Here is a 72089-nt window from a genome sequence, read left to right as displayed (position 1 = left end):
TTTTACACTGCCAGATTTTCAGCGAATGTTGGGCTGTTTTGCCGGCAAGCTGTGAACGTTTAGACACACAGAGTCAGATTGGCGAGTTGATCCAAGGTGCCCAATTTTCCACCTCGTAGGGTAGACATATTGGCGGAACCCTTTTAGTTTACAAAGACTGAGGCGGCCTTCCGCAACGGGAGGGGCTGTTGAAGACTTGTGGGAGGAGCTGTTGATGACACGCACGTGTGAGCCACTGGCAGTGGATAAACAGGAAACAGCTGATAGCAGGAATTAGCGAGCAGCTAGTAGCAAGAGGGAAACACAAACCTGACAGACACTGTAAAGATGAGCAACTGGGGAGACAAGGCATTGCGCGCCCTCCTTGTCCTCGCAAATGAAGAGGCCATTAACTGGCAGATGACAGGAACAGTGAAGAACGGGCCGACTTGTGAGAGAAATGCTGAAAGAAGACTGAGAGGGCTTTCCTGCAAATTTGCACAATTCCTGTTTAAAAAGGGCTATTGATTCCAAATCCAAAAAAGGAAACTTTTCAGAAGAAAATAGAGAATTTCATAGTGAGTGGACAGATTTGTTTGCTTTCACCACTAATGCTGCAAAGTATACGGTACCAAATAATCATAAATAGCCCACTGCAGAGTAGCTACTTTGTTGTAAAACATATTAATGAATGCTCATCTAGACCTATCAGGAATGTTTATAGGCTAAATCAGATTAAATAGATTGTGTTGCCATCATTATAAGAATATATCATTATAATATATGTTGTAGCTCCAGACAGGTTTTTTTTTTTTTTTTTTTTTAAATCTTTGACCAAAAATGGCTCTTGGGTTAGTGAAGGTTGCGGGCCCTGGTGTAGCTAAACTCTAGTGGCAGACATGAAAATGTGAATGGCCCTATCTAGAGTGGCTAACTCTAAGAAGGAGGACCTGCTTCCTATGTAGATATAAACGGCTCATTCTGAGGTATAAAAGAAACAAAAAACAAAACACCAATTCTTATTTTAGGTGATTATATGCTACAGAAAACACAGCTATGTACATAACCTTCCATTTTTGATATATCCACCTAAATCCAACACACTGGACCTTTGAAATGTTATAAACATATGAAAAAAGGTATGTTTATTAGCCATTGGTGCACTGTATGCATTTATACTGTTTGAATAAGTTAAATATAGTAATTATTTAATTGTTCTTCTATCGTACACATTTGTCTCACTGTTTCTCCTGTTCATTCAAATTAAGCTGCTGAGTCTATGTGGAGAGGTTACATAAGCCATCAAAAGGCCAACAAATTTATCTTTAAGGCTACAAGAGTGTGATTATTTTCAGCTAACTGTACCCGTCGTGTGGTGAGAAAACAAAAATATGCAACAGCTTTAGGTTATCATTGACTTAAAGCCTAATCAGTGAAATGTCGCCCTGGAATCAAATACCGTGCTTCCACAACCTGTGATTGCCTCACAGCTCCGTGGCATTGTGTGCATCTTACTATTTTTAGGCTTGAAACAGATATTCAAGGAGAGCTGTGTATGTGTGCGCCTGTGTGACTGAGTGTGTGTTCGAGAGGGAGAGTGAGAGAGAGCAGAAGAATTTGGAGATGTTTTATTGGTGAGGGTGGGGGGGTGGATCTTATGTGCTTCAGGATTCATTCCTCTGAGACTAACATCCTTCACAGGCCTTATAGCAGGTTGCCTTGGGTCTTGATGTTTTTTAATTTGTGTGATTTGCCAACAGTGTAACCTAGATGTTTGGATTCTTGGAAATTCTGAATGTAAAACCTGATAGATTTCAGCCGCAGCACCATTACCCTGATGGTGCTTCTCCTGGCGAGGCTGTCTGAGTGCACAACTCCAGCATCAGTGCTGGGCTTGTCAGCTGAAGCAATCATTGAGTGTATCCTTGAGTTTACAAGCATCCAAAGTTTCAATATGAATGACCTGTCCAAACTAAGAGTACCAGATGTAGCAGCGTGCGGTGTTGTCTGCCACAGTATCTTATTGCAACTGAACGGGTGACTACACATGATTGCTTTAATCTGAAGCTGCTCAATGTTTTATATTAACAATAGATCAAATGTGATATGAAAGGTGTTGCTCTTAGTGACAAACCCACAGAGAATTATCACCCAATCCTGCACTTCCTGTCAGCTTTAAAGTATTTTTGAGTTATTTGTTTTGGTTTTACAGCCACAAGATGTTTTGATTCACTTTCATTGCTCTCACCACTATTGCTTTTAGCAAAATGCTCTAAAACTCACCTTGAACTACCTGCCTGGCACCAAATGGCACAAAAGCAAAGTTAGCAACTTACCGGTGAAGCATTTAGCAACTAAAGAGCCCCATAATTTCCTTGGTTGGTGAAGACTAAAACAGAGCAAAGAGGAGGGTAGATATTGGATTCATAAATTTTTTAATGTTGTCCCAAATAAGCAACACATTGCTGACACAACTGTCATACCCACTTCACAGGGTGAAAATAAAGCATCGTATTTCAATTTGTGTTTGCAGCTCATTGCGCTGCCCCCAAGTGGCCAAAAAATCAATTAAGGAAGCTTTAAAAATAGGTCAAAAAGGAATATTTTTTAACATGTTAGTTAAAATTACTATGAGCCTTTACCATTTCATTTCAAAGATATCAAAATGTGTTTTGATGTAGTTTTGAACAATCCTAGCAAGATTTAGGGCCTTTTCACATCTACCATTTGACTTTTGGACTTTTCAGTTTGATCCAAACCAAAATTGCAGGTGTAAAACCTCCCTTGACCATGGTCTGGATCAAACAGCGAAACCATGGTCAGACAAAAAGAGGTGGTCTCGGTGCAGATTACACTGGACCATGGTTGGGTTTGTTTCTGGAGTGAAAACGGTTGGATGGTTTGAGCTTTCAGACCAATTATAGTTCAGTCAGAACACTTAATTTCCCTTTGCAGTATTATATTTGGCAGTATGGCTGTGTTCTGGGACCTTTCTGCCCTTCCTCAGGCCTTTGTGGAAAGTCTAAGGTGGAGAGAGCATACCTCTCTGCCCTTCCATGTGCATACATCGAAAGCCTAAGGCTGGGAAGCACACGTCTCTGCCCTTCCGCATGCATATGAAGAAAGCCTGAGGCAGAGAGAGCAAACCTCCCTGCCCTTCCATGTGCCTACATGGAAAGCCTAAGGCAGGGAGAGCAGCAGCAAAGACCCCGGGGAACAGAACAGAGCAGCATCAATGACAAACAAAAATGACATTGATAAGTCAGACACATCATGAAAAGGAGGAGCTGGAGTGGAGGCGGGTTGCAAAGCGGCTTGCAGAGGAAGCAGCAACAGTAGGAAGGTCAGAGCAGTTTAAATAGGGCGCTGTGATTGAGATTCACCAATTGGTTGCATAGAAAGGAATCATGTGATCTATCTGCTGACTCCCTTCCATCAATCAGCTGCTCCATCAGTTGATTGGGTTGTTTGAGATCAGCTGATGTAGCTGGGATGTGAGCTGAGCTTGACATCGTGTCCTGCCTGAACTAACGCTATGCTCAATAAAGTTTTGGCAGGCAAGAGTGACGGTGACTGTGCTCAGAGCAGCCCGTCTACAAACCAATCGCTGTCAAGTATAGTCAGATGCAGCTCATGTAAGTGAGTACTACAGCACACAGGTATGTCATGTAAAGTTTAGTGTGCTTGCATAACTGTCATGTGATTTTCAGAAGGACGAAAAGGCTGTTAAATTTCTAGACTTCAAAATCTTTCTTTAACAAGCAATATTCAGAGATATTGAAGAAAGACACACTGACTTTGGTACAGCACTAAACCTCACCTTCAAAACCAAAGATTTCACAAGGATCATTGTTGTTTTAAATATGTTTAATTGTTTGTTCTTTCATGTTCTAATAATCCAACAACCATGGAGTGCATATAGAAGCGAGGTCACAGAGGGTCCATGCAATCATCCTGCATGGTAAAGATAGAGAACATACAGCATATCCTGTCACACAAGCCACGGATAAATACTCTTGCTGAAGTGTGAAATTAAAACATGGCCACAATGTTATCTTTCCGCACCTACAAATGGTACAGCCTATGGTGAGTCAGGCCATTATCATCGTATGATAATTCACATCCTTCCTCTCTATTTGCTTTCTGTACAGCAGTATTTATTTGAAGCCGGGGCAAATATTAATTCATGCTAATAGAATTTCAATCGGCAAACATATGGACACTTGCAAACTTCCTCACAAATTATAGATGAAAGTAATCTGCATATCTGCTTCTCACAAACAGCCCCCCCCCTTCAAAACTTGAGCTGTCAGTGGTTCCTTGAGCAAAAATGAAAAATGATAAATTCCGTCCAAGGGCAGCTGCTAAAAGGGGAAGACGCTTAATGTGAACTTACTAGTGCACTGGTTTGATCCTGCTCATTAGACGGATTTTAACTGGAGGGCGAGTAAACAACAAACAGCTTTCAGCCTCCATCTAATTATTGAGTTAAAGGGCAGAAGGCCCAAATATCAATAGCGTGGTAACCGCTCAAATTTAGCTTTTGCAGCTGGTGTATTTGGCAACTTAGTACTGTAGTTTAACACTATTTTAAACATGGGCAATTCAATAAAGAGCAAACACTATTACGCACCCCCTTATACTCACATACACATCTGCTGAGAGCTTGCATATGTGCACATCTGGGAGCTAACCAGCACACTGTTGACCACTGCCATTCTCAAACACACTTAGGTAATCATTTTTGAATCAAGGAACCTAATTTTAAGTCTCCTATTGTCTTAGAAAGACCAGTAAGTTCAATAAAAAGTCCATCATTCCCAAACACACTTGTCTAACACTTGGAGCTTTCTTCTCTCTGCAAGACACCACTGCCCAGTCAGCAGTAGTTACTGCAGTCCACATTCACAGACTTAACAAGAGGGTAAAAGCACAGGAGGAACAAATTGCCCTTCAGGATTCTACTTCTTCTACTGTAGATTATCCGACTGTGTTCCCTACTACAGTTGAGGTCTGTCTGTTAGAAGAAGAATAGCATCCAACATATTTGTAATAAAACTACTTCATAGACCTTAAGAAGAACAAAACAGCTCTTATCTGAGACAAGGGGAGCAGCATGGACAGAAGTAGTCATTGTGTTTGAGAGTGACAAGAAGACAGAGATAAAGAAGAAGAGAACAGAGGAAGGACGGCACAGAACAAATCTGCAGTGCGTCCATATGCATGGTTTTTCATATTCAAATCAAGTTCCATTTCCATTAATTTTGAGACTATTGGTGTTGCTACACTGAGATAACTTATATGAAATCATCTTCCCTCTTCATGCCTCAGTGGGAACTTGAACACAGATTTCTGCTACAGCTGCCAGCCACGACGCTTAGTCAAGCTGTACCAAGAGCTAATGCAGCTACAAGCTTTTGGCTATAAATTTACAACACCTCAAGACCAAGCTGATGAAATGTTGCTTTTTCTCCATCTGGAGGTCACAGCAGCCCATGGGTCCTTCCAAAATGAAAAAAAAGTCCTATGAATCAGAAAATGTCCTCTGAATCTGACTGTTTCGACGGATTTACTGTCAATTTAATATACATGTTAACTGGATAATTACTTTATCTAATTACATAATGTAATGACTATTCCATTATCTAGTCTACACTATTAAAATTGTACATAAAAACTCTGTAATTAATGGTCACTGACTGTCAAAATATGAGCAAAACATGTATATAAATACCGTAAAATTTAAATTAATAGCCCAGGCTCTAACTATATTGACATGAGACAATCCTTTAATATTCTTGCTTAGCAAAGATGGGAAACAGTATCAACATTTTTATTTCAACTAGTATGAATATTACTACATTAGGCTATCGAATAACATACCATTTACGAATCATTCATTTGATGTAGCTCCAAAGGACAGCGCATTATGCATAGAAAGACAGAGTAAGAGACCCGAATCAAAATACCATTAGGCTAACTCAGCAAAGATGAAAGCCTAAAAAAGTTTATGGGAGCAAAAGGAATGCTGTGAGAAAGGGGTGAAAACTAAACAGAGAAAGGTTGGGAAATTTTATCTTGTAGCCAGCAAGGTGATAAAAATAAGCATACTCAACAACACAGTGCAGGAAGATGAGAAAATACTGTTTATGCCAGTTAAAGTGCGAGCTTTGTTTGAGGAACAAAGTCAGCAGACAGTGAGCAATGGACTTCACATGACAATATTTAAAACTTAGATTAATTTAATGTACACTGAGTTGGTTGGAGAGAGAGTGGGGGCCGACACGCAGCAAAGGGCTGCAAGCCGGAGCCGAACCCGCGACCGCTGCAGCGGGGCACCACCCCCGCACATGGGGCGCCGGCTGCTTATTTGGAGCATTATTAACATTTTTATGAATCCAGTTTTTATCCTCCTCTTTGCTCTGTTTTAGTCTCCACCAACTGAGGAAAATATGGGGCTCTTTAGCTGCTAAATGCTTGACCGGCTAGTTGCTAACTTTGTTTTCGTGCCATTTGGTGCCGGGCAGGTAGTTCAAGGTGAATTTAAGAGTATTTTGCTAAAAATACTTTTGATTCTTTTGATCGGTAGACCCTTACAGACTAAAGCCCAGTTCAGCCCGATGATTTGTGACGAAACAAAACCGTTAAAGAGAAAAGTTGCAGCGGTGTGAACTGGTTCAGTGAACTTGACTCAAGCCAGCTGATGGTGTCACCTGCAGCTCAGCCGGTCAAATCGGCGACAGCTGGTTTTAGAACGTAAAGCATGTCACCTGTTTCACCAGCCAATCGGCTTGCAGTGAAGTCCGCTGGTCAAGTCAAAGTGACCGCAAACAACGTGTTTGCCTGCTGCTGCAGATGTCGTGTCGGAGGGTGGGGCGCTGCTGCTGTTGATGCTGCTCGCTGAATGTGCTTACGCCCCCTTGCACATTCAATCTCATTGACTAACTAATTGGCGCTACTGTCTCATATCATTGTGGGGTATTTATTTTGAATACAGTCCATCTGATGGTCGTTTTATGTTCTTCACAGTTTCATCACTACTACAACTGCAACTGTAGCCAGTATCTCACTATCACTAACCTCATTCATATTTTAAAAAGCTACAAATTATATTTAGCCACAAAATAAGCCTGAAAAGCTGGAAATCAGAATGGAAGCACAGAGAGTTGTTGCATAGTGATGATACACCATCTCACCTAGTTGCATTGGTGTGAACCAGCAGGTTGAGGAATGACACATTGCAAGTAGTTGCCTGTTTCAACTCGTGTCATTGCAAACCTTTGTTTGAACTGGGCTTTAAGGAATATAAATAATCAAGAAATGGACACATTCAGACTTTGACTGCTTTGACTGAGGTAAGGAGTAAGCACTTTTTTTCTGTCTCATGTTTACCATGCTGGTAAATCCGAATGAATTACAGTTAGTTGCTTATATCTGGATTGTGCAGAATCTAACCAAGCTACTGATGTGTAGCATCTCCATTTTGACGGTTTAAACATATGAAGCTCAGCGTAAGTTCAATCAGGAAGACCTTTCTCATGCTCACCCTTTCACATTTTCTCCATCCCACTCTCACTACTCCCTCTAATCAGCTGACTATGGGTGTTCACTCCTCTAGTTATCCAATCACACTTTGCCGCGATCTCTCAGGCAATCAGGATGCCACTGCAAAATTTTAAATCTGCTCTCTCTTCTGCTGCTGTCAGCCATCATTTAGGCAGAATCTTCGCACCCTCCTGGTGACCGGGGTGGAGGAGGGTGACTCTGGACTCTGGATACGCCATCGTATCCAGAGTCCAGGACAAGCTCTCAAAGACTCATTCCTCTACTCATCCAGATCATCGGCACCTCTCCATATTCCTCTCATCTCATCTTCACCACCTCTACCACCACTAGTGTCTAGACCCCAGGGGGGTTCCCTATTCGACTATGGATTCATCACCCTCCTTAAATCAAACCATCTGTACGGGGTCTAATCGCCAAAGACTTTCCACATTGTTATTCATTCGTTCACGTTAATAAATATTCTTTTACCATAAAAATGTGTCTCTCCTGAATTATATTTGAGAAGTGAAGCCACCTAGAACCAACTCAGTTCATGCTGGTTGCTGAGGAAAAGAGACTTTGCATTTAACTGGGGCTCGGCTTTTAAATTAGGTTTTACAGTATGTCAATATGCCACATTACCATAAAACCTGCTGGCTAGGTGTTTACAGGGTCGGAAAAGAATACAGTACTACTGACTAATCCTTGAAATAAAAGTAGAATTCAATCAACTCATATGTCAAAGCATGAACTGATTTCCTCGAAAAGCCCTTTGAGTTGTAAATGAACAGTGAGTTTAACAGGAAGTGGCAGCGAATGTCGAAGGTATAATACCTAAAAAGTGAGAGACAATAATCAGTGCTGAGCCGAGAGTGCAATCTAACTGCACTGCAGCCACTTGTAAACTTTTTCACTTCAGTGTGTCAAACTTCCATGGCACCCTTTTAAAACTTACTCTTATTTGTTCGACTGCTCAGATGAATTTCTTTGTTACTCCCTCGCGCTTGCTCTTTTCTGCTTATTTCTTTTCTGTCTTTCCCGTGCAAAAAAAGAAAGACTATGGCCTTGATCACTTCTACCTGACACAGAGCACAGGCAGCCATTAGTGCTCGCTGCTTTTTTGGTGCGTGACTCCTCTCTGTTACTTCTTTATTTCCCAAAGCAATGGAGGATCTGTCTCTCTCACCGGCCCTGGACAGAATACTGCAGAGCATTGCAATTTCACGCACTCACGACAGATAAATCTTTCTGCTTGGCTGGCCATGAATCTTCTAGGGCTGAGTGGCCACACAGAGTGGCACTGTTGCACCTGACGCCAGAGAGAGCTGCACCCTTTGAAACTTGGGATGCACCTGCATTGCTTGGATATCCCTCTTTATTTTTATGCCATCTGGGGCTCAATTAGCGAAAATTAAAAAGGGCCATGGGGGTTTTGAACAAGTCAGGTGTGATTTCCTTAGATATGCGTTTAATTGCCATGCTACTCTTGGTTAAAGTAAACAAAAACAAACAGAGCAAATGAGGTTGGCCTTGTGCAAAGGTGCATGTCATGGAATACAAACTAAACTACTATTAAAAAACACAATTTTTGATATTATATTTTTGCATTTCTTGGATCCACTTCATCTTCATGCAACACTCACACATACACGCTACCAGCCTTTCCTGTGAGGACATATCGATAACCTTCAACAAATGAACCTATAGTTTCTTTCTGAGCAGGCTTTCAACCCTCGTCCATACCCCTCAATCATCAGATGCTATCCCACTGAGCAGGCCATGACAATGGGCTGCCTATGGAGCAGGACACAGGCAGAATATCAATGGAGTCTGGCTGGCCTGAGCCACGCTACTCTTCATCTCTCATTTCCCAAATGTGAGCCACCGGGAAAAAAAAAAAACTGGCCCAAACCTAGACTGATGAAGACATCCTGTAGCAATGCTTTTTGAGTATTCCCTGCACATTTCTAGGGCACTGCACAAACGTACAGCTGTTGTTGTTGCAACTGTGGTACATATAGAATAAAATAACATCATAGAGGACAAGGGGAGTATTTCAGACACACGTGGTTTATCATAATGCACATACTACAATATCAGTACATTTCATCTCACTGATTGAATCATGCTGGATGAATTCCCAACAGTCTGTAGTAACCTACAATCACAGAAATAGAGTAAGATTAAAATGTGTGTCAGGTGCGGGCAGTAAGTGTGCGCTATAGTCCTAAAGGAGAGCTAAAAACTTGAACTCAACTAAATGTGGTCGTGGTCCGAGTCAAACTGCACTGAACTGAATGTTACACGGTTCCTCAGTACCACACTAAACAAATCACAGTTGCTTTTGTGCTAATACATTTGGCCTGTGGTTGCTGGCTATTGTACCGTACAGATCGATAGACTGAAGTTCAAGGCATGAGACAATGCATTATAATGCTGTGCAATAAAATGAGCTTACTGTGCCCTCAGCTCGGTCAGAGTCACGTGCACCTCAGTCCATCATCTCAAGTCAATTTTGAAGTATTTTCTAAGGATTGATTGCAGTTTTAGTGAAGTACAAATTGATCTAGGGACAGTCTGCTATAAATGAGCATTATGAGATGCTCATTTTCTTAACAGGATAAATGTCATGCCCTTCAGTGTTTCATTAATCTATGTAGATCCCAAAAGTAAAAATCTGAATCTGAAGCAACTCCACGTTATACATCTTATGACAAGAAATATGTCTCCCTTGGCTTCTGGCGTGGGGAAGAGCTAAAAATGATGGCACTGTCCTAGACGATCCAAATCACATGTGTTCCTTAAATAGTGGCACTCAGAGGGAAGGAAGCACACACTGGAATCATTACTGATAACCCGATCAAGAGTAGGTCGAGGCATATTTTAGCAGCTTTGACTCTGTTACCAAACATGCAGTAAGGCACAGTAAAACACGATCCGCTCAAGTATTGATCGTCTCTGAATTGGCGCATATTCTGCAAACTGCATTAGTCTTCATGCGTATGGAGCGTTCAGAGCGCCTGAGTAGGCTGACGTGTTAAGCGTGTGAAACCCCGTGCATGGTCCCTGGATAAAGCTGTGCAACGCGCAACGTGAGGGATAACCCTCTACCGGCACTATACCTGTCAAATATATGTAGATTTCGATTATTATTCCAAAGGATTGCGTTGGCACCTGCGCGTAACAGGCTCTGTTACAGGATGTCATTTTCCAAATACACACTGCTGTGTGCTCAGAGTAGATTTAGATGTCTGACTCAACTTCACACAATGTAATTAATCTCAACAGCTGAAAATAAAACAGAAATACAAAAAAAATCCTTACCTTACGGACGCACCCGCTGTAATCCAAGTGCACCAGAGGTCATTGCGCAAATATTCAGAGGACAAGATGTAGGAGTGATGAGAAGTAGGTTAGACTGCACAATACCTAATCCAGTTCTTAGTGTCCTTCAGACGTCGTCAAACCTCTAATCTTCAAAGCGAGATGGGTCGGAGCCTCCCGGGCGCTCAGAGACTCCGTTTATAATCTCACCACTGTCAGTTCATGCGTGTGGCTCACTTTCCCCTGCGCAGCCGGTCAGACAAAGTTGTCCGCGTTTATTTCACTAATGCAGGCGGCCCTGCGTTAAAAACGTCCACGTTTTCCAAATGAAAAAAGTGGGAGAGGTCGGCTCGGTCTTCAGCGATGAAGCTTGTCTACCATTCCTGACAGGTGGCAAGTCCAACCACCCGCTGAAAAGATTCACACATCATCTAGCGGGATGTGGAGACGGCCGAAGCCATAAAGCCATCCTCCGGGCAGATTAACCCATGAGTTGTGTTGATGGGTTTTTTTTCACCTCGCTTCCCCCTTTTCTTGCGCTCTGGCGCCACCCAAAGTTGTCCTGGAGAGTTTGATCCACACGCAGGGATTCCCAGATGTCTTCATGTCCAGCCCCTTGTAACCAGATTTAGGCCAGTTGATGCGATTGTGATTTGAGACACACCTTCTGAGATTACTTTTGTTGGGTTATATCATGTGGTGCAGAAATTTGATTTTGTTTTCATATTGTTATTCTACTCGGAGCATCAAATGAATTAAACATCAGTGAGATGGAACTAATCCAAATCTCTCTGGAGCCTCACTGAATGCCCTCAATATACAGCTGGATGATGTTGTGAACGCATGGGCCAAATAATAAAACACCTCAGTGTGTGTGTTGTGGCAACAACCAGTTCTTAATGTTGCTTTTCCTGTTGTCTTACTGTCATCTCAGAGCCTGCTCTCCCTCCAAGCACCGCAGTCGTCAGTATTTCCGTCCTTTAGCCGTCACGTGACACGCACACTCACCTGTGACCAATTCCCTAATCAGCTCTCCGGCATTTACGCACTCTCCCTCATTTCCTAGCCGGGTCCTCATAGTTTCTTCTTAACTGAGCTTGTTTTGATTAACCAACTCAGTAAACTTTGTTTTAATTTAATCTACCTGCCTCCAAGTCCTGAATTCACCCCACTCTTCTGTGTTTGGGCTCCTGGAGACCTCCAGGCTAAGTTAAAACAGTTTACTCAACTCTGGTAATACAATTTTTCAGTTACAGAAAATGATGCATTACTTCTGTTTGGAGTCCCAGACATCCCAGCTGTAAAACTTTGTTTAATACCATATATTTTCATTATTCTCTATAATTGGAATTTGATTTGAGTACTTTTTATGCAGCAGGTAGCTCAAAAATCCCAAATAAGTCTATTTGTATTTCTTTTTTTTTTCTTTTTAGATCGTTCATAAAGAGTCTGACACAGGGGTGGATTAAGTAATAGGCCCCTGGGCACAGGTATGCAAGAGGTACCCCCCACCTCGCCCACGCGCCTGGTCTCACTCCAAAGTCGTAGATACACAAGTCGTCGAAATCTGGCGCTTGGGCAGTGACTTGCGGCATCAGACACTGACGAAAAAAGCCGCCCTTTAAAGGGGAACTAATGTTTTTTTCAACCTGGGTCCTATTTTCCGATCTACTTTTGTCTAAATGAGTGATAGGATGTTCAATATGTGACATTTCTCCAGTACGAAGCTAGGGCTGACCTGCCTGCAGCCTGTGAGCTCGTGCTGTATTAAATAATAGGGCACCCAGACAGCGTCAAACAACGTCAAAATATGTCCACTAAAAGTGCGTTTTTTTCCACACAGATAGGCTCTGATTGTTAGTATGATTATCCGACAACATAACGGAAAGGAGAAATGAACGTCTGTGTTTACCTTTAGCTGGATTCGGACATGTTCCTCTGCCTGTTGCTGCTCCCTCTCTCTCCTCGTCCACTCTTCAATTTCAATGAGTAGTGTCTGTGTATGTCCGTGTTCAAATAAATACGGGCGGTCATCAAATTCAAAAGGCTCATCCAGATCCAGTTGATCAAAATCGGGTAAAAATTCAGCCATGACTACTCCAAACAGAGTAACTCCTAGCATTTGTAAGGTCACTCCAGCGGTAACATCCTGCAACAAATCTCGCGAGACGTGAGATTTCAGAGCCAGACTTTCACTCTCTGAGTGAGCGTTTTGACTTGCCACAACAAACATGTCCGAATTTTTACCCAATTTTGACCAACTGGATCCGGATGAGCCATTTGAATTTGATGACCGCCCGTATTTATTTGAACACGGAGTACACGGACATACACAGACACTACTCATTGAAATTGAAGAGTGGACGAGGAGAGAGAAGGAACAGCAACAGGCAGAGGAACATGTCCGAATCCAGCTAAAGGTAAACACAAACGTTCATTTCTCCTTTCCGTTATGTTGTCGGATAATTATACTAACAATCCGAGCCTATCTGTGTGAAAAAAAAGCACTTTTAGTGGACGTATTTTGACGTTGTTTGACGCTGTCTGAGTGCCCTATTATTTAATATAGCGCATGCTCACGGGCTGCAGGCAGGTCAGCCCTAGCTTCGTACTGGAGAAATGTCACATATTGAACATCCTATCACTCATTTAGACAAAAGTAGATCGGAAAATAGGGCCCAGGTTGAAAAAACACATTAGTTCCCCTTTAACGCTGGCATGATATGCAGCTAGTGGTGTCAGGGGGAAGCACTGCAGAAAGAATGTAAGTGTATGTAAGGCGGCAGAAGTCCGAGTGGGGCAGGCAGGAGTGGTGGTGGATGGATCCAGTAAACATTGACTTTCACCCAGGAGAGCGGTGTAAGATTATAAAGCCAAACCCTGTTCTTTTTTCCTAAACACAACCACGTGCATTTGCTGTTGGAGGAACAAAACACCAATTCGCAGTGTTGTACTGACGTAGTGAGTGTTTATTTTGAAAGAGACTGTAAGTAAACGGTAAATTTCCTGTGAAAACAAAAGTGTATTTTGAAAGAAGACAATGCATGTAACAGGCAGAACTTGACACGGCGTCCCAGAACATCAACAACCAANTTTTTTCCTAAACACAACCACGTGCATTTGCTGTTGGAGCAACAAAACACCAATTCGCAGTGTTGTACTGACGTAGTGAGTGTTTATTTTGAAAGTAAACGGTAAATTTCCTGTGAAAACAGAAGCGTATTTTGAAAGAAGACAATGCATGTAACAGGCAGAACTTGACACGGCGTCCCAGAACATCAACAACCAACGCATCCAGGGTACCTTGCATGTCGTATCTGGATGTAGAAGGTCCATGACCAAACGTCGATGTGTGACGAGGTCAGAGTGAGAATGTGTTGCACCCACATAAGAGCAATGCACACACACTTTATAGTTGTTGAGTCTCTTTTTGTGTCGTTGCTTTGCATCTCTTTGTAGCTGTGAAGCATCTTTCAGTGGTTTTGTGTCTTTATGAGGTCATTTGTGGCCTCTCTGAGGTAATTTAGTGTCTTTTTGTTCATTCTGTGAGTCTTTGTGGCTGTTTTGCCCCTTTTTGTGTCTCGTTTTAGTTTCTTTGCATCCCTTTTTGTCACTTTGAATCACCTCCTGGTCAGTATGTGTTAATTTGGGTGACATTTTGCAGGTGTGAACCAGGGGGCCCTCTCCTTACACTTTGGGCCCCTGTGCTTGTGCTTGATAGGCCTGTTTTGTAATCCTTCCATGGTCTGACAAGGAGTTAGACACCTCTCGGGTCTAATTAACCACAAACCTACAGTTAGTAATGTCACTCTATAGGATAACATATTCAATATTTCTTTGTTTTATCAAGGTCTCCTTGGCAAAAAAGGGATATATAATTGCCTGTGTGTAAAATACAATACATATTTATGCATCTATTTGTTCTAATACACATTTTTTCATGGTCATTTCTGTATTTTGTCACCATTAAATGTGCAAGTCCAGTTTGCTTCAAAGTCAGCAGTTACCACTTTAATACCTTTGTACATTTTGTGTTGTAATGAGGTTAGAAGAAATAGGAAAACCTTGCAAATATTATTTTTCCATATACAGCAGTAATGTCTGTAGGACTCTAAGCAACGAGTAAGTAAAGTCTGAAACATAATACCTGCAACACTGAGCCTTGACAATGTTATTTGATTAGGCAAGTTGGATACCTCCAGTTGATCTGTTGGTTGGTTTCACACATGAGCACATACCTGCCTGCTGTTGCTTTATAATGATAGACTGTCTAGAATGAGGTATAGGAAGGTTATATCAGACCCTGAACACTCCTATATAAAACAGGGTAATTTATAGCTGCCTGGGAACATGATGACATTACAGCTGAGTTCATGTTTGAGTAAGAAGGAAATGTGAGGAACTTTACTCTGCTGTGTTTGCAAGTGCTGCCAATCTGCATAATATCTATCCATCAGGCGGGATTGGAAAGATCAGTTGTGATTTGTCTATTTGTTTCCGTCATTACTTTAAATCTCGATAAGCAGAGTGAAAACACCCTCGGTGTCAAGAGCATTACGTGTAAGTGCTGAATCTGCACATGAGATTGTATAGTATAAAGTGCCTACATGTAAAGTCGTGCCTGCTCTCATCCCACGCTGATCCCATGTAAGCTCTGATCTGCAAATTTCAAGTTTCAACCCGGTGCATGCAAATACATCAGAATCTTTAATAATTTCTTTTCTCAACTCACTGTTACTGAGAGAGAGAAGATAAGACCTACATCTAAATTTAAATCCAGTTTGAAATAAGAGCGGAGTCAGAACTCACCTACAAAAGGAAAACTAGGATTACCGCCTCTGTGTATGTATGCCTCCATGATCCAGTCAGTTTACATCCATGTCTGTTAAAACATAAATGCTTCACACACATCTTCACCCACCAGCACAGAGGATCTATACAATCAGCACAGTTTAAGGTGGACACCCAAGATTAGTGTTGCCAATTCAGTATCTCAGCAACTGTCTTCCTTTTGTTCCTGAGATATGACGTTGAATAATGGCCAGAAAAGTGTTTTTGCTGAATATTATGATGCCACAGTGAAGTTGACCTTTGACATTTTGGATATAAAATGTCATCACGTCATCATTTTATCCAGTTAGACATAAAACTGTGTGTGAGATATCGATTTTTGATTTCATATGGATCCTTGAGTTATGGCCAAACATGTTTTGTGACGTCACAGTGACCTCAGCCTTTGACTTTCAACCATGAAATTCTAATCAACTGAGTCCAAGTGGATGTTTGTGCCAAATTTGAAGAAATTCTGCTATCACATTCACGCGAATGAGAAGGATGCAAGGTCACTTTCAACCATCAAAATCTAGTCAGTTGATTGATGCATCCGAGTGGATGTTTGTGCCAAATTTGAAGTATTTCCTTCAAGGTACTCTTGAGATATTGCGTTAACTAGAATGGGACTGATGGACAACCTGAAAACGTAATTCTTCCAGACATGGCTCTTGCCACTACGGAGACATGGAGGCATAAAAAAACGCTTCATGCTGCACTCACGTGTTTCCATTTCTCAAGTTGAGAAGTCATTCTTCCAGGTTTGGTGCATTCATGAGCTTTTGGTCGTAATGTAAAAACAACATGGACGCTACAAATCAGATGTGTTGTATCTTATTGCTTAGAGCATATAAACAGTTTGAAGCCTTAACTTACAAAATGATTTTGTCCCAAACGTGTTACTGCACAAGTACATACCCTAAAAAATACTAAAATATTGCTTTACCTGACTAATGCCAGTAAATAATTATCTAATTAATCTAGGTCAGTTATTCCCAACTGGTGGGTCACGGTCCATAAGTGGGTGGCGGGTTCATTCTGAATGGACCACAAGTGACTTGCGAATGTTTGTAAAAAACATACTTTATTTTGAAATTTCTAGTGCAGAGCTTTTATTTTGATGTACTGTTTCCTGCTGTAGAGTGAATGACTAACAGACAGCTATTTAGCAGAGACAGCAAACTAGCTTGATGACATGGCCAAATGTAAGTAAGAGGCTGATTATATTAAACTGTGTGGACCTTGAACTAATGACCAAGAAGTCTGGACCACGTGGCTGGACCAGTTGGGAACCACTGATCTAGGTTACTCTACATAGACAATAACCTAGTATAATACATGTGAACAAAAAACAAAATCGTCATGCAATATGTGAGTAGATAAAAAGTTCTATAACTATGCAACATTTAACTTCTGTAATGGAAACTTTTAAGTCTCTGTATTATGTGACACAAAGCAGAAAGAATGTGAAGTAATCTTACATTTTTTATCTTGTCAGGATGTCACAAGCACAAGTGCCCAACATGACGTTTACTCTTTGTCCGTGTGTAACAAGCTGTGAGTGCGTCACTTGATGTCTAAGGATATGACTAAATAAGATGACTCAAACTGCTTTGTCACCCCTCTGACGACGCTAGTTAAAGATCCCTGACCTCAGCTGTATAAGTATCTGACATCTCCTGTGTTCAGGGCTCACTCTCTGCACTGTTTGCTGTCAGTCCATCTGCAGATGCTGAATTAAACTTACAAAAAGACACGTTTCTGACTCAATTTGTTTTGTCTAATAGAATCTAATAGTGTCTGATGGAGGGACACCACTGGTAATTTCAAAATAAAAGCAAATTATTTCTATGTAGTGCCACAAATTTGAGGTTATAGTCTTCCCATTCACAACTTTTGATTCATGCTATTCTGATTTTATGCTCCACTAAGTTAAGACTGGTCTAATTATTCTAAGGCCATAAGCACTGACCCTGTCGATAATTGTCTTTTACACCAATAACATCACAAGTGCTAAGAAGACAACAGTCAATTGACCTCTCTACATTTCGTCAGAGTAATTTAACCTGTGCTGTTTTGCATATGCTTATAATGAATAGTACTAGATGCTTGACATTATATGAGTAGGGCTTATGGAGTCAGTTTATGCCTTCCAGTAACAAGAACACTTCTTGTCAATGTGCTGGATGCTGGAGAATCATTTTATCCTTGTTATTTCTCACCTGTAGGAACAAACTTGATTTCTATTCCCTTTTAAAAAAGAATGTTATATAACCTTTTTTAAAAACCAGTGTAAAATACTTGTTTAATGTAATGTGCTTGTAAAAGTTCAGAGAGCTGCTTCCTGGAATACTGCTGCTGCTGCTGCTGCTGTGGTCCTGCAGCTCCTTCTACAGCACAATAAACAGCCGTCTGTAGATGTTGCCATTTAATCCGTCTGTTTGCGCTGCGGAATGAAAGATGACAGGTTACCATTTTACCTGGTTGGTTACCATGGTTGCTGTGCACATATAAACTACCTTTTATATTCCGTAGCGTCATTTCCCCCCCGTATATCAGGGACGTTTATGAGCATTGCTGTCAAGAGGATAAATTCACTGATTCTTCACCAAACCACTTGAAAAGCTGACATCCATTTGCTTCTTATCACGGCTCAATTCCCCTCATGGATTCTGGGCCATTTCACAGACCGGGGCTTTTAGAATTTTTTTTATTATTAATTTAAAAAAAACCCCACTGGTAAACGAAAAGCAATTTCACAAGTTCGATAAGTAAATCAACTGTTAAATTAGTTGAAAAAAAAGTCTCTTAATTTGTAAACGCTATATTATAAATCCTAATTCAAGATAAAATTAACCACAAAATACAAACAAAGCAATTAATTTTCTGCACGGTATCCTGCATGTCAAATTTTAATCATGTAAGACTCACTAATAACTCTTGTAAAATACAATCATTGATTAAAACTTCAAGACTTTATTTTACTCAAATGCCAACCACAGATGCAGATAGTCAATGAGCACAACACACTCAACATGTAAAATCTGTAAAATGTAAAGCGGATCAGATCAAATGCCTTGTGCGAGAAAGCTGCTCTTGATTGGTCAGAATTTCCATGCGGGAAAAATCCAGGAGTTAAACAAAACGTTTATGAAGAGTACACTTGCAAGATAAATGTGACACTTTCTAATGTCACAATGGAGGGACAACTACGCAGGTTGATTTTAGCGCTGGTCATCGTGGACTATATTGCTGTCATTGTTCATTTTAGTCAAACCATACAGTTTGAAAACGAGGTGCGTAGTGCGTACTGTAATGCGTAATGCGTAACGTGTAATGCGACTGCAGTTGGTTCAGATCGAGGAAGGATCATTTTCTCAGCACAAACGAACTGCACCAGAGTTCATTTGTAACCAGACCAAGACCACCTCTTCAAGAAGGTCTCAGTCGGGTTGTTTTGGTGTGCACCCGGGTTTGACTGCTGTGTTCACACCTGCTCAAATGAACTGCACTTAAGGGTAAAACGAAACGGGGTAAATAATGCCCCATAGTCAGGCAAAATTTTGGTAAGGGAGAAACTGGCATGGCCATTTTCAAAGGGATCCATTGACCTCTCACCATAACATATCTGAATAAAAATGGGTTCTGTGGGTAGCTATGTGCCCCCCCTTTTACAAACATGCCAACTATCTGCTACTCCCATGCCGTTCTTTGCAAAATCATTCCGTGTTTTGCATGCAGTATCAATGATCAATGTGTTCATTTTGCATAGTCTAAAAATGTATATGAATATTTCTGTATATCGCTAAACAGTCTTAGAGTTACATGAATTGGGTATGGCTGACTCTTGTAGAGTCACTGAACCCAAAACAGCAGTGCTTGTCATCCAATTGCCAAAAGATACAGTAATTACAGAAATCTCAAAATGTCCAAAGTATTTTTTTAAGATGATTTTTTGGGGCTTTTGCCTTTAATCGATAAGACAGTATTATGTGTGAAGTGAGGTGAGAAAGGGGATGACGTGCAGCAAAGGGCTGCAGGTTGGTATCAAACCCACGGCCTCTGCAGCAAGGACATTGCCTTTGTACATCGGATGCCTGCTCTACCCACTGAGCTACTGGGCGCTCCAAATGTTCAAAGTTTTTGATATCAGATCACAGCATGGATTTTTCTTTGGTGTTCCTCAAGGTCTTGGTGTCTCACTGGGATTTTTTTTTTAATCTTTTTTTTTTTTTTTTTTTTTAAATCAATTCAGGTCAGAAATTGTTAAATTTTATATCAACTCTGTGGTGGTGTGGTATGTGTGGTATCAACCCTAAAATTGCTGCCACAATGTATGAGACATAATTGATCATGGGAATGTGTAAAAACTCTTGTAAAAACTCAAATCCAGAGAACACACAGGGGGAAAAGTAGGTTTAAAAAAGCACAGTCTTTACTTCAATCCAAAAAGGAAACACACAAACAAGGAGTCCAAACAAAAAAAATCTGACAAAACAGACAGGGTGTAGGCAAAAAAAATCCTTAAATCCAAAACAGGCAAAGTTAAAAAAAAATATCCAAGGGCTCAAACCGAGCGATTGCGAGAAAGCTATGACACAAAGGAACAAAGACAATCTGACATGAGACATGAGGAGCTAGTGGGTATAGATGTATATTTACACAAGGATGGCTATGAGGATAATCAGGGGCAGGTGAGTACTTAGCAGCAGGTGTGGTTGATGAAAGGCGGGAAAACACAGGAAACTGCAATGACACAAGAGGTTGGTGCTTCAAAATAAAACAGGAATTCTGTGTTACAGAATGGCTGTAATATACTCCCATCATTAGCCCCTAAGCCACCATACAATCTGAACTATAAACTCTGAATGGGTACCTAAAGAAAGCAAAACATTTAAAGGGACATTGTGTAACATTTTCAGTTGTTTATTGGCAAACATTGATGTCTGCATCCATAAATATGTCATCATTGGTGTACTATTACCTCCACCAATAATCTGACTTGTTCCCATAAAAGGAGAATTTCAGATTTGTTTGTACATTGTGCAGGCAAGTCGTTCAGGGGGGTTGGCTACTACCTCGGTTCTACTGCAGCATAACAAAGTCCCACTCTTTGAGCATAATGCAGGATCATGCATATGCAGCATCACGGGGGATGGCATCCTCGTCGCCAAGAAAGCAGAAAGGGAATCAAAAAGGCAACGTGTCCGGCAAATTAAAAAAAAAGGAGGGTTATCATCAGGGTAGCCTTTCCCAGCTGGAGAGAGCTGCAGAAGGAGAAAGGTAATGCAATCACAGCTAACAGCGCTAACATCGGCACTGGCCGCTAACAGCTGTTAGCCGCTATGTTGTAAACACAGCCAGCATGGTGAGTAGGGGGTATGTCAACTCGCGTCGTGTGTGTCTGTGTAGGAGCCTGAATGAATACTCCATGAAGTATCGGATGACATAGTTTCATCAATGTTATCATAGCTTTTTGGTACACAGCGGCTACCGTTGTTGCAATACGCGTTTGAAACAGTGAGGCGTTAGAGTGCGCTATCCGTTTGAACGCAATTGTATGAGCCATATTTAATTTATCATTTATTATTTACTCATTGAAATTTTAATTTAATTTAGTTTATTTGATAGGGACAATGCAGGTTAACATAGTAACACTTCCACTCGTTTCAAACAAGTCAATGTGACTGATGTTCTGCATACAGAGATTATAGCTAATGCTAGTTTCCAACTCCCGTCTCTAGTTAGGCTTTTAGTAAAAGAGAAAAGATAAGAAAAAAGACATCAAAATTACATACCAATACAATAAAATGTACAGTACATCAGAAATCATACCAAGTCGTGACCCATTAAAAGTGCATGCAGCTCTGATTTTGTTTGAGCCAGACTTTAACATTTTTATTAAAAATCCTTATGTCTGGGGTTAGTTTTATTTCGGTCGGTAGTGAGTTCCACATCTGGGAGCCCTTTATAGAGAAGGCTGATTGCCCAAAGGAGGTCTTACGGCGCAAGATTTTACAGTTACCACTTGCTGTACCCCTGGTGATCCTATCACTATTTTGTCTGCTAAAAAGACTGCACAGAACATCTGATGCCAAGTTCTGCAAACACTTAAAAACCAGTTTAACAGAAACTAAGCAAATTGTACTGCTTCAAAATGTGACAGTGATGCCACCTTACAGGTTTCTTGGCCATTATTTTTAAGGTTTGATTATACAGAGATGCAATTAACTTAATTGTAGTCGGAGAGGCCTGACTCCACACTGTAACACAATACGACATATGAGAAAAAATCATGGCATGCATATAAAGCTGTGCCGCTTTGATTGGTATATGATGTCTAATTAGTTTGAAGCAATTTAAATTGTTTTTTATTGTTTTTGATATCTTTTTAAATGGTTCTTCCGTACCACTAGGGGGCTGTATTTGGTGTCGCGGTGGCTGCCGCTGACCTGGGGTCAACTCAGGCCATTTAACCTGGTTCTAGTCTGAGTGGACAGAAGTTCGCTGCATAGATCAGCCTCTCATTGGGCGGAACGAGCCACCCGCTGAAGTCCCGCCCTACCACCTCCGGTTGTGTAGCAGTTTTCAACCGTTTTCAACACGTCCTTTACTAACTTTTGCGGTGTTTGATCTTGCGGGGATGTAGCCATTTTTCTGCCATGGTTCGCGTCCTGTAGGCGATATTTTTGTGGGCGTGTTACACCAAAACCTGTTTCCCCCCGGCAATATTTTTGCAAGCGCACCGTTGCTGTGGCACCGCCCAGAACGATTGTGATTGGTTGAAAGAAATACAAGCAGCCGGGGCGTTTTTTTCTCCAATCTTAAAGTGAGAGTCGGCCCAGCCAGACCTTTCTTTTCTTGAGAAAGGTCTGGTGAGCGAGACTAACCTGGTTCAAACAATGTACAGGGTTTGACATGCTAATTTGGGGGAAGCAAATAGTTTTCGACTGCGCTCACTGTGCTTTATGAAGTAATCCACGTTATTATTTGTATGTTGTTGGATGTGACGTTATTGCCTGCTGTACAGACTTTATGAAACACAAGTGGAAAATAAATTGCCAGATTATTCTAAGTTCTAAAGGAGGACTCGCATCGCTTTCTTTGAGTGCACGTCAAAACAATTAACGTAGCTGAGTTAGCATTAGCAGCCAGTAGTGGCTACAGTATAGGACTTAGACATTACAGCAATATATGATTTCAACATTAGATGGGAGAAATTCCTACACACTGTGGCTTTAAGATTAGAAAAAGTGCTGAGCTGAATTTCAAATTGTCCTACATATCCCCCCACACTCCCACCCATCTCCAGGTACACGAGGCATAACTTAGACTGTCTGATAAAATTACAGAATATGAAAATGTTTGAACAATGCCATATTATCAGCGAACACAGATCATATGTCAAATTATTCTTCCTTCCCATGAGTACATAAAGGCAAACATGAGTCTTGAGGTCAAATGCAAATGCAGGAAAACACATGTACACTGCCAAGAAACATGACACTTGATTCTAATAAACCAAAACCTCTGATATGGAATTATTGCAAAGAAGAAGACGTAGCAGAGCAACACTGTCTCAAGAAACGGTGAATGATGAACTTCTATCAGAACAAATGTGCTGTGTGAGGTGTTTCCCCGTCTGTGAAAGAGACGCTCGCTCAATTTAGCACCAGAGGCAACCCTTTAGCAATGGACACTGTGTGACTGTTTGTCCCAAACAAAGACTTGATGTTACACTAACTGTCTAAAAGATTTGTGAGTTTCAGGTAGGGAAGTTGTTCAGGATTAAAAGCCATATTTGAATCAGAGAGGGGCATTAAAGCAGCTTATGCTTCTCTACACAAACTAAATGACTAAGCTCAACACCAGTATTGAATGTAATTAATCACCGGGGTAGACACTGGAGAAACCTTATTATGCAACGTAGGCTACTTCTCATGAAAATGGCCCTTGAGGTGTCCTTTATCGATTTTCAGGTAGGCTGGAATCATTCGTCCATAAACACTGAGCTTAATCATAATAACTCAATCCGTTCGGTCCAATCAGGAGTTCGGCCAGCGACTGTGGAGAGATGTTTAATCTAATTAAAATCCATTTGTGGTTGTCTGACAGATCCATTAGCCAACAGATTTAAAGGATATAGTATTGTTGTTAAAGCACAAACAATAACAGATATTTCAGGGGGAATTAGTGCTAAATGGCTCAACACGCAGCACTTGGCCAAACCACAAATCTCCCAGTAAGCTCGCAATGAATAAAAGATGTGGATTATATCAAAGAAACATTGAGGTTTTTGTCTGTAAGAAGTCACTGTCCCTCCTTGTTATGCAGATAAAGATGTCAGATCTGGGGTCTGCGTTACTGTGCCGTAGCATTTCTTGACATGAATGATTCATAACACTCCACCAGAGCTGTACATCCATCTGACTTTCAGAGCTGCTCTGATTTACATGAAAGATATTACTTTTCTCTCAATTTTCTCGCAATTTGAAACTGTTTTCACAGTCACACCTCATCTTTCCTAACATGCTCTCTGTTATTTCTGTCCTTGTTAAATTAGTGTTTACCTCCAGTGTTTCTTTTTCTGTTTAAAGCAGCTTTGATATCCGGTTACCTGAAGTCAAAAATTATTTGCTCCTGGTTTTATTAAAGTCTAAAAATGAAAGCCATCATAATTAAGTAGATCATTAATCATGACAGCCCATCATTGTTCATGTGTGTAGTCATCTGTTTGTTGATGCCAGAGACTGAATCATTTTAAAAATTGCTTTTTTATTCAAATGTAATTAAATATTTTGACGCTTTTGACCTATTGCTACGTTTATTTAAAACAAAGGAGGAAGCAAACATGTTTTTGCTCAGTGTTTCAGTTTAGGAATCGCTCAATTTGTTTTTCACAAAATATTCAGGGGCAAGTTGTCACGCACTGCTTGTCATTTTTCATAATTAATTAACATCTTGGACACTGTGAACATGACACAGATATTGCAGCACAGAACAAAATGTGACACATTTTAGTTAATGTGCCCAAAGTGAGCGCTCGCTGTGTTACGCCTGTGCTAAAAATATTCGGCGCGCTTTGCCAAATGCGATTCTCTGCCACTAAAAATCTTATGCTTTCCTTAACTGTCTTACATCATTATTGCTGGTGATTTCACAATTTGTCTGCTATAATCAGATAATGAACAATTTAACCTCCCAGGCAGCCCCTCTGCTTGGTATGCATGAGGCAGCGAACACGTTGGGATGGATTTCGGAATGAGGATTAAATCAAACAAGAGCCAGGCCAATGACAGGTGGTTGCCAATCACTGTGTGTGTCAATGGCAGGTGGTAGTCAGTCATGAATGTGCCAACTGATTTGGCTCCCCGTCGCACATTGTTTACAAGGCGACACTCAGGAGCACAGAGTGAGAGGTGACAGTGAGAGCATGGAAGGAGTCATGTAGACAGCCATTATTTTCATCCGTCATTGTCGTCAGTTGAGTCCCACAACCGTCACAAACTACATCACGGCAAAACAAATGAGTTAATCAGGAGCAAATGAAAATAGATGTGATAGCAGCAATATGGATGTAATAGTCAGTGAATTAGAGGGAAACAACAAAACAGAATTGATCTCTTTACTGACACCAGAGGGAAGAAATGCCCTCTTAATTAAAGAGCAAATGACAGCCAGCCTGGGAGAGACACTTGGGTTTATGAACTCTGGTACACTTCTCATATAATGAGGCATTCTCAAAATCCCCTGCCTATCCCAGAAACAGCCAATAAGAAGTGAATTAAAATTATCAACTTTTTTTTTTACTTGGAAAGTGTAATCTCTCTGAAGCAGTAGTTCGAGTAGAAATTACATTTTCCCCAGATGGTACGACTCCAGATGAATGAGAATATTTGGCAGCACGTTCAGATACTATGTGAGAACAAGGGCTTTGTAACTTTATGTTTAAGGGCTGTGATAGAGGTTTCATCCAAATCAGCTCTAACCCAGGCATAACATCAAAAGGTTCCTATTTCAACAATGCAACAACATTTGTGTCTGGAGAGCGGCGTGTTTCATCCACTTGAGGGGTGAGCTGCCTGTACCACTTCTTATCCTGTTAATGAGCAGACTTTACAGTGAAGGACACACCTAATTAGTGGCTGATTAAGATTTACAGTATCATTTCATTGCATGAAGCTGCAGTTTGTTTGTTTATTTACTGAAACCAGTCAGCCATTAAATATTAAAAAGAGCATTTATAATCAACCGAGTCGCCAGAATATTACATTGGCACTGTAGGTTTCTGCAAGCCACGTTTCATGTGTATCATGCCAACATTTGAGACATAGTTCAGATTACATGTGAGCTGAGATTCTCATCAGTTGGAGGAGAAGATGGTGGATGGCATGACTCATGACCCATGTTCAAGACCAGTAGCATAAGGTAGTTACAACGAGCCCCAGTCCAAATTCGGTGATGTGAGAAGAAGCAGTTGTTCTTGGAGCTGGTTGTCTGAATAACAGGGAAACAGTTGCTTAAGTGACAGGAAAGCTGTAGCTGTGTCAGCTGATACTGCTTGTTGGTCAGACACTATAAATTGCCATGATGTACTAATTCTTTGACTTTCTCACGAGTACAACCTCAAATGTGCAACTCCATGTCTGAGCCTCTCTTATTTTTAGTCCTGTTTATGCGACAATTTATTTTGGCGCTGTCAACAGGGGGCCCTGGAAACAACATCCAGTTTGCCATGTCTCTTCACTCTGGGAGCACCGTGGTCGCATAAAAAGGTAGGAGATCTTTTGATCTGTAATTCGTTGAGTGACCGCCCTAGAGTTCGAGATGCAGTGTCATTTTATAATATTGTTTATTAATTGACATTGAAGGCTTTGAAATTATATGTTTTGGTTTTGGGTGAAACACAAGAGTAATAATCCTTCACACTGGCTTAATTGGAGTACCCACCACACAGTAATAGAACTAAAAGTCCCGCGAGGTGAAGAGCTCATTCCAAGAAGACCCAGTGCAATGTCTCGTAAAGAGAAATGAGCTCGTCTTGAATCCCAGCGCTCACGTTATTCATCTTGTAACAATTATAAATTATGCAGCGCATGACACATGATGTGTCAAATACATGCAATCCATAATTTAAAAAAGTTATTCATAATGAATGGAATGCAAATGGGATTGTTGGAAAGCATGTTTGAAGCCGACACGTGTTAGGGTTATAGGTGCCATTAATAATTACAATTTGAAAGCTACAACTTCTCACATTATGGGACATGGTGTAAAACTTGCACAGCATTCTGATTATTCTGAAACTGAAGGAGACACTGGCAATCTCGTTCGTAAAGTCTGGTTTCTTTCTGTTTGTTTGAGTTTATTTGACTGCCTGCGAAATCTCTGCGGAGCTGAAAAAACAAAGGCCTGTGACTGACCATCCAGGCTTTGGAGCTGCTTAAGGAGACAGGGGATTTGGATTCCTAATATTGTGGCACATTCAAACCTCTGAGGACATTGACTCCGTGTGCTGTGCCCAGCCAGGCCAAAGCTTTGGCACTGACGAAGGCCATGTGCATGGGCAGGAATACACTACAATGACTTACAGTGTCATTATAGTATTTGGTAATCAACTCAAAGTACTGGGATCAAATAATAACAACACTTGTATTTAGGTGCAGTCACTTCCTGGAGTGAATAAGCTTATCCCACAAAATAATTTGACTATTCCGTTAACTATTGCTGTTAGATCAGCTGTCACATCTTATGGCAACTAAAAAATGTGTCTTTTTGTCGACCTCCATAAACAGTTCATTGATCATGGGTAGACAGCAGCTCATGAGTTTCTCCAAGTTTTTATTTTTTAATACAAGGCTCAGTGCAGGTGGATGACCGCATCAATTTGTCCAGCTTACACTGACTTAGTTTAAAAAACACTTTGAAAGAAAGAAAAAGCTGCTACAGGCCTGGGTGAAAAGAGCCGTCTTTATAACTTCGGGTGGAGGAAGTCTGATCCAATCAATACTTGTTTTATATAGAGCCACAATATGCACCATTGGAATCATTGCCAGAGGCTAGATCTCCGAGTGTGGGCTCCCATAAGGTTTTTGGATGCCACCTCTCACATGCTGCTGCAGTAGGCTAACCATCCAAGAAGTGCAAATTAATGGACCAGTTTCCTGTTTTTTTTTTGTAAGACAGACTGAAGGAGATAGATAGTTTTTGCTTTTCTTCACTTTGCCTGTAGTCAACCATTGGACCAGACAGTGTTTCATAACTGAATGACAGCCAATGCACTATTTCTTATGGGAGGTTTTCTGGGCACGTTTAACCGGTAGGAAACCCTGAGGCAGACCCAGAGCACACTGGAGGGATTACATATCCCATCTGGCCTGGGATCCTCTTGGGATCACCAAGGATAAGATGGAGGAGAAGGCTGGTGAGAGAGGCAGACCTCGATAATCGCTGGGAAATGGACAGATGCATGGATATCAAACATGAGTTATGTTTCTCAATTCAAGGGCCTCTTTTAAGTTTGCATTTATAGATCAGACATATCAGAGCAGCCGTCAGAATCCAACAATAGACTGCACAACTGTCTGATGGCGTTCAGGTGATCCTTGTCTACTTGTAAGGTTAGGATATACCACAGACTATGACCTTATCATAATTACATTCAGTTGGTAAATCATCGAAGGTAAATATAATGTGAATTTGGCAATTAAAAAGCCACAAGTTGAATGCAAAGTTTTGATTTACTGGTCCATCTATGTCATGAGCTCTGGGTGGTGACCGAGAGAATGAGATCGCGGACACAAGTGGCCGAAATGAGTTTCCTTTGTTGGGTGGCTGGGCTCAGCCTCAGATATAGGGTAAGGAGCTTTCAGAGGGCATTCGGACATTCAGAGGGAGCTCCGAGTAGAGCCACTGCTTTTTTGCGTCGAAAGGGGTCAGTTGAGGTGGTATCTAGGCAGGCATCTGACCTGGGTGCCTCCCATTAGGCCCCGGGGCAGACCCAGAACACACTGGAGGGATTACATATCTCATCTGGATTGGGAACTCCTTGGGGTCCCCCAGGAGGAGCTTGGGACTTCTGGGGTACTTTGCTTGACCTGTGCCCTCTCGAACCGGCCCTGGATAAGCGGATGAAAATGGATGGATGGAAGTTGTAAATATCCCCAACTGTATGAACATATTTAAGATTAATCTAGTACACTGTTTGCCAGTCGTGTTGTGAAATGCCAAGACTCCGACAATAAAGGTGAATGTCAAGTAATTTTGTCCCAGTGGTATTTACACTTTGTCTGCCATTTGAAGGCAGTTTCCTGGTGATAAACTTGAAATGTTTGACTTACAAGTTGTTGAGGGACACCCGAATGCACCATTGAGTTTTGTCTCTGTGAAGCTAGACTCTCATTTGGGGAAAGGGGGAACAGGTTCAGGTTGTTTTCTGGCAGCATTCGTCCTAGACAAGCCCTCGGTTTGTTACAAACAGACCCAGAGCAAGAGACAAAAAGACAAGACACACATATGAGATTTAAAAAAAAAAGAAAAGACAAAACCTTTTCCCAAACTAGCTGGTGGAGGGCTGCGATTAGAAAATTATGCCACTTAAACAGACTGAGGTCCAGGCCACTCAGGTGTAGACTATTTCCTAATGTCCTTCCCTATTCTGCCTCTTGGCTCCTGAACCAAATCACCCACACAACCACAGCAGGCATAGAGGCAGAGATGTCACAGCATCCAATCCCCGAATTTGGACGAGGCTTTAATCTGTGGAGACACTGCCTTCATACATGATTACAATTTTCAACCGCGGCCTTTTGTTTGATTTTGTTTTTCGAGAAAGATAAAATATAATACACGCTGTCATTTACCTCCCCCCAAACTGGGGCAAACCTGACTGACAATACCTCATTATTCCTACAAATGTCTTTCAAATCAAATCTCTAATGCTTTCCATCCCAATTACTATTCTACTGTTGTAATCACTTTTGCATGCTTCTGTTCCCAACGTGTTTTGAAGTCATTAACCTGGTGGCTGAGGTACGGAGGCACTGGCAGACCCCAGAAATCACTGTGTGTGAGCGCGTGAGTGCCGTGAGCCTTATTGTCTCCAGAGAGATTTGATTTATATCCTGCCTCAGTCTGTTGTTTGGCATCTTCTCACTCCCTGCTACCCTCTGTCCCCTAGAGCAGGAGCGAGCCAGGCCTTGCCATCAAAACGCATTATTTCCATGCCATCACTCTCACGCAGCCACACATATACCCACTTTTAATGAAAACTAGATCATCAACAACAGCGATGTTATGAAGCCTTTTGATAAAGCTTCCATTTTATTGCTGTATACAATATGTCAGAGTAGTTTTCATCTATACAGAGGAAGTAAATGGTCAACAAAATCTATTCTGGGTGTGGGATTTTTATCACATAATGTGCAAAGGGAAAAAAATACTAGTATGTTGTCAAAGTTAAATCTCACTGGGTGCAGAGGCTGGCTGTGATCTGTTTTTATGTCTCAAACAAAGTAAGATCAAGGCCTGAGGCAAATGAATGCACAGCTGGAACAATCATCCATCCCTTAAGAAGGAAAGAAAAAGACAATTTGACATTTGTACTATAATGATGTGGGAACAGTGGCCCAGCCTGGAGCCACAAGAATGAATGTCAGCATCAATTTTAAGGAGCTAAAGGGGCATAACACTGCAACATCATCCACAGGTGTTGCCAAAATGCTCCAGATCAAATAGAATTTATGTAAAAGTCGTAGAGATAAAACTGATCTTCAGGGCACTGAACAGACAGACATATGGATAGACCTCATCAGTGCTTTGGTCTGATGATGGGAAGAAATCACCTCAGTGTCTCTGGGCTGTTACTCAGATCAATACCTTTTAAAAGGTTTAAACAAAGCTCATGAGGGCACTCAAAATCTTTCACCGTCTGCATTTGGTGTTGCTGCTACCACGTGGCTGTCTCACCAGTTAAAGGTACCATGCAATCGTATGAAAAGCTGTATAAAGTTTTCTGAAGCCACAACCTGGTGTGTGCACTCAGCCGTCCAATCCAAAAATAATGGGCAGAAATAGCCAGGAGCTAAGCAGGTGTGAGGCAGGGGATAAGAAGACTTATCTGCATAAGAGCAAATATACTAAAAAAGATCACATTAGCATAGTTTTGCCCTACAACTAAACTCTTGAAGGGAGTTGCTCGGCACGGAGAGATTAGAAAAAAATTATGAGAATAAATAAGTGTGCTTGTTCCTCGAGGCTGTTAACAACACAAGGGTGGTGGTGGAGATGCGGAGTAGTCCCCTGCAGGGCTCGCAGCACCATCCCTCTTTTCTGATCCCCAATGAAACTGTTTATCCATTAATTTCCTCTTCATTTAATTGGCAGATGGAGGAGCCTCCTTCTCCTTCTGAACTAGCCTGCAGGTTTATTATTCCCACCACAGTGGGCCATCTTCTCCCACATCTCATCCATTTCACTTTGTTGTCAATTCAGGCTGTGAACTTGATGTCTTTGCCCTTTATCTCCCTTTTTATTTTACACCCTGACAGATGATTGAATCAAGATGGGATTAGAGAAACATTCCCAGGAAGGAAGAACTGATATAATGGTATAGATCAGAGAAACATGGACTGTGGAAGAGTTTGAACACATGTCTACTTTAGCAAGGGACAATAATTACACACTGACGTCAACCATTGGTTTGTTGAATACCATTTTGACGCCTCCAGTTTGGCATTTTGGCCATGATCATCTTGTTTTTTGGAGCCAGAAGTGACCGTATTTGGATGAGGGGGCAGTGCTGTGGAGGAGTGAGGGTTGGATCTGACTGAGAGCCCGAGGACACCACTGTGGTAGCAACCTTTCAATCACAGAGCCATTCCCTAAAGCATACCCTGCTTTATCATCTGTTTAATAGACCATTTTGCTGTTAGTAAACAGTGTGATGTTTTACGGTGGGCAGGGCTTAGCTGGAGGCAAAACAATTCTCCACATACATTAGCTAGTGCTAGCTAGCAAGTTCTGTTGGCTTGTTTTTGACAATGGAGGAAGATGATGCGAGTGGTGCATTCAGAAATACTCATTCTGAGTGCCGGAGTGCACTCTGGCACCAACTGGACCTTCTGTAAATTTGGAGTGCTAGTGGAATGTATCATTTGGTTATCCAGAGCACTGCACTCTCAGAGCTGCAGAGCACCGACCAGAGTGAATGTGTGATTAACTTAACCGTTCGTTAATTCATATAGAATAATAAAGCTCTATGTCTTCGACCAACAGGGCTCTCATTTTAGTGTCAAGTGTCAGACTAAATTTACCAACACACCATGTCAGGTCACTCACTCTCCGAGACTGCAAGTGTTACTTGAATAAGTAAACACTGACCACTGGGACCAGACTGGCCGACCCGTACGCTCTCACTCAGTGGATGGATGATTTGACAGGATTGCCAAAGGTGGGATGGCCATCTCTGTGGTTGATCACTATGCCAATCTTACAAAGGAGGACGACACTCGAATGGTTTTCTCTGGTTTGTTTTGCTATTGAAGCTAACGTTAGCTCAAGCGCTATAAAGTTATGTTATGGAGAAATCCAGTATTCCTCTTAATACCTCCCCAAGTTCTGATTATGTGGACACGATAACCCTTAATACACATACGTTATTCATCCCTAAAACAGAAAGTACTTTCCCCAAACCTGATATGAAGTGTGCGCTGCATAAAAAGATAAGATAAAGTTAAGGTTTTAAGCCATGACTCCTTCTATTCTGGCTCCCAATAATACAGAAGACTTCTATGTAGCCTACAGCCCTGTGGAGGCGAATCGTGTTTTGTCTCCAGGTAATAAACAATGTCATTGTGACGTTGGCCCTAAAAGGGTGTATTTGAAATGAAATGACAGTTTACAAAATGAGCATCATGCTTTATTGAAGAAGTCTTGAAACTAGCAACTGAGACCATGAACCCTTTACTAAGGTAACAAATAAAGTCAGAAGCAGGGTCATTTTCTTATAGACTTCTATATTTTTGCAACCAGTGGAGTTGCCCCCTGCTGGCTAATATAAAGAATGCAGGTCAAAGGTACTTCTGCATTGTGTTTTTTTCAGACGCGGAGATCAACACATTCTCACTCCGACCTCATACCATATCGATGTTTGGTCATGGACTCTCCATGTCCACACATGATGTTCAAGGTACCCTGGGTGCGTTGGTTTGAACAACAAATGCACGTGGTTACATTTGGCAACAAAAGCACGTGGTTGAGTTTAGGAAAAACGAACAAGGTTTGGCTCTACAATCTTTCAGGAAACAAACACTCCCAGGTGAAAGTCTGTGGTTGATGGACCCATTCGCCACCCCTCCCACCTGCCCTTATTGGACTTCTGCCCCCTTAACTTTCATTGTTGCCCCACCGTGTTTCTTCTGCCACTGGGCACTGTTAACAAAAACGGTGACTGGCCACTTGTCACGCAGACCTGAATAGACAGCTCTTTTCATTTGTGTCTGACGCCAGAAGTTACCGACCAAGCATAACACTTAGTACTAAACACAAAGTACTGTGTCTATCACACTAAGTCTAATGGAAATGTTATAAATTGTGCAAATATTTAGTAACAGGTCAATGTATTTGTGTGTTGAACGTTTATTGTAGTTGATCCTGCAGTCCTTCTAATAGCTGTTGAGATGATTCACTGAAAGTCACAAATGTCAACCTTCAGGTGGTGCTAGGGAAAAAGTCAAGGTATCATAAAAGTCATTGGAAATATCTTGGAAACTTGAATATAAATGATACCAAATTGCATGTCAATTCATACAGTAATTGTTGAGATATTTCAGTCTGGGCCAAAAAGGTAGATTGACTGACTGACATTTTGTTTTTATCCCTGTCAACTATTCTGAATTGATTTTCATTATAAAACTGTTTACTTGTTTTTTTCCAAACATTCCAAGGGACTGAATTCATTAGATGCCTGCAGACAGCTCATAAAATGTGTGCTATGTTATCACACATAAAATCACCATGTGTCAAAATAACTGCCTCCCAATATGCAAATAATCATTTTTACAAAAATGAAATATCATCATCATTTGGCGGGATGAAAAATATATTTATCAAAGACCAGTTAGAGGGGTCTTATTACATTTCCCAGCGGGAGAGTAATATTTATCTTTCATTCTACAGAAAAATGTGTCTGATTCATCCGTTATCATGAAATCTGGGTTTCAGAAAAGGGATTGGCTCAGTGGGATGTGAGGAAACAAGTGTTGTAGTGCCCTGAGGGAAGGCCAGTGTCATCTATTTGCACCGGTCTCCAGCATAAAAAGTTGATTTACATTTCTGTGTGATTCATGAAATGTTGTCAGATTGCATCTTATCAACACAGTGCTGAACTCTGCAACACTGTGTGTGAACAGACATACAGTAAGGTGTGTTAGCTGTTCTTTCCATGTAATAATGTTTTATATCTATATTACCTGACATAATAAATAATCAGAAATTGCCTTGTGAAGCTGGACACACATTTTCAGCATCTTGTGATGATACTGTATTATTTGGAGAATAGTTTTTTTTTTTTTTTAATATCTGTTATAAAGATGTGAAGTGCTCTGAATTTAATCTATGTTTCTGTATAAGGCTGACATCTTTACAATACACATGCTCACTGATTCAATTCCATCCCGCATTTTTCTAATATGTCTTTTGCTAACAGCAACTTTGCAGCCTTTTCACAGATTTATAATGGCCGCTGCTCGTGGCTCTTAACAATTTAAAACACACTAATAAAAGCCCTCTTGAGAACCCGCTTCAGCAGCTGAAGAGTGCCTGTTTTATGTTGGGGCCATAAAGGCTGTGTGCCTGCTGTGTGTGTGCCTGTTGTCCGAACAGCACAAAATGATAAACAACATTGAGGAAGGTCATGTTAGGAACTGTGGGAGCACAATGGGAATGGAAGGAGGTAGAGAGATTGAGTGTGCCATGGAAAAGCCATCGACTGCCCCCCTCTCTCTCCAACCTCCCTTCCCATTTTCAGCTCAGTGCACTCTTTAGCAGAATTATTGATGGTGCTTGTGAGGTACAGAGGACTGGGATGAAGATGTCTAAATCCCTGGGCTGCAAAACAAGAGCTATGGCAAAGGTTGGGACAGCAGGAAGAACTGCGGTATTGCAGTATTTATTGCTGTGTTCAATATGAGAAAAGGGAGGAAGAAAAATGGAAGTGATCTCGAAAGTGGAGCAACTTAGAACTCACCCTGTTCTGCTGCTACTGTAGTCGGAGTGGGGAAGAGTTACAAGAAAAAAGTAGTAGCCCTGCTTTCAAAATGAGACTTGCAGGTCCAGTAGGATTTAGGGAGATATGTTTGCAGGAAATGGAATATAATATTCACAACTATGCTTTCATTAGTTTATAATCACCTGAAATCGTTGTGATTCATAACCCTATAATTAATTGTTTATAATTTCAGAGCAGGTCCACAGAGTTTGCCATGTTGTTCAGCAGTAGCCCAGAATGGACAAATCATACAGTGGTTCAAGAGAGGGCCATTCTTATGTTTTTTGGTTGACCGTAGTTCTCCTACCTGTTGGCACAGTGAAGAAGTTTCAGTTCTGCAACTTCACTGCTAGTTGCTGTTTAATCCTACACACTAGACCAGTGTTAATTTTGACAGCTATTTTAGATTTAGTCTTAGGGCAAATACCCCCCCTTAGCCCTACCCCTACCCCTTGGCCCTACCCCTACATTTGCGCATTCCCAATTCCTTTTTGCGTGTAGGGGTAGAGGGCATAACGAGGGGTAGTGGGTATGAAACTAGCCCTTCGGAGCGAGGGATTTCAGATGCTGACTTGCCAGCGAGGGGTAGACGTCACCATGGCCACCACCGAGCAAGAGACGGGGGAAAAAGTTCATACATAGCTAACGTTACGGTTGTCAGGTTGCTTGTTAGCTAGCTAGCTAGCTAGCTCGCACTATCTGGCGCCTCGTAATGTTAGCTGGTTAGCTAGCTAGCTAGCAGAAGTCCCCTGTCATCTGTCGTTCATCAAACGAAGCAAACGCGATAGGTAGGATGAACTCAACCCGGAGACTCCGTTGGTTGGAAATGTAGATGGCTCGCAGCTTCCTGTTTGAAATAGTAATGTATACGCGAACGTAACCGACGCGGTGACGTAGTGAGTGGTGTCCCAATTCTTAGGGAAAAATTTCAACCCCTACCCCTTGTTGCTTCATTTCGAGGGCCAAGGGTTCATGGGCAAGGGCTAGGGGTAGGGCCAAGGGCTAAGGGGTAGTGGACAAGGGGGGGTATTGGGATTGGGCCTTGGTTTTGAGATGAAAATGCGTATTAGTCACATTTTGGTCATTTTTATCCTTCAAATTCTTAGTCAACGAAAGTTCAAAAATATTTTAATCGACAAAAACTGAAAATGTTTTAGTAGACGAAAAGTCATGACATTTTAGTCATTATGTTTTCTCAATTTTTTTTCCGTCTTTAAACAAATCAAGTTAATTCAGGTATCACAAATTAAAATCAAGGTGACAGGTTGTATTAAAATTTCATTTATACAATTTTTCTCTACAATTACAAATAGTTTCTACACACTTAGAAACTGTCATTTCTCTAGCAATGTTTGACAGGTTTATGGGGGGACTGATGAGCACACACTTACAGTACTTATCATCACTTGAAAAGTTCAACATCTCTCTATTTATGGTCTTTAAAACTTTGACACCACAAATAACCAATCTGAGACAACTTGGATTTGTACCCAAGTTCACTCTGTCTTAGACTTTAGACTCTGACTTATCGACGATAGTCTGGAGGTTTAAACTCATGTGTTATGTAGTTGGTGATTAAAACTAGACTTTCATCTCTGTCGGAGAAAACTCTGCTGAGTTCAGACTGTTCACCTACAGCACGTCAACAGATGTGAAGTCTGGCAGCTGGCTTTGCTGCCATTCAGTGGCTAACAAGAAGCGCTAACTGCTAACAGCCATCGCTGTAACGAACAAATTTGAAAAATCCATTTAACACTTCCACCATCCTCAGTCAGACAAACATGGCTGCTTATTTACTGCTGAATTACAGCTCACAACTTGCAGCAAAGGCTGATGCTGCTCTGGTATGAGTGTTTTTGCTGGCTTGTGGAACATCCTGGCACAGACTATTTATTGGAGTTTACCACACAGTCACTCATGCAGTGTTTGAAAATAATTGCAAGCACAGCCGTTCGCAGCTTTCGATGTCTGATAGTCCACCACTAACATTTCTGTCATGTCTTGTCTCATCAATGAAAATTAAACATAGATTTTTATTAACAACGATATGTTTAAGTGCAACTTTTTGGCCGAGACACAGGCAACTTGAGGCGACACAACATTTGACCTTTATTGTCACTATTTCTTTGATGTCGGTTTGGTGTGTCTGAGCCTTATCGGAAACCCCCTTTAACATGCAAGTAATCATATGATTCATTGTAAGTATTGCAACAGCAATTTTATGTACAGTACATGATTAAATACCCTCACAATCCACCCATGTGTTTTAGTAATGCCACATTTAAGAACTGAGAAATGAGAAACAAATCACTCAGTCGCAAGGGATATTTTAATAATAAACACAAGATTTGGAAGTGTTTGCAAAATATTTACTCAAGGAAAAGCAGGACTAGTTCTTAAAAAAGGAAAATTAATTCTGACTTTGTGGTTTTCAGTCAGGATCTGAAGAGAAGTTTCACCTTTTACTTCAAAGTCTTTCATTTCTACAGAAAAAGAGGAAGAAATGTGAAGGTGACACGCAACAAATGTTCTACAACACATGATATTCACCTTTGTACAAAGTCTATACTGACTCACCACGAAGCTGGAGAGAACATTTTCTATTTGTATATGTTATATAGAAACATATGGTACATTACAGTAATGGTCCTGGTACTTACTCCCGCTAGGTGTTTAACAATGGCTGCTCATAGGTCAGTTCAAGTGTGAAAAGGGTTTGTGAGATTGGAAGACAGTGGGTGTTTTTTTTTCTTTCTGTGTGTATGTGTGTGTGTGTGTGTGTGTGTATGTGTGTGTGTGTGTGTGTTAAGATGTCCTGTTTCTTCAGTTTCATCATGCTTACAGTGCCTTACTTGTCTCCTCTACAAGCTCAGTGCTAACAGATCTGTTTCTTCTTTCTATTCCCAGGATGTACAGTACATCATCATAACACTGCTCTATGTGCAGATGAAAAGGCAGCACAGGGATGAAGAGGAGCGACACAGAGACATTATTTCAGTAAAATAAACCTAAAGGAAGTCTTGATTGTGATCCCCTTTCTCTGAGCTTTTGTTATTGCACCTTTATATACCTCAGAGGCCTGTATTAAGAAGCCAGTTCAACTTACCCAGGATATCTTTTTGCTATTTGGCTTGACTAACCCTTACATGGGCTATCTGGATAACTGGTACTACAAAGCTGGTTATCATCTAGTTCAGTCATCTCTGGGTTTTGCTATCCAGCCACGAGCATGTTCATGTGAAAGAGGCAGGGGGTGTTAATGATGAGTGACATCATCAGAGCCATGAATGAAGTAGGTCGCTTCATATCATGAACCGCATGTATCTGTGACTGCAGGACAGTGAAATGTGTTGTGGGATTTACACGATACTTTGAAATCTTATAATGGAAATGTAGAAGCATTGAAAATAGTATCCAAAAATTCACCGTCAGCTGAGACTTAAATTACATGTAAGTATGTGTGACATTAGAGTATAGAGTATTTTTTTAGTGTAGAGTATTTTTGCTATTTAGTTGGATGGTGATTAAACTACTCTGAATATGTCACATAAAACACTAAATAAATGCCAGCAGTTTCTGCAACTGAAGTAAAGAGTGTGGAAGTAGCCTCCTCCTCCACCGAGTGTGTCGTCGACGACACGTTTGTACAAGCACACTTTGCATTACCGTAATTCCGCGACGGTTTGTCCTATCGGAAAAATTAAAACGGTTTCTGAAAGCTGAGAAGTTGCGCTTCACAGCCAACATGGTGTTATTACGGTAACTTCTTGGGCGCTGTTGCAGGAAGACCGCGAATCCGCCCCTTTGTTCTCCGCTCCACCCACACAGACGCGGTGTATACGCGGAACAACAACAGAGCGGAGAAACGGAGCAGAGCAGCGATTTTGTCAAGAGAGAAAGAAAGAAATGTCTGGAAGACGGTCCTCCTGGGTGATAAAACCACCACTGAGGTTCAGGGATGGATTGGAGAAAGATGGAGCAGCTGAAGGAGCAATTTCTGGCGAAGAAAGGTAACGTTAGACCTGTTGAATTTCCGTGTTGAATGAAGCTCTCTGTAGCCGGAGAGCGCTTCATTCGTCCAGAATGAGGCTTGGTAGTATCTAGTTTTTACTTTGTATAAGTTATTGTGTGTGTAAATCGACGTTTGTATTGTGTGGTCACCTTTAGAGCAGTGTTATAAGTCAGTAAGTTTGTACAATGTATGTGTGTTTTTTACTTCATGCGTAAATGTGCGCATGACAAAATATGGCGCATTCATTTTATGTTTGGTGACTTTTTTAGTGTAGTGTTGGCTACCAAGTGGTAATTGTATGTATATGTATATCTTTGAACAATGTACCATGCCTTGTTTTTACTATATAGTGTGTGAACAAGCTGAATATTTTTCTGCACTACTTTCAGTTTGTCTTGTGGTGAGGAGCAGCCATCCTCAAGTGAGAGACCTGGGAGAGGGAGAGGCAGAAGACACACTCAGGGCCGTAGAGCCCTTGTCCCCAAACGTGCCCCTGGGGTCCAGCCCCCCCCCTCAATATGGGAAACCCACCCCCAGGTGAAATTTTTGCACACTGTTTGGATGCTGCCATTCTCAAACTCCTGTGTCAAAACACCAACAAGAATGCAGCAGCAAACCTGGAAAAAGGGAGGAAGTTCCTCTGGACTGAAACAAAGAACACCTATATATAGTTTTCATTTTGGTCTGTTTTTGCACATTGAGAGACAAAGACTCAAAAAATTTCATTGTAAATATGTTTTATACTGTTCTAAAAAGAACACCTATATATAGTTTTCATTTTGGTCTGTTTTTGCACATTGAGAGACAAAGACTCAATAAATTTCACTGTAAATATGTTACTGTTCTAAAAGAACACCTATATATAGTTTTCATTTTGGTCTGTTTTTGCACATTGAGAGATAGACTCAAAAATTGTGAATATGTTTTATACTGTTCTAAAAAAACGCCTGTATATAAGTTTTCATTTTGTTGTGTTTTTGCACATTGAGAGACAAATACTCAAAAAACTTTATTGTAAAAATGATTTATACTGTTATAATATCAAATTTATTATGCAAAATCTGTTGTTCATGTACAATTGCAGTGTTTTTTCCTCACTAAATCTCTAAAACCAAATTCCGTTTTTTGGTTTTTCTTCATTTAAAACTGTTATTACACTGTTATTACATGCAGTAAATTGTAAATAACTGTCAGATATTGAAAGTTCAAAGTGTTCTGGAAAAACAGGCAAAATCACTTCCTCACAGGACATTTTCAGGCCCTTTTATAGTTAAAATAAGCAAAAAAGTCCAGGCGGACATTTTGAATCTTAGGTGTTAAAGGGTTGACCGATGAGGTCTATCTGACCAAAAGGCTGCAATTATAATAATGGAGCCCAGTTTTACTCCGAAGTCTTCGAAATCCAGTGCTTGGGCAGTGACTACCGACTTCAGAAACCAATGAAAAAAGGCATCCTTTAACGTAGGCATGATACGAAACACGGCGGGACAAGAACCGATGCTTGCGATGTTGCACGGAGGTAGTGCGTTTATTTTGAAAGACACTGTATGTAAACGGTAAATTTCCTGTGAAAACAGAAGTGTATTTTCAAGAAGACAATGCATGTAACAGGCAGAACTTGATACGGCGTCCCAGAATGTCAACAACCAACGCACCCAGGGTACCTTTCACGTTGTATGTGGACGTGGAAAGTCCATGACCAAAACGTCAATATGTGACAAGGTCGGAGTGAGAATGTGTTGGTTACCAAGGTAATTTATCCCACTAAAAAGAGAACCCGCTTCATAGCACTGAAAATCCAGAGTTAACCCTAAAGTGACCTCGCTAACTCCGAATCCCGCTCCACAGGCCTCAGGAGATGTCCTTGATGGCTACTCTTGATCAGACCGAGAGATGAAGCCTCTTTGTTTCCATCTTTGTTCTCCCAGTGAAATTAAAATTCCATACCTTGAGCCCCTTTTTCATTCGCCGCCGCAGAGAGATGACTCTTATGTTGACAGTTAATGAAACTCACTGGCCCAAGCTTCATTAATAAACTCATAAACACCAACCTCCCTTGATGTTTATTTAGAGCATGGGAAAGAGGAAAGCAAACACAAACAGTATGGTCAGTGTCCCTTTTGATAAATAGATGAAACGTCCCTCTGATCAGTGTTTAGAGTAATGAGATCGTCATCAGAAGGAGGCTCTGCACAGTATGGTCTTATTATAAAGTAACTGGTTGATTAAGATGAGGGAGCTACTTTAAACCTTCTTCCCATTAAGAGGACGAATGAATGCATAAAAGATCTTATAAATAATTCTATCAGCTTGTTTTGAGCTCCATTTGCCCAAGATGTATACGTCTGTTTCACCAACAGATATTAATTTTATTTATATGTTAAAGGAGCAATAAGCAAAATTCATCATTTCTAGATTGAAGGAATTAAAAAATTGCTATGTGAATAACTAGAGGTGTAATTTCATCTGGAGTATAGCATGACCTCACACACCCTCTCTCTGTGTTGATCTCCAGCCCATTGTTTACAAGCCGGTCCGGCTGCACGTTCATGTACGTTCATGTGAATCCCCCCTCCTCCCTCCTCCTCCTCTCGGAGCCCTTGGCCCTCCCTCCCTATAAAAGGCTACAGCCAGTGAGCAATGGCAGCGGTTATTTTCAAAATGAAATGGCAGGGAGCAGAACGTCCACCTGAAGAAGACCAGGATCTGACATTACCTCTAAAGAAACAACGGTTGTTGGCGAAGAAGTTGTCGGATAAAGAAAGGGACAGAACTCGGATTAACATTGGCCTTGCATTTCCAAGGTGGAGAGCACTGCGAGAGCTAAAGGGGCTACAATCTGACTCGGAGCTAGCTCTTCTTCTCCTGGACAGGTACAACATAAAATCAAATGTCTGTTTTAATTAGTGTTACAGTAACGTTAAGCACATGTCGCTATGTCGATTCAATTAAATTTAATGTTACAATCGTAGCATGGGTTAATGTCCGGAGCTTCGGTCCCAGCAATGGGTCAGGTGTTACAGTTGTGTTAGGTGAGTAGCCCGGCAGGCCAGCTAATTTGCAATTAGCATTGTAAAATGTAGCCCGGCGGGCAGCCTGTCGGCTGTGTTTAGCTATTCCCCTGCCTACTTCAATGATGATGGTACCTGTAATAAATGTAATATATTTGCTGAGATGGAGGCGAGGCTCAGTGACTAGAAGAGCTGGTAGAAGCGCTCCATAGCTGCAAGCTGCTCCAGTAGCCGTAGTACCTCTAGTGCTAACTGTGGGAGCTAAAGCTAACATTCCTCTCTTCTCCGGGAGCCGTGAGCCCATGAGCCTGGCTCCCGGTGAAGAGTTGGAACGTTAGCATAGCAGCCAACTAGTGCTAAGGCTAACGTCCGCACGCCAGAGCTCGCTGGAGCCGAGAAGCAGGCTCCCGGAACGTTAGCATAGCAGCCGACTAGTGTAGGCTAACGTCCCCACGCCAGAGCTCGCCGGAGCCAAGAAGCAGGCTCCCGGAACGTTAGCATAGCAGCCGACTAGTGCAGACTAACGTCCCCACGCCAGAGCTCGCCGGAGCCGAGAAGCAGGCTCCCGGAACGTTAGCATAGCAGCCGACTAGTGCAGGCTAACATCCCCACGCCAGAGCTCGCCGGAGCCGAGAAGCAGGCTCCTGGAACGTTAGCATAGCAACCGGCTAACGCTAACGTCCCCACGCTTCTCGGCTCCGACTCACTGAGCCTGGCGGAGAAGCGTGAGCCCGGCTCCCGGCTCAGTTGGAGCGTTAGCGTGGCAGCCGAGTAAGTGCTAATGCTAACAGGAAAGCAGGGAAATAGCTAAACACAGCAGAGACCGAGAGTGAGTAAAAGACATTGCTAACTGCTAAACTAAGTTGGCTGTTTAGGTCTTATTTCCTCGCCCCTGTGGTGAGTGAATCTGCCTTCAGTGAAAGCGGGGGCTAACTGGTGCTTCCTCCTCATGCTCCACTTCAACGATTTCGCTTATTGCCCCTTTAAGTCTTATTAGATAACCCCCTATTTTTATAATCTTATTTATGTTTCTGACCAATGGTTTTCATCTTTGTCCTTCTGTTTTGCCTCCCTGATTTCATTCAGCTAGTTTTGCTTTTAATGTATCTCACTTTCAACACAACACACTGTACCCTCACCAGCTGCATCACTGAAATCAAATCCTGGCTTAAAACCAACTTCCTCAAACTTAACTGTGGCAAATCAGAAATCATTATCATTGCCCCCAAATCTCCTCTCAAATCCACTCATAATTTCTCCCTATCGACAGCTCCACTGTGCTCACCTTCCCTCATGTCCACAACGTTGGCGTCACCTTCGATCAAACCCTCCCCTTTAACCAACACATCAACCACATCACCAAAACAGCCTTCTTCCATCTCCAAAATGTCGCCCACTTTCGTCCATCCCTCTCCTTTTCAGCTGCTGAGACTCTCATTCACACATTCATCAATAATCTCCATTACGGTTCATCATCCGAAACTCTCAAGAAACTAAAATGTATCCAGAATTCAGCTACTCGTCTCCTCACACACTCTCGCACCTGTGACCACATCATCCCTGTCCTTCATAACCTCTCTTATTCTAGTCTGAGCTCCTCCACCAGCACACTCTTGACTGTATTTTAGATATCAAGGATATCGGATAGATATCTGGATGGTAGAAAACTTTCTTCAACTCAACCAGGACAAAACCAAGGTCTTAGTTATTGGTCCCAAAGCTCAGAGAGAGAAACTCAACACAAAACTGCAAGAACTGGCATTAAAACCCTGTCAACAAGTAAAAACCTTGGCGTTTTCTTTGATTTTTGAACCACATAATAGAAGTATAACCAAAACTGGATCTTATCATCTCAAGGACATCGCCAGAGTACGACTGTTTGTCTCAGAAACCAACACAGCGGCAGTGATGCATGCTTTCATTACCTGCAGACTTGATTACTGCAATGCTCTACTTTCTAGTCTTCCTAAAAAAAAAAAAACTTTGCTCAGTTACAGTTATTACAAAACTCAGCTGCACGTGTGCTGACAAAGACCCGAACGAGAGCAAGCATTACACCAAAGTCTCTGCGTTGGCTTCCTGTGTGCTTCAGAATTTATTTTAAGATCCTTTTACTGGTTTTGTAAAGCTCTTTATGGTCTTGGTCCTACCTGTTTATCAGATTAGATCATTAGATCTCTCAGGTCTTCTGGTCGTGGACTTTTAAAAATCCCCAAAGTTAGAACAAAAACACAAGTTGAGGTATCATTTCAAAACTATGGTTCACGTCTGTGGAACAGTCTGCCTGAAGACTTGAGAGAGGGTTTTTATTATGCGAAGCACTTTGAGAAGTTTGATTGATTGATTCACTCCCTCCTGCCCTCTCAATATTGCTGATGCCAATGTCCTCGTCTTACAGCAAGAGGGTTCCTGGTTCGATCCCAGGAGGGAGCCTTTCTGTGCGGAGTTTGCATGTTCTCCATGTGTCAGTGTGGGTTTTCTCCGGTACTCCAGCTTCCTCCCACAGGCCAAAGACATGCAGGTTAATTGGTGACTCTAAATTGTTCGTAGGTGTGAAAGTGAGTGTCAATGGTTGTCTGTCTCTATGTGTCAGCCCTGTGATAGTCTGACAACCTCTTTAGGGTGTACCCTGCCTCTTGGCCAGTGTCAGCTAGGATCCCTTAAGAGGATAAGCCATTACGAAAATGGATGTATGGATATTCTTTTTAGTGCTGCTGTAACCCCTCAGTGCACTACAACATGCCTCCCTGATTTCATTCAGCTGATTTTGCTTGTAATGTGTTGATGTCACCCTCTAGAGGAACTTTAACAGCATCACAAGAACAAGCTCTTTTTACTGATGTTATTAATACATTCCATCTCTGTTGATTGCAATACCACAAACTGTATCTTTCAGAGGCTCCACTGGGCTGAATCCAGGCCTCTGATAGAAGCAGAACAGAAAGCAGTTATCTTCTCAGCTGTAACAGATGTTGCTGTTCAGATATTGTGTTGGAGAGCATTATAGTAAACAGATGTTCATGTTATTGTGTCCTCCACCTGGATGTTGCTTCATCCACAGCATGAAAAATATTATATTAAATTAAGGAGCTTGTTGTATTAAACAGTAACAATATGAGGAATAAACTAAAAGTATTATAGCATCATCCCTGCCACTCATATCTGTGTTGGATCTTGAGTTCTTCCACACAAACAGCTGGGTCACTGTGTTCTTAAGAGATGACACCTAAGGTATAAAGACTTCCTTTTGTATCATGAAATAACTGCAGTTTGTGAAACAACACGCTGTGACACATTCTGATACGGTGTGAATTAATTCTGTTGCAGCTGAAGTTGAGTGACAGTCCACTACGTCTGATTTCGACTTGAGTTGTGCAGTTGTAGTCCTAACTCTGAAAAAACAATGATTTTTCAAATGATTTTGAAGACTATTACCACAATATGACTATTTGTATATGGATTACTCACCCTGTATGACCTGGAATCTGTGAAGAAAACTTTGTTTTTCTCGCATGTCTCCACAGTTTACCAAGAATCTAAAAGCTAAGAAAATGCGGGGAGCTTATCCCAGCTGACATTCGGCAAGAGGCGGGGCACACCCTGGACAGGTCGCTAGACTATCACAGGGCTGAGTCACCAATTAACCTGCATGTGTTTGGACTGTGGGAGGAAGCGGGAGTATTCGGAGAAAACCCACCTGCTCTGCACAGAAGGGCTCCTCCACCCTGGGTTTCGAACCAGGAACTCGCTTGCTGCCACTGCCACAATGCTAACCACTGCACCACCACGTTGCCCTATATCAAAACATCCGTTCCCAAATTCTCATACAACTAGTGCAGTGTAATCTAAGTCTCATTTATCCAGTTGTACGCTCAGTACTTCCCAAACACATGCACTTTCACTTAAGTCTAACTATTTGAAACACTTCTGCATTAGAGCAGTGTGCAAAGGTAAGTGTGTGAGTTCAAACACTTCTTCTGCGTTTCACTGAGCAGAGTTCAAAGGAACATGCTTGCCCAGGCACGCTACTAGTCTGTGCACAAGACTGATTATGCAGAAGTGTTTTCAATAGTAAGGTTTTAGCAAATATATGTGTGTTTGGGAAGTAGTAAGCATACGACTGGATAAATGAGACTTGAATTATGCTGCACAAGCTGTGTGACACTTTGTAAATTGATGTTTTGATGTAGTTTAACTGTTGTTTTTCATTTAATATTCTCCATTTTTGGAGGCATGCAGGAGAAACAATGTTTTCTTTACAAATAAAGGTAACATGGAGTGAGACATACAAAAGATCATTTTGAGGGTAAAGTGCACCTTCAAGTCTTGTGGTTCTGTTGCTCAACTGACTGCTGCTCTGTGGTGCAGCTTTTTATACACATTAAGAGTTTAACAAACAAATACCACTACTTTTTAAAGTTGTTTCCCCTCTGCTGTTACTCAGCGTGTCCTCTTCACTACAAGTCCAACAGACTTTAGCCACATTGAGCAATTAGAAAAAGAGGAAGCCTGTTGTCTGACTCAGGTCAGCTGTTGTGATGCACGTATGATAGCTAAATCATGCACGCATAGTTATTCATACACTGGCCAAATATAGATAGGATTCAGACAGTAAGTCAGTGGGTGTTTGTGAATGCAAAAGTTCAGATACTTGATGATGACAGCAGTGCAGTTTTTGCCATTCAGAAATACTCAGAAAACTGCACACAGAAAAGTTTAGAAAGAAAAAAAAGAAGCTTAAAACTATGCAAAACTATGTGCAAACATATGAAAGAAAACCACAGGAAACAAAGACGAAGAAAAACACACACAGAGATCATACGGGCTAGAGAGTTTGTGCAATGTTTTAACGTAGCAGCATGAGACAATGAAGAGACAGATGGAGCAATACATTACATAACGAGAAAAAAAATTGATAATGGAAAGTCTGGTAAAGAAAATAATTCAGTCATAGGCACAGCAGAGAAAAAAAGTTTATTCAAAAGGTGGCTATATTTGGGGCACATTTACGGTAAGATCGTCGGGCTGTTCGGTGATCCATGCGTCACTGCGTTTCTTCTCCAGCTTCCTCTGTTAAAATTTAAAATGATTATTTTTACTGCAGTGACACGTCAAAGATGCCGTTTTTATCCGAGCTGTTAAGCTACTTCTTTCTACATTACAGCATAAAGTTTAGAGACACCAGCCGAGCAGTAGCTGTAACTAATAATACCACACAGAAGAGGAAGATGGTTGACCAGGCATCGTTGTCACACACCCAACAGCACAACTTCCTGCTTGTGTGTGTGTGCGTTTGTGGTTTTGACAGAGACGCACAGAGAGAGAGAGAGAGAGAGAGAGAGAGAGAGAGAGAGAGAGAGAGACAGTATGCAGTAGGTGGACTGAGTGGGAACATTTTTAACAGTCTTTAAAGAAGTGACCAAAGTTGCAGCTGACAGCAGCTGAGAGCGGGGTCATGGAGCCACAGCAGATCAGAGAGGGATACCTGGTGAAAAAGGTAAGAATAACTACAAGAAAACACTTCTGACTTCCTCTTATTGAGCGCATAATTCTGAGACGTGCTTTTTTACAAGTCTAACACTGAGATAAAATAACAGAAGTGAAAAATTTTGGCAACTTGATGCCCAGTTCTGGGTACGTGGAGCTTTAGCTTTGTAGCAACACACTTAAAATATTGTGTAACAAGAATGCAAACTGGCATCTACATGAAAAAACTAATAATAAAATTAAATAAATACAAATAAATACATAAATACAAGTAATACAATTGCAATACAAGTGTGTCAAACCATGCAGGATCGCAGAATGGACGATGTATAAGCGTTCTTTTGAGTTTTTGAACCAAGAAGTGATGACAACTGCAGTGGCGAGGAACACAGTCGCATTTAGTGCAGCTTTAAGGCTAGTCCAGATGCATCTATCACCCACACTGATAGAAAATGAAAAAATTAACATCACGATAAAGTCTGGACGAGATAAAAAGCGCTGGTAGAGAGAGATATTGCTCCAAGTCACTGAAAGGTTGCTGCATACATTCACAACTACACACTTCTGTTCCACGGTTGCAACAAAAACTCAAGTTCCTGCTTCTGTCCAGAAGTCGGAGCAAAACGTGCACTGTTTGTTTTTCAGTTGTGTTTCACCATTTACATACACGCGGAGAGTAAACATGAGTGCCATGATCTGAAATAAACACTGTGTTGTTGTAAGATGTAGTGAATATCCCCGAACACGCAACAAAACTAATTGCTGCTCTGATTAACAGCAGTGGTCAGGCACATAAACAGTGTGAGTGCACAGAGGTAATATAGAAGCCCTTTCCCGTATGAAAACCAGAGATATTCAATAAAGAAAACAAAGTGCAGTGAGAGTTTTACACATTCAGTACTTAAACCCACACTTTCACACTCTTGTAGATCGAGCCAAGTGTGACTTTTGTTTTATACACACCTCACACACCCATGAAAACATTAACTAACACCATTTTACCCACTTGACATAAATGTATCACCCTGTATGCTCTTTTCATTTTGTCCTATATATGTGAAGCATGTTATGAACTCCGGTTCGATGTGCATGACAGTGACGAAATCATAATTGATTATCTTTCTCTGGTTTGATGATGATTGACACATCAAGACTGAAGTGTATCATCGTATGAATGATGTGATGACACTATGGCGGCTATAAATAGCCACAGCGGTGCATAATGGTCATGCCTTAAATGGCTGAGGCGCTGTCAGGGAACCTTTCTTCTTCATGGACAGAGGGGAAGGAACAGACATATGCAAACAGTTGATTAATGGTGTGTCTGTGTCCATTTTTGGCATACTGTGGGAGGGTCAACAGAAATGCAGTCAAATGCTGCTGTCAAGGCAAAAAGTGGGTCAAATAAAAAAAATGTATCAATGTCCAGCAGTCCAGGCATTCACACAGTTAAGGATGGACAAGTGTCATATACCTGTTTAGTTGTTTATTTCATGTCTGTAGATTAAAAATATGTATTGTCATAGGCATGGTATTTGGAGTCAATCAAACATACACCGTGCTGCCCACACACTCTCACTCCCAGCTCATCAAATACCAGTGCTTGGGCAGTGGCTCACATTTAGACACTGAGGGATAGTGTGTGAATTTACGCTTGTTAACGTGCATTGTGTCTTTTCCAAATAAACTTTTTTTACAGAAAACGTACAGTTTAAGTTCAAGTTCACTTTTATTTATACAGCACGTTTAAAAGACCTGTTACGGTCAGCCAAAGTGCTTTACAGTGCAGAAGTAAGAAAATATACATATATAAAAAATACATACAAAATACGCACACACACATACACCCATACACATGTACACACATAATGTACATACACATATACATACATATGCGCATACACAAAAAAGGAAAAACTAGGCTAAGGTAGACGGTCCTGTGCATCCGAAGGCCAGGGAGAATAGATGTGTCTTTAAGGCAGACTTAAACCTCACCACGGATCCCGCATGTCTAATATGTAGTGGCAGGCTATTCCAGAGCTTGGGAGCAGCTACAGAGAAGGCACAGTCGCCTTTAGTCTTTTTAGATCTTGGTATATCCAGCAACAGTTCTCTGGACGAACGTAGAGCTCTGGCTGGATTTTGGACCTGAATAAGTTCTGCAAGATATAGGGGAGCCAGACCAGTTAAAATCTTAAAAACAATTAATAACACTTTAAAATCAATTCTAAAATGGATGGGAAGCCAGTGGAGGGAGGGCAGAACAGGGGTGATGTGTTCACAATTTTTGGTGCCAGTCAAAAGGCGAGCGGCAGCATTCTGCACCAGCTGCAGGTGGCGGAGCGAGGTATGGTCTAGACCAACATATAAAGAGTTACAATAATCCAGCCTGCAAGATATAAAAGCATGGATGACCCTCTCCAGGTCATTAAAAGATAAATAAGGCTTGACTTTTGACAGAGTATGAATTTGGTGAAAGGACCCTTTAACCACTGTGCTGATTTGTTTTTTAAAATCAATGTTAGAATCAAAAGTTACACCAAGGCTTTTTATAAAGGGGGTGGTTTTGATAGGAAGGAGATCCTAGCCATTAAATGAACTAAAACAGCCTTCTGGAAGGCCAAATACAGTAACCTCAGTTTTATTGTCATTAAGGTTAAGTTGGCTCTGGCTCAGCCAACTCTTAATGTCGGCAAGACAAGCTAATAGAGGTTTCAGTGGGTCCTTAGAGTACAACCGAAGAGGGAGATAGATCTGCACATCATCCGCATAGCAATGGAAGGATATATTGTGCTTATGGAAGATAGATCCCAGAGGCAGCATATACAAGGAAAATAACAGGGGGCCTAAAATCGACCCCTGAGGTACAGAGGAGAAACTGCCTATCTGCACAGAGAAACAGTCCTATCAGTCAAATAGGACGTATTAAATAAATATGGTCTCTTTAACTTAAAACATAGGTACAAAAAATGCTTTTAGCTTTACTTCCTTAGGGTTAGGCTACAGAAGTATGTGGTTAGAAAAAAAAGTCATGGTTCGCCTCAATATATGCTAACCACTGCACCACCGTGGCATGGCTCCACATGCTACACATACGCATTAAAGATACCTTGATTGACTTTTGATTTCACCCGAACACAAACAGCCATCTCCTGGGTAAAAGTCCACAGTTTGTTAGACCCATCCACCTCCCCTCATGCCAATTCTTTGCAGACTTTCTTGCTCTTTATATTATGGCAGTTGCTCAGGGTGTCAAATAATGCTGCCGCCCAGTGTGTCTTATACTGCCACAAAAGTGTATCAGTATCTGTTGGAGTTGAAAGTGAGACCAGGTTGGTCCTGCTGCTGTAAACACCACCAAATTTGCATTAATCCACGACTAAAAATAGTCCCTAACGTATGCATATTTTAAGTGCAGCTTAGGTACTTTTTGCTGCAAACTAAAGTGCCCATCTGATTTAAGAAATCACTTCTCTTTTCTCAATATGAAACTATATATTTGTGACAAACAAATCGGCTTGAGGCTGTAAGCCACAGACAGGGCAAGGAGGTCACAAAGTACTGAGGGATGTAATTTGGATTTGTTAACAATGAGAAAAGTCCTGGTTAGTGCTGATACCCGTGGGAGTGGACTTTGGTCTAGCATGAATGCTCAATTTAATGACATACACATATAAATCTGTTTTTGCATAAACAGAGTGTTGGTATCAAAACCATACACAGAGCTATGTATGACAGAGAGCACAGTACAAATGATCCAGTACTGCATCCTGCTACACACAGTGCAGGGCATGAATGACTTGACTGAGGACTGCAGCTGTTCACAAGCAGAAGGCTGATATTCCAACACTACGTTTTACATGTTTCTGTTGTTTTATTTATCCCCTGCATGGCTGAATCTGAGGAGCACACCCACAGCTTCCTTGTGATGCTTGAAGGCATGTGTTTCACAGCAGATATATTTCGGGAAGACTTTGGTTCTAACATAACGTTACGTAACTTTGAATGTAATAATTTCTCAAAAGCATGCCCCGCTGAAAAAAAAAAGTCACACTGGTTAAACAGCTTGCTTCTGTTCCCCGAGGGAGCGAGGGAGCAGAGGATAATGCAAGCTCAACAGGGCGTGAGAGTTTGTGAAACGGAACATATAAAAACACAAACCGAAATTGTTTAAGAGAAGGGTTGCCAAAGAAAGTAATTCCTTTTCTCTTTACCCATTACCAGAAGTCTGTAGATTCATTTCTGCATTTTAATGTGGGCTTGATCAAATAAAACCCATCTGCTGCCTGTAGGGCTGCAAGTTAACCTTTCACTTCATGTTATAAAGCTCAGGGTGAGAAACTAAACAGAAAGCAAAATTAATATTTACAGAGGGAAATTCCTGTAAAACTAAGCATTTAGGTGGTATTTTTAACATTTCATCAAACTAACAGACATAAGTACATTTAGTGATGACAATGAAATGTTGAGATAGGTATCAATAAAAAATATTCTGTTAATGTACAGCATGTTTTCTGTAACAACGAGGCTGCCTGTTGTCAACTGTTTTATTGATCCTCAGGGTACACTGCTAAACTCCTGGAAGGCTGTGTGGGCCGTGCTGTCAGAAGATGGGGTGGAATTCTATAAAAAGAAAACAGACCGCTCTCCGAAAGGAATGATCCCACTGAAGGGAGCCACGCTCATCAGTCCTTGCCAGGATTTTGGCAAGAGGATGGTAAGAAAATGTCAAGAACAGCTGAACTAGCGCTGAAGGATAAAACGACAGTATGAGTTTATAGGATTTGTAACAGAGCTTAAGACTACATTGATTTAAGATACTAAATTTGAATATCTGATTCATTCGAGAAAGCTAATTGAGTCATATTTTTCCAAATTAGCAGCAGCAGTTATTGTTGATTATCCTCATATCTAAAGCAGAATCTCAAGAGAGAACAGAAGCTGTAGCAGCGTGACTGATTGATAATGCTCCATTTAGCTGGTGTTCAAGATTACCACAGACAAGAAGCAGGATCACTTCTTCCAAGCCTCACATGTGGAGGAGAGAGAGTTATGGGTCAAGGACATCAAGAGAGCCATCACCTGCCTGGACGGGGGAAGAAAGTTTGCCAGGAAGTCCACCAGACGCTCCATTCGCCTGCCTGAGACAGTCAACCTTGCGTATGTACTGTAGTATCTTATTGGTGGTGAAGATAATCATTTGGAAATACCAAAAAGTAGTTTGATGTATTCTAAGAAGTGACTCTTAGTTAAGTCCCCCCTTATGTTGTTACACCTGACACCTGGCTGTTGACTTTGCTAGCTAGAATTATAACTGTTGATGGATTTTACCAGCGGATACCAGAGGTATCTGATGAAGCTAACATCTCTGAATTGGTTGAAAACTCTGCGGCTGACAAGAAACCCATGAAGGGGTCGTCAGTATGCTAAAAGACTGAGACATTATTACATGTCCCAGACAAAAAGTCGGCATCATAAGTAGCTATTTTAGGCTACAGAAAAATGTGACATCAGACTGTTACTTCATTCCAGCATAACCTGGTTCGGATTAGTTTATTCTAGAAAATCATACATGGACAAGGAACACCGAGATAAAATGTATGCTTTGCTGTTGCTGGTGTTTCAAGTAGTACAAAAACTTCAATTAGCAGCCCAGGCTATTATTTGCTTAAATCACTGAAATCAACGGGCCTATGTTTGGGACAGGCTTCTATATGAGACAGGCCTTTAATTCCTTTAACACCAAATAGTTGCTCAGCAAAGATTAGGGAATACACAACACCACTTTGCCCTGTTAAAACAATACTCAGAACTTGGATTAATTTTTATAAAAAATGCTTTTGATCCTTTTGATCTGAGGACATTTATGAACTGAAGAAATATGAATAACTCACTGGGTAATCAAGGAATGGACGTATAATTTGAGGTAGCCAACAACCTGGTTTTATACATCCGAAAGAACTTCTATGAAAAAACTGAACTGCTTGGCAACCAGACTAGGCTTCTAATTGAGACAGGCGATTATACGTGTACGTGTACGTACAAAATGTGTAGCCAAAGCGGGGTAATAAAAGGAACTTGCCGTTCAATTGGGACTAGGCTTTTAATTCAAGTTTGTTTCACTTTAAAAGTTGCTGGAGCAAAAGTCCTTGAGGGTAAGGACTAACTGATGTAATCAACAAGTAACCGATTGTTTTTGTTCCCAGAGTGCAATGAAAGCAAAGGCAGAAGTGCCTACGATATCGTAGTACTGTAGGCGGCTCTGCCCTTGGCATTGCATGATAAAATAGCATCCAAGTCAGGTACACACAGTGGATGTGTCAATCCTGTACAGGGCTAATTGAAACTGCGTAAAGTTATGTGATTGGTTATGCCTCTTGGACTAATGTAAGCATTGCGAAGTGAGTTAAATTGACTCATAAGTGTGCTTTTGGTATTGAAAACACTAAAATAAAAAAAATAAAAAATAAAAAAGACAAACTTCCAGAGCCTTTGTTTATCAGATGCACACCACTTTGGCATGTGGAGAAATACGGAGCATTTCCATCTGGCTATTTTTATGTGCATTTTCAATTTGCGGGAAAAAAAGAGTGGAAATGGCAAAAATTAAAAAAAAATATTGCAAAAAAGAGTTGTTAGGGTGGTTGGAGATGGCAAAATGGGTGTACACATAAAGGTAAATGTGATGAAGTGCAGTGGAAGCAGATTCAACAAAGAAATGGTGGTGTAATGGCACCTGAGGGGAGAATTAGCACCACCTCCTGCTTACCTTGATAAATCAACTCCCCATATTTGGATGGAAAAGCACATCAGTTTGCATTTCCTTTTGCACATTTTCCAAAAACTAGTTTAAAATGTGCTCTACATTTGGATGGAAACCCATCTGTTGTGAAACCTGCAGGCCTGTTATGCTTATATTTGAAAGCTAAGCTACGATTGGACAATTCCTGCTCGGTGTAGAGGTTTATTAACAGACAGCTGGTTGTGCTTATTTAAAATGATTTCATGACAAGACATGCTGACAGTTTCCACATTATGTTTTCATAGTGAACTGTACGCACTGATGAAGGACCAAGATGATGGAGTAAAAGAGTTAAAACTGGAGCAGGAGAATCGAGTCTTCAATCACTGCTTCACCGGTAGGCTTGCTTTTATTAATGTCACCAGTGTGGAAGATGTTGTTTTTTTTACCTTCTAATGGTGTCACCATATTTCGCTCCCTCCTCATGTTTGTGCAGGTGCGACGGTAATCGAGTGGCTGATTTCAAAAGAGAAAGTGAGAAACAGGCCTGAGGCCATCATGTTAGCAACAGGGCTCCTGAATGAGGGTTTCCTCCAGCCTGCAGGTGACCTGTCAAAAGATGGAGCAGAGAGTGTAGAGCAGACAGCCTTCTTAGATCAGACACTTGCTCTTTATTACTTTGTAAGTTCAAAAAGTCATTATTAGACACCATATTTAATTAATTATGTTGGGGATGATGAAACATGATGTGCATGTACATGGCTGTGTTCTGTGGCAGGCAGACAGCGGGTTCTTCTGTGAAGGCTACTCCAGTGATGAAGACGTGCTTCTGAAGGAGGAATTCAGAGGAAACATTGTGAAACAGGGCTGTTTGCTGAAACAGGTGAATCAGAGCGCAAGCAGAAGTGTCACCGTGTTTTCGTTAAACTTTATGCATTTACAACGGTAATATAAACTGTGTTACTAACAGGAAGAATAACTTGATGAGAGGCCAAGATTGATGTTGTCAAGCTACGAAACATCACACCTTTTACTTTTGATTTCACATTTGCACACAAAATTTCTGTTAATTATACATTTTCACATACACTGAAATGTATGTGTTCAGCAAATCAAATAAAGCATGTTGTGTTATTTTATCGCAGGGACATAAGAGGAAAAACTGGAAGGTGCGAAAGTTCATTCTGAGAGACGACCCTGCTTATATGCATTATTATGATCCTACAAAGGTAAATATACTGACCTTTAGAAGCTGAAGTGACAGAGAATCAAGACTAAGAGTTTATTTTATTTACTTTCTCCCTTCTTTTGTGTCTTCTCTTTGTGTCAGGGTGATGACCCTCTGGGCTCCATCCATCTTCGTGGGTCTGTGGTTACAGCCGTGGAGTACGTGCCTGACGGTGAGTGGGACTGGATAAACATGCCCTATTCCTCCCCCACTGTGACCATGAAATATAACTGGTGTTTACTGTCAGTCGTTTCTTATCAACTCATCCCTTTCAACTCTCATTTTTTCTGGGTTTCAGCCAAAAAATACGACATTGACGGCAACCTCTTTGAGATCATCACCTCAGATGAGACTCACTACTTCCTCCAAGCTGCTACAGCTGAAGAAAGAAAGGAGTGGATCAAAGCAATACAGGCAGTGTCAAAAAGTGGGAAATAACAGGAGCGGTGGGGCAGCTATGGTTAAAGCTATTGATTGTAAAATCCCACGTTTCATTAGATTTAACAGTGTACCAGTAAAGTATAACTGAATGATCATACGGCAGTGCTGTGTCATTCTAGAGCAAATTTCAACCCACTCACCAGAAAGAAAACGCTTGTATTGCACTGTACATTTCTGCAAACCACAAATACATTAATACTTTACATTTCTTGTGAGGGTGTGGTTAGGTGTAGGCACAAAAATCACTTGGTTATGGTTAGTAAATGATCATGCTTTGGCTTTAAACACCTATGTTTGGTGGCACAAAGGCCACGAAAAAAGCAGGGTGTCACTAAAATCACCCAGGTTTGGTACAAAACACCTGCGACAAAAAAAATAAGCGTTGCTTGTTTTTCAAACAGCGGTCTGCAGCTTGGCAGGCATCTCACTTTAGAAATATAGTATGCACGACACATGCAAATGTATCAAATTTGTGGTTTGCAGAATGGCACAATGGGCTGCAAGTTTCACTCCTCTACACTATCAAATTATTGCTGTGATGTTTCTATGCAGTATGTGCTGTAACTAATTAAAGAGAAATAAATGTCATACTATCTGAATTCAACAGTACAGCTCTTTAATCACATATGCTCAATCATATTTCTGTAGCACTTCACATTCCAGCTCAGTAATAACAAGTTAAAAAGCAGTAATATCATGGGTACAACGGGCAATACGTGGGTAATACTGTAGTATATAAACAGTAAATAACCTTTTGATGTTTTGTCAATAATAATAATGAGAATATTTTGGTAGTGTTAGGGTTTATTTTGAATAATAAGGCAAAAACATGAGTGTAATACTGGAAATAAAACTATCAGGAATATCATGGTAATAACATGTTAATAGCCGTTTAATATGCTAATAATAATCTGGCTAACTCAGGCTAATGGGATAATATCACTTTAGGCAAAATGATATTAGAGACGGGGGTAGTGTGGTTAAATAAAATTAAAGTACTACTATGACCACTACTACTAATTCTACTTCTTCTACTACTACCACTTCTACTGGTACAACTACTACTGTACAACAACAACAACAACAACAACAACAACAACGACTACTACTACTATTACTACTATCACTAGTACTACTACTTCTTCTACTACTACCACTAATAATAATAATAATAATAAAATAATAATAACAATAAATTGTTAATGTTTTGCCTCAATATTACCTTAAAATATTTTTACACTATTATATTATTTATTTATTTATTTATTATATATTTTGACATTATTCCCCTAATACAGAAATTAAATCCTTTTTTTTCGTCACATAATTGCCAAACGTTATTACCTGTATAATAACCATGTTGTTACACAAATGCCACCCTCTTGCATTTATGCTGACATCCCTTGTCTTGTGAGTGCTACTGTTATATCCTTTCATCACCCTGAGACAACTCATTCTGGTATCAAAAAACACATTACACTGTAAAACCTTTGCACTTGTAAATACAAAGTCTACATTAAGCTGTATAAGCATTATGTGGCTGTAGCATCAGAAACGTGAGCACTCTGAATATAAAAGGCCGTTTGACAGTTAAGTGTAGTCACATGGTAAAAGGCGCTCTGTGTTTTTAGTTTGAGGCTCACTATTCTGCCCGATGTGGTTTTTCTGATTTCCTCCTCGTTCACTTGTCTTTCAAAAGTTTGAGATAGTTTGAGCTATCATACGGGCACACTCAGTTCCTGAGTGTGAACTTCGTCTGAATCATATGCCGCCTTCACACTTCACTGTCACTTTGTGGCTTACAGGCCTACCCTGCATCTGTGAGAGAATTTATCAGTGGCAAAAATGACTGGCTCGAGCTGCAGTATGACTTCACGGAAAAAGAAAGAAAAAACCTTTAAAGTTGAGTCGTTATTTAAACGCATGACAACTGAAGTGAAGATAATTGAAGGATAACGTCCATTTTGTTTAAACGTAGGGTGTATTTATATAGCATTAGCTCTTTTGGCCTTCAACTCTATCAGCAGTTGTGATATTACACCCACCAAAAGATGTTCTGAGATCTGAGAATGTGAAAAATAAGTCAGTCAGGGCCATACACATTTTAAACAAACCCCCAGGAAAGCCAAACATACAGTAAGAGACAACAATGCCAAGTGGTACATTTAATTCTCGAAATTAACACTTTATAGACAAACCTCCTTGTTGAACTTTGACCTGGTGTACTTGCCGTAGTTGTGCACAGTTCACAGTGGAATTAATCAAATTTATTACATCAGGATAAACCCCTTAAAATGTGGGCTATCATCTTGTTTAGGCACTTTTTGCTGCCTTTTAGTATCAAGCTGTTAGCCTCCGACAAGGCGTAATGAATCACTTCAGCACATTGTCCTTTTTCTGTGGTGAAATCACCCACTCCTTTGCTCAGACAGCAGTTTTATTTCCTCTCTGCCCACTCTTCAGCAAACACGTAACACTGTGAGCCTGAGGGCAGGAGCATGTCATCCTTAATTCAAAGAAAAGTAAATCTCACTTAGTTTGATTTATGCGGACTATAATGACTGATTGATTTAAGAATAATTGTTGATTGACAGAACTAGAATGAATGCACTGAAGTTGATATCTGTAAGAGTGTATAAGCATAACTGTGTAGCTTTTTTATACATTTTGTACTGTCAGAAGAGTAAGCATGCTATGGATTAGGTTCAGTTCTGTACAAAATGAAGCTTATTGTCACACTGAGTGACTGATCTTCACATTATTATTATTTTTTAGAAATCATGCATCAGTGTGGTTGACTGCATATATGTGTGTGTTTTACCTTTCAAACACAGGAGGGCACTATATATCAACCTAACCTTCCTGTGAGTCATTGCAGAGTGGAATCTTTCTCTTTCAGTGGTTACAGGTCAATTTTCCGTTCTAAGAAAACAAAGTGAAAAGTGTGTGATATGTCCACACACTGTGGTCAATCACCCACACACAGCCTCAGAGACTGGTGTGTATGTTAAGCTCAATGAAAAAGGAGTAAGAACAAATTCATGCTTCTATGAATTATATTTGAAAAATGGAAACTGTGAGCATTTGAAGCACAATCAGAATACTGAAGTTGTGGCTATGTATGACGCAAAAACATGTTAACATCAATCAGTATACATACTATAGGGTCTTCTAAGTAAAACAATCAATCGCAGACTCAACAGCTGGTGAAAGGAAGTGTAAGAGTTATCAGTCCTGGTTGACGTATATGTGGCTCAGTAAAAGCTGCGCTGTTGCAATTAAGGTGCTGTGCACATGTAATTAACTTTAGCTTTTACAGCAATGTGATGATTTAGAACCAGTGAGGAGCTATGAACAAACTGTAAAAAAACAATGCAACTGTTATAAAGTGTAACCTCTGTTCAAACCGTGAGGGATGGGAATAGAAATGTGGGTCCAACCAAACTGGGATACCAGGGAATCTGTTCTGGGAAACCAGATAACAAGCAATTCAATAGAGACGTCATCAGAGAATAGTCACCTGCACTGGTGGTAGCAGATCAAAGCAGAGCTTCAAGACAAAGTAGCTCTTTCAGCTGTTGTGTAAAACACTGACCCTGGAGAAAGAACAAAAGCATCCCACATACCCCACACTGTGCGACTAACATCTTGTGAGCACAGATTAATGAGACAGGGAGCTGCTTTTCTAACATACAGGCACCGAAGTTCAACAGGTATTAGCCTGTTTTCTACAAATTCTATCACTGCTAAAGATGTTGATTGACTGCTCCTAAACCCATGCTGATGTTCACTGATGTCAGAAAGTTAAGGTGGGGATGACACAGGTGTATAACAGCAAGGCCACTATATATAATCCGTCGTGTATATTCTTATTCCGATTCTTCTTATTCGAAATCTTCCGCCTTTTTTTCCGGCACGCTCCTTGTCCAGCAGCGTTGCCAACACACAAAACATATATCAGATCATGCGGATTATCTGGAATGGTGTGCTATGACTTTTTTTTTTAGAGATTTTCCAAGCTTTTATTTACGAAGTTTGCAAAAAAATACGTAAAAACTTTACAATGGGTTTCTATGGGACAGAGCTAGAGTGTGTGATGTCATCGCTAGAGTGTGGATCGTCCTAAAAACTTCTCAACAAATTGCTCTCATTGCCACAATTTTCACTCTACATACATAAGGTATACATCAAAACGTAGGAAAATGTGTGCGGGTCGCAGAAATGTGATAACGGAATCACACACGCTTACACATTTGGCTCAGTGAGCCTCTAAGCAGAGGGAGAGCCATTTTTTTCCCATTCATCTCTGTATAGCCTAAACTGGTATGAGAAATTTCTTGAAAAGAGCTGGGGCACCAGTTTTCTAACCTGCAACCATGATCCCAATTTTGACAACACAAATGCAAAAAAGACATCTACACATTTTGGGAGAATCTCTTCTCTGTGATGGTATCCATATGGGGAACTGCCCATTGGTCCGACAGCCCATTGGTTCGACATCCCATTGTTCCGACCATATTAAACCCATTGTTCCAAAGTCTGTTCTGAAATCATCATGATGCCCTGTGGTTAAGGTCTGGTTAGGTTTAGGCACAAAAACCACTTGGTTAGGGTTAGGAAAAGATCATGGTGTGGGTTAAAATGAAAAAGAAAGTGACAAACACATAAGCCGTGAGCTTGCTCCGCCTCAAGCCTTTCCCAGCTGACCCAGAGCCAGTCGCGGCGCACCATACGCCTGCTGCGAGCCGTTCAGCACCGCGGACAGTCGGACTAATGGGATGTCGAACCAATGACATGGACCCATCTATATGTTGACAATTAGACCCATGATTTTGTCTCAAAAGGAGGAGTTTGAGAGGTTTCAGCTCCATTAAAACAGCTGCCTGCTCTGAGCTGCTGACTGCCCCTCCACTGCCTCAGGTATCCCCATTAATTACCATGGCAACAAGTGTGTGTACATGTCTCAGGCATGACAGCAGCAGAATGTCCATTTTAAACAGCATGTAAACATTATATATCAGTGTTTTCCATCAGTCACATACTACTCCAGCCTTTACCACTTATACTACTGTAATACTTTTGGGATTATAGATTGTTAAAAGAGAAGTCCGGTATTTTGCACTTTGAGCCCCAGTTTGTGTTGTTTATGATGAAATAGAGTGGTTAAGACCAAAATTGTGACGATTGGTCTTTTTTGGAGACTTTGGCTTTCCCCTGCCTGGCTTAGCAGTGCTGCCTATGGCCATGTGTAAATCTGTCTTAAAACCTCCCTAAGCGTTCGTTCTCAAAGCCATGAAACTCATCGAGTGGTCAGTGTTGAACGTTGACGTTTTGACATAAAAATCGTAGCCAGGGTTTGATGTTGTAATCCAGTGCTGGGTTCCTTTGATCCAGCATGTTGGGTTGATTGTACAACCTGGGTCCAAGGAACCCCAGCACAAGATTAGTCCATATTTTACCTATTCATATTTGTGCCTAGGGACACTGGGGCACCACCCTGGTGGCACACCTGGGGCAGCCGGGTGGTGAGCATCGACGGCTGGGCCTAACAGAAGAGTTTTACCCTCTGCATTTTACCCCAATGCCAGGTTTGAAGCAATAAGCAAATTTCTTCCAGCCTCTACATTTCTTCTTCTTGGGCTTTTCCTGCTGCCCAGAATTATCAACTTACATAAGCAAGCCCCTTTCTCATGGTATGACAGTAAAGTAAAGATGTACTGAAAGCTCCCATCTCTACAATGTGTGTAAAGAGAGAGGGAAAATAAGCAAGTTTCACCCTGCTGACATAAGTCATATTTTTCCGCCCAGTCTGTCCATTAAGCTACAAATCCTACTGAAAGTGGCGTTGCACAGTTTTGATGTTTTCCAACTGCCATTAAACTAAATTGGAGGAAGCAGACCGCTTTCCTATTGTTCAGTTGAAATAGAAAATACTCTGAGAAGTCTCATGTGGATGGAGCCCCTATTTGGCAAGTGAGTCAGTCGCAATGAGCACCTCCTGACTCACACCTGAGTTTCGCCAAACTATTATTCTAGGAGCCCTTTTTTGACCAGCATGAAACAAGGTTTACCTCACCTACCACTGGCAACTCCCCAAGAGGAGTCTTTTATACGAGCCCACTCTCACATTACATGGGTTTTTAGATTGGATCTGTGCCATGCTGTTAGATTGTAGTTCAGCTTCTGCTCAGGTGGAGTGCTTCAAAGCCTCCTCGGACTAAAAGTCATATCTTCCATCAACTATTCAACAGCCACAGGCTATGTTTGTAAGATTGGACATGCCACCTATTAGTCTTTTTAAGGTTTTGACGTCTGAGTCCCAAGCTAACACAGAAGGCTTTTCTCATGCGCTGTTAGTACATATACTTACAAAAAGTAATGCAAGACATTTGTTAGGGTGACCATATTTTGATTTCCAAAAAAGAGGACACTCGGCCCGGCCACGAGATAGCCTACTTAAATGATTCTCGCAGTTTACTCAAAGATGCCTTATAATTTTAATATATTTAAAATTTATATGTATGGATAGAAAATTCAGTTATATTACAAAATAATATCTCTTAAAGACAGAATTTCAGATATGTCCCAATAGGGGACACATAGGCTACACACACTAGAGTGTGGCGATCTGAGCCCGACGGTACCCGACGGGTCGGGCCAGGGTTGGTCAAAAATGTAGCTATAAATTGTTTTCGGGCTCGGGTCGGATTCGGTCAGCTTTCAGTGAAAATGTAGTGTAAAAATAAATAAATTCTATTGTCTGTCCTGTTTACGACTCCCGCCTCCCACTCCCGTCTCAAACATGGAGGTCTCCCTCTCCGCTGAGCACGCCCGGCCTGTTAAATAGCCTGTAAGCGTAACAACTGTGTGACACAAAGTCAGTGCTTTGGTCATTAAATAATGTCGGGCTCGGACAGAAATATGCGGCCCGTGCCGCACTCTAACACACACACACACACACACACACGGAAAACCGGACATTATCATCAGTTTATAAAAACCCCCCGGACGCCCCAGACAGGACGTGAAAAGTGGACATGTCCGGGCAAAAGAGGACGTTTGGTCAGCCTACATTTGTAAACCGTAAAACTTCAATTAGTAGCCCAACCTATTATTTGCTGAACAGGCGTGTATCAGGGACAGGCTTCTTATTGAGACAGGCCTTTATTTGTCAAATTGTGTAGCCACACCAGGCTAGTAAAAGGGACTGAGCGTTAAATTGGGATTGAAGTTTTATGGTATATCTTGACCCAGGATTTGTGTATAACCCACGTATTTGGGAAGGCTGTGGTCACTTGGCCAATGTGCTGACAGAGCGCTGACACAAGTAAACAAGGAAGTAGTCCACATTAGGTGGCAGGTTGGGGTGATGGATGAGACCAGTGTTTGGAAACTAGTGAAATTTGAGTCATTTTAAGTTACGCTGTCACTGTGTTTCTTTTCTTAAACCAAACCTACATAAAAGCCTAACCATGTTTCTTTTCCTAAACCCAATCAAAGTAACTTACAAAGTACTTGCCTTAACCTTACCAATGTGACTTTACGTTAAGTACGTAACTTCACGTTAAGTACGTAACTTCACATTAACTACGTAACTTCACAATAAGTATGTTACTTCACATTAAGTACGTAACTTTACATTAAGTACATAACTCTGCATTAAGTACGTAACTTCACATTAACTACGTAACTTCACAATAACTATGTTACTTCACATTAAGTACGTAACTTTACATTAAGTACGTAACTTCACATTAAGTACGTAACTTTACATTAAGTACGTTACTTCACATTAAGTACGTAACTTCACATTAAGTACGTAACTTCACAATAAGTACGTAACTTCACATTAAGTACGTAACTTCACATTAAGTACGTAACTTTACATTAAGTACGTAACGTCATTTGTAGTGCCCTAATTTGTTGGATATCAAAGGAACCATTATATGTGCATTTTCATAAGATACACAAACCATTGTTTGAGGATACGTTGAACACAATACATAGTGAAGATGACATCATCCTGGAAAGATAAATTCAGGGAACTTCATGATTCAATAAGCGACAAAAATGGTCATATACATACAAAAAGAAATACAATATAAATAATAAATTCTCATGTTTTTTGTCCTAATTCCACACAACAGAGTCTTCCTATCTTGGCTTACATGTCTGCACATTATGACATACTCTGTGAAGAGTGTATGACATGGTATGTTTAATTCTCTCTGACGAGCCATAATGCACAATAGGAAGTACAAAAGTTTATTTGTTGGATATAGAGGTGAAACTCCTCAGCAAAGGTGGATGATTTTGTGTTTTGTTATCCACATATACAGTCGGTACTGCATTTGTGTTTTAGTGTGTAATAAATTACTTTTTTGTAGCCAGATCATGTTGTCTCCCTACTTTAATGCGGCCCTTGAGCCGAGCTGTGCCAGTGACAAGCTATAATTAACAGTAATAACCCACCTGAATCAGTTATTCTAAGACGGTTTAAGGTATTAGGCATCAGATTGGAGCAACAACTTTCTAAAATTATAACTTACTTTTATGTAGCAATAGCTGCCTGTAACAGGGATAACAGAAAAATTACTCAGATAAGAATGGATGATATCAAAAATCCCCTCATCCACAAAACATGAATGATATGCTGCCATGAAACCTTGTCACCAATTCTGAGTTTCTGCACCAGCCACATTGGAAACTGTTTTTACTACAATGTCAAACAGCCAAAGCTATTTCAGTCATACCATCATCAATACTGCCTATATCCTATGTATATTTTATTTGCATCAACAAGTTTAGGCTGTTGCTGAAATTTCCTGACCTGAAAGCCTAAAGAACAGTCAAAAGAGATAAAGACTTAAAAATTGATATTCTGAAGCCTATACTCTTTACGTGTATTTATTTTCCAGAGAAGAAATCTTTCCTGTAAACATTTTTATATGGTAACATCAATCCTCTACCAGCGGCAGCAAAACTGATTCATTCTCAAACACATCAGGAGTCTTCCCTCAGATCTCTGTGGAAATAACAGCCTTTTTGGAACAAGGTACACCTGTATTACCGATTCATGAAACAACTGTTGGTTGGAAAAGCCTTTTTCCATCCTTGCAAATTTCAATCCCATATTCCCCATTTTTAAAATCCAAAATCTAAAATACAAAATAGCTTATTTTTCAGCTCCATTCATATGAAGAACAATGACTCATGAGTAATCTGTCCGCCCTGTTGTTAAGTTTAGAAAACGAAATATACTTGGTTAAGGTTCAGGAAAGATCAGCTTTACGGTAACACTCCTTTCACCTTTCTCAGCGGAGAGAGGATAGTCATTATCGCAGGAGGTTGCTTGTCATGACCATTTTTCTGGGCAGTGCAGTCTCCCTCTGTAGTAATCCACTTTGAGCTGTCATGTTTCATTGTACAACAAACAAGGAGGCGGGCAAAAGGTCAGAAGATGTTTGAAATAATTCACACAATTTGTCATTTGGAAGGTCACGCCGGGAGGTATTTCAGTCTGGAGTATTTACTTTCTGCACAGGATGAAATCACCCCATATCACCTCAGTCTGTGCTGAGTTTTATTCAACAAAAAATGAAACTACAGCGTGTGGTGTAAATGCTTGTGTCTCTCACACACCATCTTTGATTGTGAATATAATGTAAAAGTTCTGCCTTAAAGCAGAGATTGTAGTATTGACTAAATTATGGTCCACACAGTAGTGACAATGAAGTATTAATCATAGTATATATATATTGAATTTTAATAACAAATAAAGTAAGTAAGTACAAAATAAGCCTGAAAAACTGGAAAACAGAACAGAAGCACAGAGAGTTGTTGCATAGGGATGATACACCATCTCATCTAGTTGCATTGGTGTGAACCGACGCAATACTTCCTGCCTTAAATACTGACGCTTGTTTAATATCTTAACAATATGGCTTCTGTACCAACCTCTAGATTCAAAGTCAGATTAAGAACCCACAGTATTAAAATGTACCACAAACATGTACTTATGTTTATGGCGGTGTTTCTGACTAGTAGCATTCATTAAAGTTGCACAGATTTTTAAACCGCTCATGGCAGCTCTCCAGTGCTGTGTAGCTTTCCAAAGCACAGACAAGACGGTAACACCAAAGGACAGGTAGGGACCTTTCTCTTTATTTTCTTTTTGTCCCTTGGGTAAAGGAGAAGCTTTTTCCCAAAGCCAGCACACGAGAACACTTAATTTTCTTTTACTCTGCCCTCCATGATATTGGTTCATTGGAGGCTCATTGGATTTGTACTGTCCAGGTCACAATAAACAACCAGTGCAGCAGCTGAAAGAAACAAGGTCAGTGAAGGCACAAGAGAGAAACACAACAGTTTAATAATTTCTACTACTATTTAATATGTCTTAAGCAAAGCAGCTGTTTTATTGTACTTATTTGTTTTATTTGAATTAATTGTTTACTTTTATCTACATATAGCAGGCTAAATTAATCCACATTGGAGAACATCATTGTCCAATATTAATAATAAAGTAAAATGGTGTCTTCTTTGCCAGGATAAAGCAAAAGAACTGAGGTCTTTTTTTTAATGAATGAGTCTTTTATAACTCTCCCTGCCCAGAGTAATCCATCTCCTGTATCGTCACAGCGCCTTCATGTTTGACTTCAAGCCTTCTGACCCATGTGGACAGTAACTGAAAGACGTGATTGACAAAGGTCTGAAGCCCGCTGGTACTTGAGCTGTTGGGTTTGTTATTGATGGAAGGTCTTGGCAGGAAGTTGATAAGTGATGAGAGCTTGTAAACATGGCCTTCTTTGTTTAACTTGTCCCCCTCCTCTTACTCTCTGATGTTCCTGAGTGGGTAAACTCCGGACTTTGACAGCCTGTCATCATTACGCCGGCTCCACGAGGAGAGAGTTAAGCCACAGTGACAACTAATGACACAGTTATATGGATGGTTTTTCATGCCTGGTGGGGAGGAAGTCAAAAAAAGGAAGTATTGCTCCGTGGGATGTGATGCTGCCTTACAGATTAGAATGACACATGCATCATACTTCGTTATGCCCTGTGACATTATCATGCTCGTATTTCGAACCACATAACCGAGGCATTTATAGCAATTTAGCTTGCATACTGCTTAAGTAGACCTAATGCCATGCCATTAGGTACCCTATGGTTCATTACTATATAAACATGTTTTAAATTGCAGTTGCCTTAACCCAATTGTGCTGAAGGCAAAACAGCACACGCTTAACTTTAAGGTCTTACTGCTGCTGTACCCTAACAGCTTGGCTTTGTGAGTCATGTCAATTTCATGATTTTATGATTGAGAGCAAAAATGTGGCCAATTAGAAAACAGCTAGTACTTAATTACTTTGGTTTTAAAGTGTGTGCATGTTATATTTAAAAGAAGATAAGAGTGTGTGTACAAGTAAAAAATAAGACTGAGAAGTTGTGAAGTTGTGAAGTTGTGATGTTTCTGCAAACCAAGGATATGTTACACTTGTAGGTTTCATGTGTGTCATATCAGCGTCTCTATGGTGTAATTCTGATCACGTGTATATGAGCCTTCATCTCCATCAAGGGTAGGCAGAGGGGAAGATGGATGGATGGTGTGATACTTAAGCAAGATTTATACTTGTGCGTCAGTGCTAAGCAGAGCCTACGCCATAGCCTATGCACATGGCCTATACCGTTGTGAGCATTTATACTTGTCTGTGTGTCTGTGTCACTCTGCAGTTACACCTCCAAAACACTAGTTGGCGGCAGGGTTTCTGTGAAGTGTTGTGAAGTTTAGTTGATTGAAAACACACCCAAAACACACATTAAACATGGCTTAATATCGACAATTTCAAACACAAGTACACAAATCGTCTTCACTATAAATCGCAGCATTCACAGACAAAGCACTTGTCTTTATCTGGACACATTTTCCCCACAAAGACAACACGCTAATGTTTTTAGTACAAGCCTATGGCATTTTACATTGTATGAATTAGCCTAGCAGCTAGCAGACCTTTCTTCTACTAATATAAAGCCTGGGACAACAGCAACATTTAACAAAGGTAACGTTACAAAGTTTGGTTCCATTGCAACTCAAAAGGTTCAACAACAAAACAACTGTCCTATACTAAACACATTTTAACATGCTAACATTATTAGCACAAGCCTATGGCATTTTACATTGTATGAATTAGCCTAACAATAGGCAGAGATTTCCCCTACTCATGTGAAGCCAGCATAAATCACACACAAGTCTTAAAATGCTAATTTGTGTAAGTTTTATTGTCTTCACAATTTATTGCTTCTGAACTGTGAAATTAAAGTAAATAAAAGCTTCGTTTCCACTGAGGGAAATGGTTTCAGCTTACAAAAATAGGTAGGAGATCTGCATCACTGCAACATGTAGTTACATTTCTTGGGAGGTGCATGTCAGGCCACTGTGTCGGGTACGGCGTAGACTCTAGGTTGATGCAGAGCCTACACTATAGGTATGGCGTTGATTTGACACAGAAGTATAAATCCTGCTGCCAAGCAGCAAACCACTGAAGTTCCACTGTTTGAGACCAACAAACAACAAATGTGGTTGGTTCTAAGTGAGACATCTGCAACATTCCAGCTATGGTTGTGCCACCAAAAGCAGATGTTTTTTAGTGAGACATTGGCTGCATTTCCAGCTGTGATTGTGCTACCAAAACTGGTAATGTAAGCCCTAACAGGATCTTTCCCAAACTGTAATTGAGTTGTTTTTGCACCTAAACATAACCACAGGTTAACCACAGTGTTGTAAATGTAAAGAAACATAAAGTTTCAACAAATCCTTTACATAATGACATACACATTGCATATCCATGGTTTGCAGAAACATACAGTGCAAAGTTTTTTTCTGGCGACTAGGTCAGAGTCCGTTAATTTAATGAACAATGTATAAGGACTGTTCTTTAAAATACACAATACTGTCTCAGTTCACACACTTATGTTCAGTATTGCCTATAACACTCTATAACAAAGGACAGTGGACAAATGGGCAGTTCTTCATTTAAGCTGTTAAAGGAACAGTATTGATCAAATTGTTCTCTAGTGAGCACAACCTCAGCCAGAATCATTATTCATGACCAGCCAACGATTTGCTGTCACAGGATGTCTCTAGCCTGCAAAGCTGTGGGCCATGTACGGGTAGGGAAGTGCACAAACATCGCATTAAACTGCTAGAGAGGAGGCGTCTTAACAGCCCTGGAAGGACATCCAAAATTCATTAGTCCGATGAACATGCTAGCTTCTGGCGAGACCTGTTGATCTAAAGAGGAGATTCTTGCCTCTTTGTCTTTACAAAATGGAGGAGTTTAGTGAGTTGAGAAAAATCTTCTTACACCGAGCATTTTCTGTCTTTACTTTTTAAGAGTATGGTGCAAACATATGGATGTATATGTGATGGTTTAATGAGTCACATACCATCCTTTTCTTTTTAAATCACTAAATATGGTTGAGAGCTATTTGAAGGCAATGGCGCAACACTGAGGAAATATATTTAACTATGCTGTGGAGAAACTGGGTGTTTTCCAAACATACTAAATCCAGATCAAGGGCAGAGGAGTGGATTATGCTGCAGGTGGTTTGAGAGGTCTGTATGGATATGTTAATAAACGTTTTTGACATTTTTTTTTTTTTTTTTTTTGCCGTGAGTCTGGATCACCATTGGTGCAAATCTAAGCTGACTACAGCTATTGTCCTCCACAAATGAGCAAGCTACNTGGATATGTTAATAAACGTTTTTGACATTTTTTTTTTTTTTTTTTTTTTGTTGCCGTGAGTCTGGATCACCATTGGTGCAAATCTAAGCTGACTACAGCTATTGTCCTCCACAAATGAGCAAGCTACAAGCTTTTAGAGACACTTTGATACCACATATATAACAAAGCATTTCAGTGGATTTTTTCTGTAAAAGTAGTTCATTGCAGAAATGTCATATCCTCCTGAGACCTGAGCTTTTGTTTAGTATGCATTTTTTAATTTCCCCAAGCTATTTAGGATCAGGGGGATCTGATAAGTATTTAAAAAACTAAGCATTGTCTTTGAACAGGACGCCACTCTAAAACATGATGCTCTCTTGTGGTGACATTGGGTTTGTTTTAAATGGCCACAAGTGTATAATTATATAAATCAGTTCAGGAAGGACCCAAATGCAGAGTAACAGGCAAGGTTGATGTTTTAACACAAAGCAAGCTTTAATGTAGCTGATAAAAAACATCCAGTACAGGCAGGTAACCAAAAGTCCAAATGAAAGCAGAACCAAAACTAAACTGAAAACTGAAACAAGAATGAATGCAGGACGAACTGACAAGGAACAAAGGGAAACACACAGGTATATATACACAGAAAACTAATCACAAGAATGAGACACAGCTGGAGTAGGAGTACACAGGCAAAAGGAGGGAAGTGGAGATTGGGCAACCACAAGGGTGTGGAGGGGAACACTAGGGTGAAGCAAACAAGACTAATACAGAACAGGTGTGAAGGGAAGACTTTGGGAACAGGGAAGGACTAATGAGACAGGTGTGACAGAAAACAGGCGGGAAAACACACAAAGACAGGAAATAAAACCAGACACATGGGGAGAGAATCTATACACTAGAACCAGAAGCAGAGTAAACATTAAACAAGGAACACAAACAGAAAAGAGGTCACAGTTCAAGTCTAAGACTGTTCATAAGTGTTTGTTTCAATGCCTGAACAAGCAAAAACTAAACAAGGAATTGTCCCTTTTTTTATGCTGTATGAATTTTCCGTGCTCCATACACCATGTTAGGAATGTCCTTTTTGTCCGTAGGAACAGTCTGTCACACCCAGTTGGCCTGTGTGAAATGCTGTGATAATCCAATAATGAAATCCAAATGTCTTCAAACAAGACGATACTAAAGTTCAAATATCCGCAGGCTGCTGTTAGCTGCTGTTAGCGTTGAGCCACTTGTCAGTTGTCAAAAGACAAGATGTGTTTGGTCTGTTTCGATTTACACCCGCCCCAACAGTCCTACGTTGTAAACACAGCCAGCATGGTGAGGAGGGGGTTTGTCAACTTGCGTCGCGTGTGTCTGTGTAGGAGCCTGAATGAATATTTCATGAAGTATCGGATGACATGGTTTCATCAATGTTATCATAGCTTTTTGGTACACAGCTGCTACCGTTGTTGCAATACGTGTTTGAAACAGTGAGGCGCTAGAGTGCGCTATCCGTTTGAATGCAATATATGATTTCAACATTAGATGGGCGAAATTCCTACACACTGTGGCTTTAAGCAGAATGGAGTATAAGGTGCAGCAAACCCAAACTGTGATGTCATCTGAGGACGCAGGGTCTCAGGAGGATAGAGCAGTGCCTGGTATCATCTGGCTTTTGTATTAGTTGATATCAAAGGAGGCCAGCACTCACAAATGTCCTTTTAAAGATCATTTAATCTAGGCAGCAGAGCAAAAAACAACGGACGCGTTTCAGCCGTAAGCCTTCATCAGCCCCATGATGAATCACACTGACGGTTGGGTTTTCCTCCGATTAGATACTTTAGGTTCTGATAAATGCTGAAGTAAATTTTGCAATTGTAGGAAAAAATGAAATTTAATTACCATTTAAGAAAAAGAGGAATCTCTGTGTAACAGCCTGAACCCTATGTACAGTACCAGATACCATGAAGTTTAGTAAAGTTTACGCCTAAGACACTTGGGAAGGGGAAGAGGGAATGTTAGAAAGAACTTTAATTAATGTCAGTTTCAGTCCCCTGGACAGAGTCATCTGCTCCTGATTGCATGTCAAACTGAGAGTCAGCTGGGCAGGTCAAGAGGCTGACACATCACTGCTCCCACAGATGGACAATGCGCACACAAAGGTCAGACTAAATACAGCCTGGTGGGAGGATACTCACATGGGAGAAGATGGCCTTCGGGGCTTTTTGCTGGAAAGCTCTTCCTGACAGAAATCTTTTCATTTTAACTCAAACCATAATCCTTTTCGTAGACCTGACCAAGAAAGGACCTTGTAGATTATTTTTCAAAAAGTGGGAAGAAAGTATTACACCCCTTTACATTATGTGAATTATCATATGATTCACTAGTTTACCTAATGCCTTTGCTACAATCTAGACATTTTCAAATACATAAAGCTCTCCTTAACATGCCAACAATAAAAAAAACTGCATTTGATATATGGTGATACAATCAGATTTTCTTCATTTTCAGGCT

At 40.8% G+C, this 72089-nt stretch overlaps 2 protein-coding genes and 1 long non-coding RNA gene across 3 annotated transcripts in view; 2 read left to right on the top strand and 1 right to left on the bottom strand.

Annotated features, from left to right (window-relative positions):
* LOC126407096 (protocadherin-15-like) overlaps positions 1-11240 on the bottom strand; it is a 329125-nt gene extending 317885 nt beyond the window's left edge. The window contains exon 1 of the mRNA XM_050071779.1: positions 10849-11240. The gene's annotated coding sequence lies outside the window, so the exon portion shown is untranslated. The remainder of the gene's footprint in view (positions 1-10848) is intronic.
* A 27320-nt stretch (positions 11241-38560) lies between these two features.
* Positions 38561-39470, top strand: LOC126406707 (uncharacterized). Its single transcript, XR_007571731.1, has 2 exons — positions 38561-38955; positions 39347-39470. It is a non-coding gene; the product is annotated as an uncharacterized LOC126406707 (long non-coding RNA).
* A 7857-nt stretch (positions 39471-47327) lies between these two features.
* On the top strand, positions 47328-56465 carry plek (pleckstrin). Its single transcript, XM_050071969.1, has 9 exons — positions 47328-47465; positions 52017-52172; positions 52434-52615; positions 54503-54594; positions 54694-54878; positions 54976-55080; positions 55343-55426; positions 55528-55597; positions 55724-56465. The coding sequence occupies exons 1-9, from the start codon at positions 47424-47426 to the stop codon at positions 55861-55863; spliced, it is 1056 nt and encodes a 351-aa protein (XP_049927926.1). The 5' UTR covers positions 47328-47423; the 3' UTR covers positions 55864-56465.
* The last annotated feature ends 15624 nt before the right edge of the window (positions 56466-72089 follow it).

The sequence above is a fragment of the Epinephelus moara genome, chromosome 19, assembly GCF_006386435.1.
Source record: "Epinephelus moara isolate mb chromosome 19, YSFRI_EMoa_1.0, whole genome shotgun sequence".
NCBI lineage: Eukaryota > Metazoa > Chordata > Actinopteri > Perciformes > Serranidae > Epinephelus > Epinephelus moara.
The sequence above is the reverse complement of the archived record's forward strand: the minus strand, read 5'-3'. Positions and strand labels throughout refer to the sequence as shown.

Bases quoted from the DNA above. Each gene is read 5' to 3' on its own strand.
- plek (XM_050071969.1), top strand. From the start codon at position 47,424: ATGGAGCCACAGCAGATCAGAGAGGGATACCTGGTGAAAAAG. The intron at 52,173-52,433 runs GTAAGAAAATGT...TGCTCCATTTAG, and splicing joins AGGATTTTGGCAAGAGGATG to CTGGTGTTCAAGATTACCAC. The intron at 55,081-55,342 runs GTGAATCAGAGC...ATTTTATCGCAG, and splicing joins AGGGCTGTTTGCTGAAACAG to GGACATAAGAGGAAAAACTG.